This window comes from Carassius gibelio, chromosome B4, assembly GCF_023724105.1.
Source record: "Carassius gibelio isolate Cgi1373 ecotype wild population from Czech Republic chromosome B4, carGib1.2-hapl.c, whole genome shotgun sequence".
Taxonomy (NCBI): Eukaryota; Metazoa; Chordata; class Actinopteri; order Cypriniformes; family Cyprinidae; genus Carassius; species Carassius gibelio.
In genome coordinates, this window is record NC_068399.1 from 277,410 (window position 1) to 349,498 (window position 72,089).

The 72,089-nt window shown below is 38.7% G+C and overlaps 3 protein-coding genes and 2 long non-coding RNA genes across 7 annotated transcripts in view; 2 read left to right on the plus strand and 3 right to left on the minus strand.

Annotated features, from left to right (window-relative positions):
- The first annotated feature begins 6,529 nt into the window (after positions 1 to 6,529).
- On the plus strand, positions 6,530 to 30,564 carry LOC127956161 (gastrula zinc finger protein XlCGF26.1). Of its 2 annotated transcripts, XR_008153504.1 has the most exons (5): positions 6,530 to 6,652; positions 9,856 to 9,966; positions 11,313 to 16,422; positions 24,794 to 25,016; positions 25,492 to 30,564. XR_008153504.1 is itself a non-coding variant. In XM_052553908.1 (3 exons), exons 2-3 carry the CDS (start codon positions 9,888 to 9,890, stop codon positions 12,569 to 12,571), a joined length of 1,338 nt encoding a protein of 445 aa, XP_052409868.1. In that variant the 5' UTR covers positions 6,530 to 6,652; positions 9,856 to 9,887; the 3' UTR covers positions 12,572 to 17,432. The 2 variants fall into 2 exon arrangements, 1 of the variants encoding a protein (XP_052409868.1); XM_052553908.1 differs by lacking the exons at positions 24,794 to 25,016; positions 25,492 to 30,564 and having other exon boundaries at positions 11,313 to 17,432.
- A 1,797-nt stretch (positions 30,565 to 32,361) lies between these two features.
- On the minus strand, positions 32,362 to 33,166 carry LOC127956177 (uncharacterized). Its single transcript, XR_008153505.1, has 2 exons — positions 32,745 to 33,166; positions 32,362 to 32,652 (listed from the first exon to the last, which is right to left on the minus strand). It is a non-coding gene; the product is annotated as an uncharacterized LOC127956177 (long non-coding RNA).
- Positions 33,167 to 33,736: 570 nt separating this feature from the next.
- On the plus strand, positions 33,737 to 43,690 carry LOC127956166 (gastrula zinc finger protein XlCGF52.1). The gene is made up of 3 exons (XM_052553915.1): positions 33,737 to 33,953; positions 35,174 to 35,450; positions 40,534 to 43,690. Exons 2-3 carry the CDS (start codon positions 35,216 to 35,218, stop codon positions 41,535 to 41,537), a joined length of 1,239 nt encoding a protein of 412 aa, XP_052409875.1. The 5' UTR covers positions 33,737 to 33,953; positions 35,174 to 35,215; the 3' UTR covers positions 41,538 to 43,690.
- A 9,230-nt stretch (positions 43,691 to 52,920) lies between these two features.
- Positions 52,921 to 55,036, minus strand: LOC127956180 (uncharacterized). 2 transcript variants are annotated; one of them, XR_008153509.1, is made up of 3 exons: positions 54,885 to 55,036; positions 54,680 to 54,763; positions 52,921 to 54,221 (listed from the first exon to the last, which is right to left on the minus strand). It is a non-coding gene; the product is annotated as an uncharacterized LOC127956180 (long non-coding RNA). The 2 variants fall into 2 exon arrangements; XR_008153508.1 differs by having other exon boundaries at positions 54,563 to 54,763.
- A 7,227-nt stretch (positions 55,037 to 62,263) lies between these two features.
- The window catches only part of LOC127956165 (gastrula zinc finger protein XlCGF57.1), a 15,379-nt gene continuing 5,553 nt past the window's right edge, over positions 62,264 to 72,089 (minus strand). The window contains exon 3 of the mRNA XM_052553914.1: positions 62,264 to 66,286. Coding sequence (XP_052409874.1) covers positions 65,196 to 66,286 — 1,091 coding nt within the window. The 3' untranslated portion in view covers positions 62,264 to 65,195. The remainder of the gene's footprint in view (positions 66,287 to 72,089) is intronic.

Below are 72,089 nucleotides of genomic sequence, written 5' to 3' on the forward strand. Positions count from 1 at the left end.
AGAAGGCCTTTATTACGTAATTCTGTGGAGCCGTGATGGATGAATGTGGATGGAGACACTCTCTTCAGCTTCACACTCGTTGGTCCTGTTCACTGCCATTATAAAGCTCGGATGCATCAGGATATTTATTAATATATCTCTGACGGTGTTCATCAGAAAGAAGAGAATCATGTACACCTACGATGGCTTGAGCGGGAGTAAAGCTTGAGGTAATTTCAATCTGAAACTGAACTAATCCTCTAGAGCCACACTAACCTAACAATAAATACACTGAAAATATCAAATATAGAAAAAGTTATAACATGTTTGTCAACATGTGTGGTTACCTGATGATCTACAACTGTCTTTCTGTTTTATGAGGGTTGTTGATGAGTCGCTTGTTTGTTCTGAACAGCTGAGCTCTGTTTAACAGAAACTGTTTCTGAACAGAAAAGAGCAGAACAGAGCTCAGTTTAACTGTTCTGAACAAACAAGTGACTCATGAACAACCCTCATAAAACAGAAAGACAGTTGTAGATCATCAGGTAACAGCACACAGTATTAAGAACGGGGTTATTTTAATAAATGCAGCTTTTTTGTCTTTTGAACTTATTATAAACATATTTTATTTGAAATATCTCAGAACACAACTAAATAAAAAATCTAATGCCTTCTGTATGATTCTATGTAGATTAAATTGCTCTTTTTTGCAGTACATGGATTTTCCTCTGTTGGGTTTTCCTGCAGTTGGTGTACATTGTAAAAATAACTCTGAATATCCGTTTATGCCACACAACATGTAAGCAGTATTTAACATAGGCTATTATCCACCAAAATGTACATTGTGTGTATGTTTACTCTTGAGTTGAAAATATTAATGATAAAGCTGCTGGGCCCTATGCACAAGCCCATCATGTAAAGATGTTGATAATGTGAGGTTTTTGATGATTAGTTGTTTGTTGGATTTGTGCTCATCATTTCTTGCAGCCCTCCTCACCTTCTTTCTTTGTTCTTCTGTGTTGTGTGTAAGTTTGTATTTTACCCATTCATTTTTGCATGAATTGTTCACTCATTTTAATTATTATAAATTGTTAATTATTCATGTTTAAAAACGGATTTTTATTGTTACATGTCATTATTTTTTACTGATGTCTTGTTTAAAATGTTTGAATAAACTGTTTTTGTGCTGTTAAAGCTTCAGGTGTTCCTTTTCTATTCCCCTTCAACAGCTGAAAAAGCAATTTTACAGGTTTTCTACAAATTCAGTAGCACTATAAAATAAGTTAAAATAACATTTCATAGCTGTGTAATACTATAGAGTATTATTTCAAATCAACAGTGTAATACTAGTAGTAAAATGCTTTATTCAATTTAACAGTAAGCGAAACACTACTGTAGTTAGTGTTATGGTAATTTTACTGTTGAATGAAATAGATAATTGGATAAATGGATAATTGTTGCCAATAAGTTACTGTTAATTTGACGATAAATGTTTTACATTGTGCAGGAGGATGCTTTCCCACAGAAAGACCAGACAAATGATCAAGAAGTTTACTGAAAACAACACGACTTCAGTGAGATCTGACTGTGGCACATGCTCTCACTCGTGTCTGCTCCACATTCAACACATGGAAATGGAGAACAACTCCTCATGGAGGTGAAGAAAATACTGAACCGCACACTCAACATTCTTCTTCAACAAAAGAGCAACAATTTCATGTCCCTCAAAGTTAAGGAACCACTGGCAGAAAACCGCAGAGATGGACTTGGTGAGGGCCGTCACAAGTCTGGAGTATCTGGAGAAGAGGATGACTCCCATGGAAGAGTTCAGTGGATGGACATGAGTGAGCCACCAGACTGGAACATGACATCTAGTACCTAAGAGACTGGTGATGTCAAGTGTTCTGACCAGTCGCCAATCTGAAGAAATTCATAGAGCCATGGGCGTAGGTTTAGGGGGGGGGTGCTAGGTACTAGTCCCTATCAATATTTTGAGATGGCAAATTTGTCCCCACCAATATTTAGCAAGCACCTTTGAACTGCTATTTGGATCGATTCTAACGGCCAGGATGACGACAGTACAAGAAACGCCGTAATTTGATTGGCGCCGGGGTATCTGACAGGCTACTCGTGCGGGCCGGGGCTACTTTTGTGCTTGCACTAGCAGCGAGCGGGAGGTGTGCGTGCATGTTGACGACGCCGACGGTAAGTTACCAGGGCTGTCTCTCTGCCACATACAAAGGCCAGAGTAAAAACATTTTAATATTCTGGGGTTTTTTCCGCCCCTTTTTGTACTTTGTAGATGCCACCCAAGAAGAAGAAAGGGGACATAAGAAGCTTTTTCATAAAGCAGAGTCCGAGTGTAAGTAGGCAAAATAACTAGCTTGCCACACAAATAAACTAGCAGTAGTGACTGACCAGTCACTAATCAATGTTATATAGTTCAACAATAATAAAATGTTAGAATATGATCTTTATTTTATTCTAATATTGATCTAGCTTACTGCTAGTCTCATACAGACAAACTAACACATAGATTAACATAAATTTCAACACATTAATCCACAAAACCATGTTCCCTTCATATTTAAAAATGGCTCTGAAATATAAACATGATGTGTTGAATGCATACTATAATACGTGTGTATTTGATTCATTAGTTCATTATTTAATTACTGTATATATATAGGAAACTCAGACATCTTGTGAAGATGTCATAGAGCATGTTGAGGAAGAAGTAGCTGGACCTTCAGGGCTTCAGGTGAGGTCTTAAAGTGATAGATCGTCTTAAAGAGAAGGTCTTAAAGTGATTCTGTGATGAGATATACTACTATTGATTAATAGCAAATTATTAAATATAAATAAAGTCTACCTGTTTTATTATGCGAAAGTGAAGTGAATTGGTATTAGTATAAAAGGATATCAGTGTGGATAAAAACCAGGGTATGTTTTGTTTGCTCTTCAGGAGACAGTCAGTGAGAGAAACAGCAATCCTCAAGCAAGTCAGTGTAGCAGTGTCCTGGACTTGAGAAGTAAGCCATACCAGCCTGATCCAAAATTCATAAAAGTACAGCAACTTCGAAACAAGAAATTAAGGTTTCAGACAAAGTGGTTAAGTCAATATCCATGGCTGCATTATAGTCCTACATTACAGAAAGTTCTTTGTTTTGAGTGTGTCAAAGCATACACCATCAAAAAGACCACTCTAGAGAAAAGAAATGACCCTGCCTTTTGCTCTAATGGGTTTAACAATTGGAAAAATGCCGTAGAATGCTTTAATCGCCACAAGAAAAGCAAAGCCCACCAACATGCCATTACTGTCAATACACTGGAGCAAACTCCAGTGCACACACAAATATCCAGTTCAATGGCTAGATTACAGGAGGAGGTGAGGTACTGTCTCGAGCAAATTATGGGCTCATTGAGATATCTAGCAAGACAGGGAGTTGCCTTTCGAGGACATAATGTTAATGAGGGTAATTCTTACCATCTTGTGAAATTCCTTGCAACCAAGCACCCTATTTTATCCTCTTGGCTCAAACGTTGCCATGATTATATCAGTCCACAGTGCCAAAATGAGTACTTAGCTTTATTTGCCCACACGATTGAGAGGGAAATTGCCTCAACAATCAGGTCCTTGTCTGTGCTACAGTTTTCAATCATAATGGATGGTACACAGGATATACAGGGAAAGAGCAGGTTTCCATATGTCTCAGATATGTGGATCAAGACCTTGTGCCGCAGGAAGTCTTTGTGGGATTGTATGAGGTGCTAGGGACAACTGGTGAGCAGATGGCTAAGATAGCTATTGATGTGCTCCTGAGATTGAATATTCCAATCTCTGGCTTGCGCGAGGTCAGACTTACGATGGAACAGCAAATATGGCAGGGGAATTCTCAGGAGCACAGGCAGTGATGAAGAGAGAACTGCCATTGGCTTTGTATGTGCATTGTGGTGCACAATGTGTAAATCTAATAACACAGAGTGCTTGCAGTGCCTCTACCTTACTATGTGACACATTGCAGTGGGTCCATGAGCTTGGAACTCTGAGCAACCAATCAGGGAGATTCAAAGGGGTATTGGCTAGCCATCTAACATCTGAGGGGCCTACCAAAACAGTTAAACCTCTATGTCCAACTAGGTGGACAGTGTGTGGTAAAGCTGTTGATACAGTTCTTAGCCAGTATGAAGCTGTGTTGTGTAGTTTGGAGGAAATGTCCTCTGTTGGTTCTCAAAATGGCACTAGAGCCAATGGTCTCCTAGATCGCTTCCAGAAGGGTAATACTGTTCTTGGACTGCTGGTAGCATCAGAGGTGCTGGGGGAGCTTGAGTGCTTAAACAAATCTCTGCAAAAACAGTCCCAATCAATTAAAGGCATGCAAGCTGCTGTTGACTATGTTAGTTCAACTCTTCAAGAAAAAAGGAGTGAGGAAAAGTTTGCAAAAGTGTTTGAGAAGGCAGTGTCAATGGTAGACTCCATGGGAATTGAACCTATTCAACTCCCTCATCAAAGAAATCGCCCAAGAAGATTCACTGGCGGGGCAAGTCAGCATAACCCAAAAACACCAGAGGAAAACTATAGAATAGAATTTTTCAAGGTGTTGGACAGTTTGGGCATTCAGTTCAAGGAATGGTTTAACCAATCAGACTTACAGAAACTGAAACAGATCGAGAATGTTCTCCTCACTGGGCAGATGGATGTGTGATTGTACAGTATTCAGAAATAAACATGGATATTTTGAAGGTTCAGCTACCGATGTTTCTTTTAAAGCATACAATCACATCAAGGGATGAAGCTGCATGCATTCTGAAAGCAATGCCAAGTGAGGTGAGAGGCTTATTTGATTAAGTTGAGAAGCTTGTTAGGTTGTTGTTGGTCGTCCCTGTGGCCTCAGCTGAAGCTGAACGAAGCTTTAGTGTACTGACGAGACTGAAAACCTGGTTACGATCTACTGTGTCTCAGCAGCGCCTTAATAATTGAACTGTATGTCATGTACATCAAGAGGCCCTTGACAAAGTGGACCTTAACGATGTAGGCCAACAATTTGTATCTGTAAATGACAGACGTAGGCATCTGTTTGGAAAGTTTAGATAAAAGGATGAAATCAAGAAAATGCTGTAAAATGTGGAAAGTAGCCATAATGGAGTTTTTTTTTTTGTAAGTATAAATAGGCTACTAACGTACATGGAACAATGGTTGTTCAGCATCTCAAATTCCTAGGTATTAACGTGAGTGTACAGGAGGGAAAAGTGTTTATAATAGAAAAATGTTTATATTTATTTATATAGATTTGTTTCCTTGTGGCAGAGTATTTTTTTGTTAGCGTAAATATTAATAATGTACATAATAATTTATGTTAATAAAAAGTTTGGTTGTTCAGCATTACACAGTCTCAGGTTTTGTATTTTTTGAGAGTGCATTTTTGAGATTATAAAGGATACAATATAATGAGATGAAGTATATTCAGTTCTGTATTGTGATATTCTGTATTGCCAACAGTCTGGAACAAAGTAATTCGGGGGGTGGGGGTGGGGGGGGGGTTCGGGGGTGTCCCCATCAAAGCTGAGACCAAACTTACGCCCATGCATAGAGCGATGCATGCGGCTGCACCAGAGGAGGACCGGATACTTTGAGAAGAGGCCAAAAGCACTGCATGCTCCTCAGAAAAGCTGAAGACTGCACACTTTGTCTCTTCCCTCTCACAACACACATGTTTCTCACTCAACCAGCTCTCTGTTGAGTCACTGAAAGGGATTCGGTTTCACAGACATGCTTATTTGTTAAAATACAGGAAACCGCTGGGAAAGATCAGCTCTACAGCTAAATATAGATGAGGAAGAAAAACACGATGAAGAGGCAAACTAAAGATATAGACATTTTTATTAGTTAGTTTATGTTTGTGAGAGCTATTGTTGTTACATTTGGATTGCTAATCTAGCAGAGGTATTTCTCTAATGCAGAAGAGACATTATTTCTATCAATATTTCATTTATTATTTGTGAAACTCGTCATGATAAAGCATGTAGAGTCACCTCTGAGAAGCTATCTGAACTTGTGTCTTTGGTTATAGATAGTATTGTGTAACGTAACACTGTTCTGTCCGTACAGAAGAAGCACACTTTACACGAGTTATACGGCCTTTCTGAGTAAACCTGGAGTATCAGTGGAGCATCTGGTTCTGGTTTTCAGTAATCACACTATGATCATCCTGATCTCTGTGATAATGAGTCTGACAGCTTCTACAACTGATGACATCCTCTCGGTGCTTTGATTGCTTTTATAGATGTGTATACATTAAACTCCTTGAGTTACAGTGTTTCTAGAGAACTGGTTAAACACATTCACTCTGATTAAGTGTAGACAAGGACTAACAACTCAATGTGTTGTCATATCTTTGCTTTTAATCATTATTCCTTTTTATTACACACAAAACAGCTCATATAAAAGAGCTGACAGAGGATGAATTTGATATTTTTCACAATTCATCTGTTATTCCATAGAGGACTATTATGAGGAGTAAAATCGTTATTATTTGGATCAATCTTTAATCGGATCACTTAAATATGTTTTCTGTATGTAATTCATCAGTTTGAGAGGGACTTTTATTTTGATGGCGTATCGTGACGTCACAGGTCTGCGCCGCGGTCCGGTCTGTTATTCGGCTGAAGAGAGGTTTGTTTTTATTCGTGTTTAAATTAATGAATCGTTTTCGAGTGTAACAGTGTAATGTATTTAATTAGGTTAATAAACAGAGTTTGTGTGAATGCAGCGCATTCATCATAAACACAGTTTGATCAAGAAATGATGGAGACACTGAGCTTTCTCAAACCAGTTCAGATTAAATGAATCAGATGCTTCTCAACAGTGATTCACTGTTTGTATTTATCTTTATCTGTCGATCCTGAAGCTTATTTATATTGAAGATAATCTATTAATATTTGGGGATCTGACTTCAGTCTCTTTGGTCAAATGTTGTTTTTTCTTGAGGTTTATCATGGTTTTAATATCTGTGATAAGAGCAGACTGAAGACACATCAGTGTAAATACAAGAACAGCACACACACATAATAGTACAAACCGAGTGGAAAACATAAATATCTGAATTATATCTGTGTTCTTTTATGATTTCCTAGTTTTGAAAGATATTGTCTAATCAGGTCTTTAACTCTGACTCCCTCACTAGTGCACTGAATACTAAACTAGTGCGCTGACTACTGAACTAGTGTGCTGACACTATTTAAACTGAAAACAGATGACATCACTGAATTCAATGATGAACTGTCTTTAACTGTCATTTTGCATTATTGACACACTGTTTTCCTAATGAATGTTGTCCAGTTGCTTTGAAGCAATATATTTTGTTTAAAGTGCTATATAAATGAAGGTGACTTGACTTGATTTGACTGACTACTGAAATAGTGCGCTTGACTTCTGAACTAATGTACTGACTACTGAACTAGTGCGCTGAATACTGAACTCGTGTGCTCATTCCCTTACTAGTGTACTGACTACTGAACTAGTGTGCTGACTACTGAACTAGTGTGCTGACTACAGAACTAGTGCGTTGACTACTGACCTAGTGCGCTGACTATTGACCTAGTGTGCTGACTACTGAACGAGGGAGCTGACTACTGAACGAGGGAGCTGACTACTGAACGAGGGAGCTGACTACTGATGCAGTGCGCTGACTACTGACCTAGTGCGCTGACTACTGACCTAGTGTGCTGACTACTGACATAGTGCGCTGACTACTGAACGAGGGAGCTGACTACTGACGCGCTGATTACTGACACGCTGACTACTGACGCGCTGACTACAGACCTAGTGCGCTGACTACTGACCTAGTGCGCTGACTACTGAACTAGTGACTACTGAACTATTGTGCTGACTACTGACGCGCTGACTACTGAACTAGTGTGCTGACTACTGACGCGCTGACTACTGAACTAGTGCGCTGACTACTTAACTAGTGCGCTGACTACTGAACTAGTGTGCTGACTACTGAACTAGTGTGCTGACTACTGAACTAGTGCGCTGACTACTGAACTAGTGCGCTGACTACTGAACGAGGGAGCTGACTAAACTAGTGCGCTGACTACTGAACTAGTGTGTTAGTGTGCTGACTACTGAACTAGAACGCTAACTACTGAACTAGGGAGATGACTACTGAACTAGTGCGCTGACTACTGAACTAGTGCGCTGACTACTGAACTAGTGTGCTGGCTACTGAACTAGTGCGCTGACTGCTGAATGAGGGAGCTGACTACTTAGGGGAAGTCGTGGCCTAATGGTTAGAGGGTTGGACTCCCAATCGAAGGGTTGTGGGTTCTAGTCTCGGGCCGGACGGAATTGTGGGTGGGGGTAGTGCATGAACAGCTCTCTCTCCACCTTCAATACCTCGACTTAGGTGCCCTTGAGCAAGGCATCGAACCCCCAACTGCTCCCCGGGCGCCGCAGCATAAATGATGAACACTGCTCCGGGTGTGTGCTCACAGTGTGTGTGTGTGTGTGTGTTCACTGCTCTGTGTGTGTGCACTTTGCATGGGTTAAATGCAGAGCACAAATTCTGAGTATGGGTCACCATACTTGGCTGAATGTCACTTCACTTCACTTTTTAAACTAGTGCGCTGACTACTGAACTAGTGCGCTGACTACTGAATGAGGGAGCTGACTACTTAGGGGAAGTCGTGGCCTAATGGTTAGAGGGTTAGACTCCCAATCGAAGGGTTGTGGGTTCTAGTCTCGGGCCGGCAGGAATTGTGGGTGGGGGGTAGTGCATGAACAGTTCTCTCTCCACCTTCAATACCTCGACTTAGGTGCCCTTGAGCAAGGCATCGAACCCCCAACTGCTCCCCGGGCGCCGCAGCATAAATGATGAACACTGCTCCGGGTGTGTGCTCACAGTGTGTGTGTGTGTGTGTGTTCACTGCTCTGTGTGTGTGCACTTTGCATGGGTTAAATGCAGAGCACAAATTCTGAGTATGGGTCACCATACTTGGCTGAATGTCACTTCACTTCACTTTTTAAACTAGTGCGCTGACTACTGAACTAGTGCGCTGACTACTGAACTAGTTTACTAACTACTGAACTAGTTTCCTGACTACTGAATTATTGCGCTGACTACTGAACTATTGTGCTGACTCCCTTACCTAGTGTGCTGACCACTGAACTAGTCCGTTGACTACTGTACTAGTGCGCTAGTGTGCTGACTACTGAGGTAGTGCGCTGACTACTGAAATATGGAGCTGACTACTGAACTAGTGTACTAACTACTGAACTAGTCTGCCTACTACTGAATTAGTGCGCTGACTACTGAACTATTGTGCTGACTCCCTTACCTAGTGTGCTGACCACTGAGGTAGTGCGCTGACTACTGAAATATGGTGCTGACTGCTGAACTAGTGTGCTGGCTACTGAACTAGGGAGCTGACTACTGAACTAGAGTGCTGAACTAGTGCGCTGACTGCTAAACTAGTGCGCTAACTGCTGACCTAGTGCAATGACTACTGAATTAGGGAGCTGGCTACTGAACTAGTGTGCTGAACTAGTGCGCTGACTACTGACCTAGTGCACTCAATACTGAACTAGTGCGCTGACTACTGACCTAGTGTACTGACTACTGAACTAGTACGCTGACTACTGAACTAGTGTACTGACTGCTGACCTAGTGCGTTGACTACTGACCTAGTGCGCTGACTACTGACCTAGTGCGCTGACTACTTAACTAGTACGCTGACTACTGAACTTTTGTGCAGACTACTGAGCTAGTGCGCTTACTACTGAACTAGTGTGCTGACTACTGAACTAGTGTACTGACTACTGAACTAGGGAGCTGACTGAGATCTGTCTGTTAATTATTCTCATCTTAAACACAGATAAACTCCTGCTGAAGCACACTGTTATAAAGATGGAGTTTATTAAAGAGGAGAGTGAAGACGTGAAGATTGAAGAAGCACTCAAACATGAAGAGACCGAGGAACAAACAGGTCTGTTTCATTCTCAAAGTCTCTCTTTGAAAAAAAAAATCCTAATTTTTACTCCTGTATTAAACGTGTAAAATAAAATAAAAAATTAAGTAGTAAAAAGTAGTGTGGAACTGTCTGCCAGTTCATCAGCACTGTGTGGTTACTGATGAGCAAGAGGAGACTGGTTTTCCTTTGCTAAAGTAAGGAAACTTTGTTTGCTTTGCTCCTACATTTCCCAGAAGCACACATCTTCTGTGTACCACAGTCAGCAGATGTTAGAAAAAAAGTATAGAATATTTCTATCCCTTATTGTTACTGGAACAATATATTTTATAATGTAAGCTGGACTCAAGTTTGGTCATTACATCAAAAATTCCTGTCTTAAAATAAGAAGTCTGTTTTACATTTTCCAAATAATATAATTTTGGTTTTGCTTACATTTAGTGATGGTTTATTTACATCAAACCACTGTTTTAATTTCTGTTGTAATCACCTCTAAAAGCCACTGTAAATTATCTCCAGAACAGAAAATATTTGTGTCATCCACAAATAAAATACATTTTATTTTAACTGATACTCTGCACACATCATTAATATAGATTATAAACATCACAGGACCTAAGACCGATCCTTGTGGTGCACTACCAGTTATGTTCAGGTAAATTTATGTTCACCAATTTCTACAAACTGTTTTTCAACCAAATTGTCTCCAGATTGAAGAGTATCTTATATTCCACTGTGATTTAGGAATACTTTTTCCAAATGTCTTCTAGGATTTCAAAATTTCCCTCCATTTCCCATTTATTTCTAATATACTGGATATTTTCTAATTTGCTGTCTCATAGACTTTAATGTAATTTTCCAATTATTTTGCTTATTTCACCCAGTTTGTATACTGAAATAAACTGGGTAAGAGTAGAATTATTTTCCTTTTCCATTACAGTTTTCTTGCCCTAAGCTCTATTTTGTCAGCCTTTTATTATGTACATTGGAGAAGTTAATATGTATGTTAACGCCTTTCTTTAATCCTGGGACCCATTGTATATTTTTGATCTCCCAGTTCTGCCTGATCTGGCTAGATTTGTGTAGGGACCAGTGGGACTCCAATCCAGTGATCTACTGTAGGGTTTTATTAAGGGTTTGATAGTTGCCAACTTGTAAGTATTTGAGATGTGTCCTAAAGAAAGCCGATAATTAACAATATTGACAGGAGGTTCTGAGATCACAGGTTACACCTTTTCAGTTGTTTGCTGGGTATAAGATCTTGCATTCATGTTTGTTGGATTTGATGTTTTACTTTCTAAATGTTTTCATATCTTTGTATCACAAAACTGGTGTTAACTTGTTTTTGTTTCTGTTCACTCTAGACCTGATGTCGCTGAAAGAGGAGATTCCAGAACTGAATGAAATGGAAGAGAAAAATAATGACTCTATGACTGGGGAAAATTCTTCTAGTTTCTCACCGACTCATAAAACAGAAACTAAGAACCTGGAAGTCCACAATGAAGAGAGTCATTTTAGCTGCCAGCAGTGTGGAAAGAGTTTCAGTCGAAAACAAAGCCTTACAACCCACTTAAAAATCCACAGTGGAGAGAAGCCGTTCTTATGCCCTCAGTGTGGAAAGAGTTTTACAATGAAGAAAACTCTTCGTGCCCACATGAGCATTCACACTGGAGAGAAACCTTACTCCTGTGAACTGTGTGGGAATGTTTTCTCACGAAAGGAAAGTCTTAACGTTCACATGAGAATCCACACTGGAGAGAAGCCCTACCCCTGCCAGCAGTGCGGGAAGAACTTCTCAGTAAAGGGAAATCTTAAAATTCACATGAGAATTCACACTGGAGAGAGACCATTTATATGCCCTCAGTGCGGAAAGAGCTTCTCACTAAACAGGCATCTTAAAGTTCACATGCAAGACCACACTGGCAAGAGGTTGTTCATCTGCTCTCAGTGTGCAAAGAGTTTTAAGCAGAAAAAAGAACTTGATGCCCACATAAAAATTCACACTGGAGAGAAGCCTTACTCCTGCAAACTGTGTGGAAAGAGCTACAAAATCAAAGCAATCCTCAAGATCCACATGAGAGTTCACACTGGTGAAAAGCCTTTCGTTTGTGATGACTGTGGAAAGAGTTTCAGATATAAAGAAAGCCTTAATCATCACATGAGGACTCACTCATCAGAGGACTGTTTTATATGTCATCAGTGCGGAATGAGTTTCTCAGACAGGAATCACCTAGAGAATCATGTTAAAAATCATGTCGGAGCGAAGCTTTTCATGTGCCATGAATGTGGAAAGAGTTTCAAACATAGAATGACCTTTGTGAATCACATGAGAGTTCACACTGGAGAGAAACCTTTCACCTGCCCTCAGTGTGGAAGGAGCTTCACAATTAAAGGACACTATGAGTATCACATGAGACTTCACACTGGAGAGAAACCTTACACCTGCCCAGATTGTGGAAAGAGCTTCACAAATAAAGGAAACCTTAATACTCACACGAGAGTTCACACTGGAGAGAAGCCTTACAAGTGTCCTCAGTGTGAAAAGAGCTTCTCATATCACACAGAACTGAAACGGCATGTGCAAACTCATTCTGGTGAGAAATTGCTGTTTTCCTCAGTGTGACGATAAGTTTAGAAAAAGGAGCAATTTCAACAGTCATTGTTGCATTCACTCTAGACAGAGACAATTAAGTTGTGTTCAGTGTAATTAAAACATCAAACTTAGACATAGAAATGGAAAGTCATTAACAAACCAGATTCCCAAAAAAGTTGGGACACTGTACATATTGTTAATAAAAACAGAATGCACGAAGTGGAAGTTTTAAATTTCAATATTATATTCAGATTTTAAGGGGAAAATAAGTTGATTTTAAATGTCATGGCATCAACACATCTTAAAAGAGTTGGGACAAGGCCATGTTTACCACTGTGTGGCATCTCCTCTTCTTGTTATAACAGTCTGCAAACGTCTGGGGACTGAGGAGACAAGTTGCTCAAGTTTAGGAATAGGAATGTTGTCCCATTCTTGTCTAATACAGGCTTCTAGTTGCTCAACTGTCTTAGGTCTTCTTTGTCACATCTTCCTCTTTATGATGCACCAAATGTTTTCTCTGGGTGAAAGATCTGGACTGCAGGCTGGTCATTTCAGTACCCGGATCCTTCTTCTACACAGTCATGATGTTGTAATTGATGCAGTATTGAAAGAGATGACGTCTGGATGGGAGCATATGTTGTTCTAGAACTTGGATATATATTTCAGCATTGATGGCGTTTTTCCAGATGTATAACTCCCCATGCCACACACACTCATGCAACCCCATACCATCAGAGATGCAGCTTCTGAACTGAGCGCTGATAACAACTTGGGTTGTCCTTGTCCTCTTCAGTCCGGATGACATGGGGTCCCAGTTTTACAAAAAGAACTTCACATTTTGATTCGTCTGACCACAGAACAGTTTTCCACTCTGTCACAGTCCATTTTAAATGAGCCTTGGCCCAGAGAAAACACCTGCGCTTCTGGATCATGTTCCTGTATGTGATGCAGTGCTGTCTAAGAGCTGAAGATCATGCGCATCCAGTATGGTTTTCCAGCCTTGTCCCTTACACACAGAGATTGTTCCAGATTCTCTGAATCTTTGGATGATATTATGCACTGTAGATGATGATAACTTCAAACTCTTTGTAATTTTTCTCTGAGAAACTCCTTTCTGATATTGCTCCACTATTGTTCGCCGCAGCATTGGGGGAATTGGTGATCCTCGTCCCATCTTGACTTCTGATAGACACTGTCGCTCTGAGAGGCTCTTTTTATACCCAATCATGTTCCCAATTGACCTAATAAGTTGCAAATTGGTCCTCCAGCTGTTCCTTATAAGTACATTTAACTTTTCCGGCCTCTTATTGCTAACTGTCCTAACTTTTTTGGAATGTGTAGCTCTCATGAAATCCAAAATTAGACAGAATTTGGCAAGACATTTCAAAATGTCTCACTTTCTACATTTGATATGTTATCTATATACTATGGTGAATAAAATATGTTTATGAGATTTATAAATTATTCCTTTCCTTTTTTTACTCACAATTTGTACAGTGTCCCAACTTTTTAGGAATTGGGTTTGTAAATGTGAGACCGTGTTTGTGAGACCGTGAAAGAGTTCTGTCACGATAACTCTCGGAGTGATTAAAGTAACGTAATGTATTTGGTCTTAGTGGAATAGATCTGTTACGCTGCAGCAGTACATGCACAACATGCTGCTGTGAGTGTGTAAGAAATACTGCTGCTGCTTCACAGATAACACACATGAATATCCCCCATAGCATACATGAACCACCTCATAGCAGATCTATACAGGTGGAGCTGGGGAAGGTGGAGGGTTTCTGAAGCATGCTGCGACTGCTAAGGCAAGCTCTACTCATATATTTGAATGTTGAGCAGTGAGCTTATTGGCTACCAATACAGGAGAGAACCAATCAGCTGTGTCATTTGATAATGATGTCATTAGGTCAGATTGAGTTAGACCTATTGGACTGCGCCATCTAGAGTCTCATGCCAGAACTCTGTATTTAAAGAGTCCCCTTTCAAAAAGAAATCTATTCAAGTGTGCTGTTGGTATACACTTTAAAACTAAAAATGGGAAAGCATAGTTTTTTACTTTTTGTTTGCTTCACTGAAATATAAATAAAATTACTCTTATAAGTGATTAATAATGACAGAAAAGTCCAAGTATATTTGGCCTTTACTTGTACTTGACCTTTTGATGAAGATATACTGAAAATTATAATTTTAAGTATACTTTGCTTGTATTTGTGTTAACTCTTGATTAAGGAGCATTTTATAGATGTATATAGTGTCTTATAAACTTACATTTTTTGAAAACTGAATTATAAACAAAACATTTTCCTAATTCTAAGTTTTGAAGAATTTAATGAATTTGAATTGTATTTTTGTGCACCGGTAATGTACAAATTAAGTTTCAGAAAATCTACTTAACTCTTTGCCCGCTGTTGACTAAAAATGACCAGCAATCCATCTTCTTCAGGGCTCGACATTAACACTTGTCCGTTTGTCTGGGACCAGTGGATTTTGTGAAGGGGCAATTACATTTGTGAAAAAAAAACCTTTTGTTTGTGATTGATGGATTTACTTGTGAGCCCTGTTCTGAATGAATCTCAGATCCACAAACACAGCTGAAGAAGCAGAAGCAAGCAAAGGAAGCATTGTTTACACATAGATAATAATGTGCTCATCAGACATTAACCCATGAAGAGTTCAACACTGCAAAGCTTTGGGGGTGTTGATGGACTCGATCTACTCCATCTGTGTCCTGATCATCATTCAGTGTAAATATTATTCAGCTTTTTATTCGTTTGTTTATTTTTCTGGAATCTACACAATCCTGAGACAGCCATGGCTGACAGTTTTCTCTCCCGAATATCTTGTACCACTAGTGAGGGTTTGGCCTGGAGCAAGAACTGCTTCTTTAGTTGTCTTCAGCTTCTCAAGGGGTCTCTAAAACACATTTGGATGCACGCCTTTCCACCGAATGCCACCATGACCAAGACTAAATCAGCTGCTGGCGGCTCTAATCTTTCTGCAATAGTAGCTGTTGATTATATGTTTCTCTTCTTGTGTTTTTGAGTAGGTAATCCAATAACAGAAGCTAGTGATTAACACCAATATGTGATGCGTCTGCAGGACAATCAACCCTGCTTGTGCAGTAGATGGAGACACCATGGGAAATATATTGTGATAAAATAAATGAGGCTAGTGAATAGTAGCTTTGAAAATTATGTCACACACTCTACAAATCAATGCCCTAACTGCAACAATGGAAGCACTGGTTACATTTGGGAATGTTTTTCGTTGGTCCTCTTTGTGTATGTGTTCATGGTTTCTTTGTTTGACAGCCTGTCAATATTTCACATTTCATTTTGTTTGGCAGACAGTCAAAATCAATTGCTTTAAACCACCATCAACACAATCCTTATCAGTCACCATTCTTTAAAATAATGCACTTTAACAGAAAGTTCAAGCTTGATTTAATTAATTCCCCTTGTATTCTGTGGAGAAACTTAGATGGATCAGATGGGTATAACTTAATATCATTTCATTTAATAAATCACACAGTAGATGTCTCTGCAGCCATAAACTTAATATTTATCTTTGCATTATTAAAATTAAACTGTAATGTGGAGCTCAAGACACTTGATTTTATTCATTATTGAGAATATCACGGCCGCTTTGTTGTTGCTATTATAATTATGATCACTTCACATTTGCTTACAATTAGAGCCAGAAGCTTTAGTAATGATCTGTTATTTATCCTTTGAAACAGTCCTTTATCTTATAATTTAAATGGGGTTTATGTGTGTGAATTTCTGTAATTTTTAGCATGTGAATAGGACTTTTATTTTGGTGGAGCAATGTGATGTCATTAGGCTGCAGTTTTGCATCTGTGATTCTGCTGAAGAAAGGTTTGTTTTTTAATCTTTTTAAAGAGTTCAAATCAATACAGAGAACGTTGGAATGAATTCAATGTTTTCATGAAATGTTATAATCTGTCTAATAATATTAATGAACAGTTGTTTCATGGTAACAGAATAGATGACTCATTTCATCATAAACAAGTGTTGATTCCAGCTGAGATTCAATTGATTCAGTTTTGGTTTATAGCCAGGTAAGGTCTCAGGCTCAAGAAGGTGTGGTGGTTTACCTACGAATTAGACGAATCACAGTTAACCCTTTAGAGTTTGTAGTGATGGCTTGAACATTTTTGGAGAACCCCAAGAAGATCAGAGCTCGGATAATAAGACCCTTCGCTGGGAAACAACATTTAGGGATCAGCACAATAGCTTTATCTGTATGAAAAGTACATATTTTTGGCAGATGGTGTAGTTTATCAGTACCAGTTTCTCAAGCCACACATTCAAATTACGACACACTGAAGCCACGTGCTTAATGTACTGATGTGTTGTTTTGCAGCTGTTGTTTTTTTTGCATGCAGTGGGTCACGCTGAAAAGACCAATATGGAAAATCTGATTCATTTTGGCAAACCGGTTCTTAACCCCTTACCAGTCACCCCCCCCCCCATTTTTGGCATGGAGACCGAAATTACATACCCAAAATAAAAAGGTTTCTGCTCATGATTCTTTCTGACTAGATACATAATCAACCTTTGATCACAAAGCTGACACTTCAAAGTTTACTGTTCAGGAATCAGAATCACTCAGACTGTTATGATAATAGAGATATATAAGCTCAAACATAAAAACAAAAATAAAAATATTAAAAACATATGTTTTAAATGTATTTAAAAAAGTATTGCTATAGGATATGAGTTTAGAAACACAGTGTAGCTAAAGCCACAAGTCCTCCAAAGCTTTGTATGAAAATGTCATAATCGAATCTATAAAACTGTGAATTTTATGAAATATTTTCTAAGGCCATGTCATGTGTGTTTTTAGAGAAGGCTAATCAGATTGATTTATGGCACTTGTCATCTCTGTAAGATCTCACATGCAAACATTCCTGTGCTCTCTGTGTTGGCTTTGCAAAGCTCCCCGATTCATTATTCTATTGTTCTCACCAAACGAGTCTTTCACACCTCCGCCAGGTATGACACATTATCCGCATTATTCTTTTATCATTATTCTTTTGCTTTTATTCCACCTTTATTAGCCTTTATTGTGGTTTTTCAGGCTTTACAAAGACACAAATCTGCAATCTCGCTTTAATCTCAGTATGCATTTAGCCCTTATTTATCAAATGTCAATTAACAATGGCTCTGTGTAGTAACAGCAGCTCTATGTGAAATCACGCACCTGATGGAATTTACCGCTGATTAGAGAACCGGCTTTACTGACGAGATGCGCATAACGATCGGCCGACCGTGATCGGAGCACCCCTAGTTCATTCAATTAACATAAACAAACTTCAATTGAAATATGGGATTTAATGAAACGTCAGTGCTGGTGTCTTTATTTAATTCTGTAAGTTAGCCATAACTGTGAGCTAAGCTGCTCATGTGGTATCTTTAGACGTTATAACGTTACTTATTGCTTGACAAACCAGAGTGGAAGAGCAGAGCATTGCTGAGTCCCAATTCGCCTACTTATACTACGACCTAAAAGTATGTACTTTTTTTGTGAGGAAAAGTACATACTTTTGAGTGTGTAGCAAAAGAGTATGCACGCTCTGGGACATACTTCGATGACGTCATGCAACATGAACGACAACGTGGTTGACTAGTTACGCACACCACAACTGTTAACATTTCATTCATTCTTTATGTCCAATAAAATTGTATTTACTATTCCCATCATTTTTTCTCATCGTTTTTTTTCACAATACATTTTACTATGTGTTCTTCTACCAAGTTGAGGAGTGAGGAAGCAGGGCTGCGTCGTCGTAGAACCAAACGCAGGTCGTTTGTGAGGCGGCTGGTTCTGACGTTCATGTGCAATGTGTGTAACGAAATAAAATATAACTTTAATTAGGGTTAAACATTTGAATTCTTACACTTAAAAGCTGAGGGTGCATCTCCGCTGCTGCACCCGGCTGCCATGTTTACATCACCACAAAGCCATCGCAAAGCTCCTCCCTCCCGTACGCAATGGGTTGTGGGCAATATTAGCACTTAGAGTGTGCATTCATAGACATCATATAAGTAGACGCCCTATTGGCCCCTGGGCGACGAGATTTGCGGCCGCCATCTTGAACCGGTCGTACTCCTAGTTTCTTTGCGTGGCAGCAGTTAAGACGCCAGAGCACTGTCCAGCATTTTCCTGTTCTAATCGGCGGACCATCGCAAGTACGGCTCGGGATTACTTTTCACAAGTAAGATTTAACATAACTATTATTACTACTATTGTTATTTGTGTTTGCGCACGTGATTTCAGGAAGTAATGTATATTAACCCTCTGATGGTCTTTCTTTCCTGTCCACACTCATGTTTTTTGACAATAACATTTAATTTTGTAACAAGATAATATATATATCTTTTTACAAATGTAATTTTACTCTGTTTGTTAATGTTGTTACTCAACATTTGTGCAGTTTTTGGAGGATTTATGATATCTTCTAAATTTCTATAAATAAATAAATATTTATTTAAATAGGCTTTTTACAAAAAAAAACAGCATTTTATGTAAAATTCACTTTATAAAAGACACAGATTTCTAACTTTCATTCATGGGGATAACATGGATAATTTTAAATGATTTAATGTAACATTTATACCCATTTTTTGGAAAATGAAGTAAAAAAAAAATAATAATAATAACTTTAACCACTAGATGGCTATAGAGCTCCACTATATGCTATATGCTATTTGACTACCTGAAAGATATCTTTTCACAAGTTGGATTCAGTTGGATTCATATCTAAATATTATAAAATCTTTTTTTTTTTTACTGAAAAAAATCCCAGTTTTTCAATGTTACATTACAATGCATTGCAGGCAGTAAGCATGGTAAACCGCATGACTTCTGTTGAAGGCGTTGGAGCAGGTGTGTGTGTGTGTGTGTGTGTGTGTGTGTGTGTGTGTGTGTGTGCGTGTGCGTGTGCGTGCTAAATTGTTTTGTCTCATCCTGTCATCTCTCTCTCACTCCCTCTTTGGTGGTTCTGCATTTTGCATGGTTTTTTTGAAATAATTATAAGAGAGCAGTTGTTTTATAACCTCACGTGTGTGTGTGTGTGTGTGTGTGTGTGTGTGTGTGTGTGTGTGTGTGTGTGTGTGTGTGTGTGTGTGTGTGTGAGATGGAGAGGGAGGGAGGGAGAAGTGTGTGTGTGTGAGATGGAGGGAAAGAGAGAAAGAGAGGGAGAAGTGTGTGTGTGTGAGAGAGAGAGAGAGAGAGAGAGAGAGAGAGAGTGTATATGTCACAAATTATAATATTGTTTCTTCAACTTATTAAAATATCTTATTTTACTGCAACTATCTGTTTCTGCTTCTTTATCATATTTATAGTGTGTGCTTTATAAATATCCTACCTCACATATTTAGATTTTGGGCGCCTGGTCACTTATATATTATGTACAGAGACCACAAAGCAGATGGACCTTTAAGGAATAGTCAGCCACCATTATGTGATGCTACTCCTATACAATGTGACTTTTGTGCTGTAAGGTGTGAATCTTCATCTTTCATCCTTCATCTTTGTCAGTTTGTCATTTGAGGTCACACTTGCAAGAAGGATTAGAAATTCAATGTCCATTTAGAGGATGTGATAGCAAGTTCACTATTGTGTCGAGTTTTGCATCTCATATATCTAGAAAACACAAAAATGAGAGTGTTGTGCACATAGATCCCTCGAATGTGGAAAGGTGTGTTGCCAAAGAATCTTTTCTTCAGTGTGCACCCTCTGATCATTCTGATGATGAGCCAGAAGAGACTCTTGCTGATGATGAATCCCTCTTTCTGCTGAATATCACTCTCTTCTATCTTAAACTTCAGGCTAAACTACTGTTACCTGCTACTACAATACAGACTATCATTGAGGGATATCAAGATGTCCATGATATCAGTTTGACAAATTTGCTTAACAGCTTAAGTGACAAACTTACTGTCCTTGGAGTCCCAGAGGCCACAATCAATAACATTATGGTCGAACTCAGAAAAGAAGACCTCCTTTCTGCCTGTAACAGTGGACCTTTGAGCACAGACCAGAAAAGGAAGACAGCTTTTAAGAAACATTTTAATTATGTTGAGCCTGTACCTCTGTTTTTAGGTAATGATGATAAAGGTAGGGAATCATTTGCCCAGTATGTACCTGTTCAAGAAACATTGGCTACACTTTTTAAAAGCAAGTCTATTCAAGAACAGTAGTATGCAGCAACACGTTCCAAGGCATCATCAGATGGTCTTTTCCAGGACATTAATGATGGAAAGGGAGCTCAGTGCAACCCTTTATATAAAATGGAGCCATCCTCGCTTGGTCTGATACTCTATCAGGATGCGTTTGAAGTTGTCAATCCACTTGGCTCTTCAAGAAAGAAACGTAAGATTGTAGCAGTTTATTTAACTCTGACAGATATTTTGCCTCATAACAGATCCACCACAGATCAAATGCAACTTGTTCTCTTGTGCAACGAGCAGGCCTTTAAATATTTTGGGATAGACAAGGTATTTGAGCCTCTCATAAAAGACCTGAAAGCTCTTGAGGAGACTGGTATTGTGATAGGTGATGGGCAAATTGTCAAAGGTTGACTGTGTGCTATCTCAGGTGACAATTTAGGGTCTCACAGTATCGGCGGTTTTATAGTCCCGCATTTAGCAAATTACAATTCTACAATAAAAAAAAAAAATGTAAATAAAAAAAAACACTGAACATGCGCAGCGCAGCCGTTATTATTGGTTCTAGCGGCTAGCCAGAGCGGGAAAATAAACACTGAGAAAAACCCCCCCCACACAGACAAAAAAAAAACACGCAACAGAAAAATGGATCTATCCGGAGCTCCCGAGAAGAAAAAGCGTCTTTGTTCGTATAATAAGGAATGGGAGAAAAAATATACATGGTTAAAACCAATTACAGGTGACCCTAATAAAGGAGATTGCAGTGTATGCCACCGGAGTTTCACCATCACGCATGGAGGTGAGGGGGATGTAAGGAGGCACGGAGATTGGGGAAAGTCACAAGAAAAATGCACAACAAAGAAATGCTAACGCTAGCATGACAAGTTTTTTCTCTCCACCCAAAGATGGGAACCAAAATAAAATCACAGCAGCTGAAGTGACAAGTGTCTACCATAATGTGCAGCATGGTTTATCGTATAGATCAGGTGACTGTACTACTAAACTAGCCCCAGTCATTTTCCCCGATTCAGAAATAGCAAAGAAGCTGGCTTGTGGAAGAACGAAGAGTGCATCTATTGTTACAGGTGTGCTTGCACCAGCATCTTTAGAAACATGCTTGAAACAGTTAAATACGCCAATGATTGCAGATAGACCGGATTCTTTTCCACACTTTTCCATTGCGTCTGATGCATCAAACCATGGAACAACCAAGTTATTCCCGTTAGCATTAAGATATTACACACCCGACCTAGGAGTGCAGAACAAACTGTTGGACTTTAATGATGATTGTAATGAAAACTCTGATGCAATTTTCAACCAGGTTGTTTCGAGGCTCGAGGAGAGAAACCTGGGGTTAGAACGGATCTCTGCATACTCAGCTGATAACGCCAGCGTCAATTATGGTGTGCATAACTCGGTGTATAAAAAACTGACGGACAAGAATGCATCAGTTATCAAGCCCAACTGCGTGGCCCATATTCTGCACAACTGTGGGAGGTATGCAGGCGATAAGCTCAGAATTGACATTGAGAACATAGTCACAAAAGTTTGCAACCACTTTTCGTCTTCAGATAAACATGTGTAAGAATTAAAGGAAGTGTTTGAGTTTGTGGACGAGGAGTACACGGCTCTTTACAAGAATGTGCCGACACGGTGGCTGAGTTTGTGGCCTGCTGTCAAACGTCTGCACGACTCCTGGCCAGCTGTCAAAAGCTATTTTTTATCTCTCGGAGAAGAGCGCTGTCATCAGCACTTTGGAAATTGCTCGCAAATTGTGAGGATGGAGAAGACGTGCCCTGTGAACTCCAGGCATACTTGCTGTTTTTGCAAAATAGCCTCAAAGTTTTTTTCGACGCAGTGCTTAAAGTTGAGGGAGACGAGACAACTGTGTGTGAACTTTTCGAGTTAATGACCAATCTCAAATTGAAACTAGAGCAAAGGAAAAATGATCGATTGTTTGGACTCGAGACCAGTACTCTCCTGCAACAGTTTCCCACCACACAGGGTGCTGTTATAGAGCAGGACTTTCTTATGTTCTATGAAAGAGCGCTTGCTTATCTACACAAGTGGTTTGATTTCACTGATGGCAACTACCTAAAGCACATCTCATGCCTGGCTATCAAGAGGGAATTTAGCTTCCAAGACCTCCGTGGAGCAGCTGAAGCATTAAAAATGAGCTTTAAACTGGACATGAACCAGTTGTATGATGAATTCTGTGTTCTTATGCCGCACGTAAAGGAAATCGCAACAACAACAAATCCTGTTGCATCTAAGTGGACAGTTCTGTTGAAGCACGTCCGTGCCCCAAACATAACAGCTCTGGCATCTTTGGCTTTGAGCATTCCTGTCACCAATGCGTTCGTGGAGAGGGTGTTTTCTCTCATGACTGCTGCGTGGACAGAGACAAGGAACCGCGCAACAGTGGACCTCATAAAAAGTGAACTCCTGGTGAAAGTGAACTACAGCTACACCTGCCGGGAGTTCTACAGACACATAATGAATGAGAAGGCCCTACTTGAAGCTGCCAGATCAGACAAAAAATATAAATTCAAGATGCACTGAATCCGGTAAGAACGCATTTAATCTTAGTCTCTCCTAATAGAATTTATGTGCTTATTTGTAAATGTGCTTTGTAGCGATTGGATTATTATTTTCACTTAATTATTTGGATTGAATAGAGACATGCTGTTAAAATAATTTTTTACTGATATTACTATTAAATATTATTAGTGATGTTCACAGCGCCGGTCAGCGCCGTCATTAACATTTTTATAAACCCTTTTAGCAATTTAAAACGTTCACATCACTGCAAAAAGATATCTAATAAAAAAATAAATATTTATTCACCTAGTATAATAATAGTAATTTCTCTCCCTCGTGTCCCGCATTGTCAAAATCAGGTCTGCTGTCCTGCAACACAGCAATAGCCAGGTGGTCACCCTACCAGCGGCAGAAATTCTGAGTGCGGCATTAAATCAGATTCTCCATTTAACCAACTATCATTCTTTCATGTTTGCCAGCCTGGGCTGCCCCCATGTCTTGGGCATGACCTGTTTGAAGGCATTGTTTCGGGTGACCTTGCTTTGTTTAATTCTTATTTAGTTAAGGATAAACATTTTAATTATCTACATCTCAACAGGTGCATAGATCAGTTCAAGTATCAGGGGAATGATGGCCACGACAAACCAGCTGATGTTTCACCAGGTAGCAATAAACTTACTGGACATGCAGCCCAGAACGGGTGTTTCCTTCGTTTGCTACCCCTCCTGATGGGAGATAGGATTCAGAATCCATGTGACAATGCTGTTTGGCAACTTGTGCCCCCGCTTAGAGAAATTGTAGATCTAATTTGTGCTCCAGCAATTACAACAGATCAGGTCGCTTATCTTAAAATACTTATTGAGGAATACATATACTTTCGAAGACAGCTCTTTCCTGATCAGCCCCTGAAGCCCAAACACCACTATATGCTTCATTATCAACAGCTTATTACAGAGTTTGGCCCCCTAATTCGCCTTTGGACTCTCAGGTTCGAGAGTAAGCACTCTTTCTTCAAGAGATGTGCTAGAAAGTTGCACAATTTCAAAAACATCTGCAAAACAGTTGCTGAGCGACGCCAGCTCCTCCAAGCCTGTTTGAGTGCTGGTGAAATGTTCCAGCCAAGAGTGTCATCTGATAAGGGCACAGCATTCTATGTAAATGACTACAGTGACAAAATCAGAGAGGCTGTGCTTGGATTGAATTTGGAATTTATAGATACAGTAGCATCTCATGCTGTCACAGTGAAGGGCACTTCATACAAAAAGGGCATGTGTATCTTGCTGGGAAAAACTGATGAAGAATTTGAGGTTGGCAAGATAGAGCTGGTCATTGTTCACCATGGCTCTGTGTCCTTCATCTCTGAAAAATATTTGTTTGTGAGTGACATTGGGGTTAGGGACAGCCCAAGAGCAGTTTGTTTGTGTGAGACATGACGATCTGCTTGATTATTATCCTTTGCTAGCCTATGAGATGTGTGATATGCCAGTAATCTCTCTCCATCACTCGTTTGCAGAAACATACTAATACAGTGATTGCTGCATCAGAGGACATCGGCAAGGCTGTCCTGGCTGCTCTTCCTGGGCTCCCCACAGATACATTGGCATCCTTGATGACAGGCCTGGAGAGCCTTGGTGTGCAGAGCATGGAGGACCTCTTCTATTTGAGGGAAGATGATCTTCTGATCTACCTCCGTCCAGTCCAGTGCAGAAAACTCATTTGTGCCTTCACACCAAAAGGTAATGGTTCTGTTAATATCTCCCAGTACAGAGATCCATTTACATTTAGAGAACAAAAGGTAGTAAAATAAAAGACAAGTGGTTACTGCTTAAAGTAAGTTATATTACCTGTTCAATGATACATTGTGGCAGAGTGAAATGTCTATTGACATAAGAGTGAAGTGCAGACAATCTTTGAGAATATTCCCTCCATTTTAAGTAAATGATTGCATTAAATTTTTATATTCCATCTTAGGGTTGTCGTTCAAAATAATTTAAATTTGTTTTTGAGCTTTTTCTTCCTAGAAATAGCATAATGTATCTACCATTCTATTATAGATTTCACTTTATTGTCCAAGTTCAGACTAGCAGCACTGATAATGTTAAATTAAATTTAATGATTGAGTTAAGTATAAAATATCATAGTGGGTGTTAAAGTACAACATTAGTGTGTCTGGATCATAGGGTTCCAATGATCAAAATGTGTGTATTACAGATCCCTCTTCAGCACCATTTCCTCCAGGAAGTCCAGAACCCTCCTCAGCTCTGTTTTCTGTGGAAAGTCCACAAACCTCCTCAACCTTGTGTTATCCAGGTACACCCGGACAATTCAACACTAGAGGAAGACTTCTTCCATCACCACACACACCATGGCCTGCAAAGTTTAAAATAAACTGGGAGAAGATGCCGTCAGAGGTACAGCTATCACAAATTCAACAAGACCAAATCCAGCAGCGAGAAGAGCAACGGTCAGATGTCTTGTTGATCAGATGAGAGACCACAATGCAAACCCTAAAAGAGGGTCTCTTCCGGGTCTGTTGTGACGCTGCAGTGACGCTGCTTTTCTGGCGCACCCAATAAAAAAGAAAACATGTCAGCAGAGTCGTAGTCACAGCAGTCGTGCTCACAACAGACCCTGAAGAGAAGACAATGCTGAATAAAGTCTTAGTTTTTGATATTTTTGGACCAAAATGTATTTTCGATGCTTCAAAATATTCTAACTGACCCTCTGATGTCACATGGACTACTTTGATGATGTTTTTCTGACCTTTCTGGACATGGACAGTAGACCGTACACACAGCTTCAATGGAGGGACTGAGAGCTCTCGGACTAAATCTAAAATATCTTAAACTGTGTTCAGAAGATGAACGGAGGTCTTACGGGTTTGGAGAGACACAAGTCCATTTTTAAATATAAACTAACACGCCTCCACATCCCTATGTCTCTATGTGGAAATATTTGTGTAATGCCACCCAAGTGTTCACCAAAGAAAGAAGCCGTGGTTTCAGTAACCACAGTTAGTGTTGAAGCAGTCATGTCAGAGAGATGTGTGTGGATCTAGGAGGAAGAAAAAGCACTTTATTTGGCCTTTCGAAAGTAGATGCATTTAGGAATTTTTAAGATTATTAAAACAGAACAGTAACGCATTTTATGGACAAACGTTTCGTGAACCTAGGAGAGGAAGTCATTCTGACTTTGCTACGACTATCTGGCGATTCTGAATCCGCTAACGTACTGTAACGTTAAGTATGTTTTGTTATTAGTTTAAGTATTTGCTATTGCACCCTGAACATATTTCAAGTACAAAGTTTCCTTCCTTTAATCCCTGTTAATAGTTGTTAGGAAATACTGTAATTCAACATAAGCCTATTGCATCCATTAAATGCCTACTCCAAATTAGCAAAAACCATAGGATGACTTTGTCTCCCACCCGATAAAATTGGTACTTTCACCCATCATTCAATTCAATTCAATTCACGTTTATTGGTATAATGCTTTTTACTATACTATTCATTGCAAAGCAACTTTACAGAAAATTAAGTTTCTACAATATTTAGTAGTAGCATATGAGTGGTGACTGAAATGCTAAGTGCAGACACGTGGATGATGTCCATAGAAGGAACAATTGTGATGGGTCCCCACAACAGCCTGCTGAATGGAGTGGCAGCGACCTTTGCTGACTACTGTGTTTAACTTGCATTATCCCAAAGATGCCTCAAACACTCTTGAATTTGTCCAAAGGTATGTTTAAACTGTTTGCACACTACCGTATTTTTCGGACTATAAGTCGCACCTGAGTATAAGTCGCATCAGTCCAAAAATACGTCATGATAAGAAAAAAAAAAAAGTTGCACTGGACTATGAGTCACATTTATTTAGAACCAAGAACCAAGCGCCCTCTCGCGGCTGGAGACGGTAATGTTGTCTCTTGGTTCATGTGAAATTAATTTTGATTAATAAGTCGCCAGCCAAACTATGAAGAAAAGTGCGACTTATATTCCGGAAAATATGGTAATAAAAATAATAGAACCATCATTCTCATGTGGAGCTACCCATGAATCATTTTCTTTTTATTCAGTATTGTTAGACTCTTTGATATACTCTATTCATTGATGTCAAAAGACAAAAGACTATTCAATCCTTTGCGTCTTTTATGTACATTCGTAAAAATTTGGCAAAGAAACCCTAATTGGAGAGACGGGGCATAGAGGAGAAACAATAATGTGTTTTTTTAACCTTAAACCGCATAAACACATTTCATTACACCAAATACACAAAATAATGTTCTTTTTAGCAATGTCATATGACCCCTTTAAGGTACGTTGCAGACACTTTTGTCCAAAGTGAAATACAATTTACAGTGCATACAGTGGCATTACATATTTAAGAAAACAATGTTAAAGCCAATGTGATTGTAAATGTTAAGTTGTGTTAATGTTAAATAAATACATCAACGTCATTTATTTTTCAGCGACCAAGTAGGAATAGTTTACTTACTGTTTTTGTTTGTTGTTGTTTTTTACACCATATTCATCATTAACAGATAAGAAAACTTTTTTCAATCTCTCTGTTTTCAGAGCTTTTTGTGGAATCAACTCCCAGTTGGGTAGCAAAGCAGAGAAGAGACATGGACTCAACGCCCCTGTCTGCACCCTCTTAAGAAAACTCCTGGACTTTGAGTTGATGGGCAGGTACTGATGCCAACCCACAGCTTCCCCAGTTCAAGACTAGCTGGGCACTTTATCACCATGTTCCCCTTGATGATACATTGTCTGGACATCAGTGAAACTAATATTGTTTGTATGATAAAATAAGATAAAAGAAGTTTGTAATATGATGTTGCATAGTGTGTTAATAAAAAAAAAGAAAGAAAAGATGCCATGGTTTTGGTTTTAATTGTGGAAGATTACAGAATTTTATCATAACAATTAGAAATTACAAGATGAGTACAATTTTGAATTACAATATTCAACTGTAATTGTCTCCTGTAAAATTGAGTTGCAGTAAATATAAATTATAATAAATTACAGAATTTTACTGTAATAAATCACAGTAGCACTGCTGTATAAATACAGGACTCTATTGTATTAAAAAAACAATATATTACCTGTATATTACTTGTTGTAAATTCACGGCAATTAGTTGCCAGGAATTTCCTGTAAAATTACAATAAATTTTTAACAGTGCATGTCATGTGTGTTTTTAGAGAAGGCTAATCAGATTGATCTATAGCACTTGTCCTCTCTGTAAGATCTCACATGCAAACTCTCCTGTGCTCTCTGTATGTGTGTTGGCTTTGAAAGCTCCCCGATTTATTATTCTATTGTTCTCACGAAACGAGTCTTTCACACCTCCGCCAGGTACGACACATTATCCACATTATTCTTTTATCCATGTCATTAAATGTGGTATTTTCACATGCTCTCAGATGGAACAACATTTACAACAAAGAGCCATAGTTCACGGAGAAGCTACGCAAACAGCTGTCATTATCACACCCGGTTTCTTCGATTTAATGATCATGAAATTAAATTGTCTAGGATGTTTTTGTTGTAACGTGTCAGTGAACGGCGGCTCTGTGTAGTAAATGTTGATCCACCTGAAAGCAGGTGATAATTACTTCTGTTTGATGTCCATGATACCTGTGGTTTACAGTGAAGAGAAACGAAGCAGGCTGTAGTGTTAGGGCCCGGTCTTTTCCCTCGATGCGGAAGAACGAAGCGCCTTACAACATGGAGGTATTCTGTGTTGTGAGGAAACTTCTACGTTACACCCTACATGTTCAGGACGGTTCATGTTGAGTTCAAGTTTAGGTCCTTCGTTCATTTTTGGACTTTGTTTGTATGTATGTTTGTTCATTCATACTAAATACCAGGTGTTTCTGGTAAGCAGAGTCATTCTACAGTGCAAGGTGTTATTGGTGACATGAATATGGTCTTAAGTAGTTTTAATGATCTTTAATGTTGTAAATACATTTCTTTATATAAGTACTGGGGAAATAAAACGGTTAGGCTGATAGCTGTTTGGGATATAAAACAAACAAACAAAAAAACATTAACCGGCTTATCTTATTACACAGATGTAATAAGTAGATTCTAACTAATTACTTTTTATAACACTTGTTATAACATAAGTGTAACTTAGTTATACCAACAACCGTTATAGTTTTGAAATACTTTAAGATCAAAGTATTAAAAAACAAACACCTGTTATTTTGTACACCTTGTCTTGAAATGTGGGTTAGATAATGTCTTTTTCTTAACATTTTGTTGCTTTGTTGCAGGTGGAGCTGGCTTCAGAAAACCTTTTATCCGAGACACCCACTGCACTTGTAAAGCAGGATTGGGGCACTGTAATCATTTCCTAGGACTACTTTACACACGGGCTCACTACCTAAAAATGGAGCATAAATCTGAGATCAAATGCCCAAACAATGACCGCTTCAAAAACTGCTCATATTTGACAAGTGCAGCAGGGAACTTGACTCTGAAAAAGACCCACGAGTACTACTATCAGATTGTTGGACAAATGGGGATTGGTGGGTTTACCTGGTGTGGCTTTTTTGTAAAATGCAATAGTGATTACCACCGTATCCATTTCAACAAAGATGAATGGGAGGAGCTGAAGTCTAAGCTTGATTTGTTCTTTTTCAGCTGTTTCTTACCTGTTCTCTGCAACAGGAGACTGTAAACCAAAACAAAACCTCAAATTACCTTTTGAAGTGTATTTAATTCTTAAAGGGATAGTGCCAAACCTGCATAAATTATTTTTTGTATGCTGAACACATTAGATACTTTGAGGAAGGTGGGTAACAAAACAGTTGGCAATAGGCACTGATTTTCCATAGTTTGGAAGAAAAAGTCAACGATTAACTGTTTGGTTACTTGCATTCCTCGAAGTATTTTCTATGTTCACTAGGAGAAACAAATCAGTACAGGTTTGGAACAAATTTATGCTAAGCAATTTATGACCAAATTTCCAATTTGGATAAACTATTACCTTAATGTAAATACATTGCATTCTCTGTTAAATAGTTTTTTATTACTGTAAATATGACAAATGAAGCTGTATTCCTATGAAATGCAGAATGTTTTAATTCTCTCAAGCTTCAGACATGTCTGTAAATAATTAATAGTACAAATGTTATTACAAAGAGAAACTAATTAAAAAGGTACATTTTTATATTGAAATGTTTTTGTAACTAAAATGTGGTAAGAATTACAATATGTATAAATTCAGTATTATAAAAATCGTATCATTTTATTTAAAAATTAATTTTCTGAAATATGCATGTAATCCAGTAATTAAACTATGTAATTAATATACAAAATTGCACTTTTGTGATTCCATGATTCAATGTGATATTCCTTGAGTCGACGAATGGCCCGTTCAATGTGACTCCTCAAACAAGCAATGCTGTGTGTGTGTGTGTGTGTGTGTGTGTGTGTGCGTGTGTCTGTGAGTGTGTGTGTGTGAGTGTGTGTGTGTGTGTGTGTGTGTGTGAGCTCCTCATGGCTGAACTGTCCACTTGGGCCGAGAAAAGGTGGAATAACTACTGTGGCATGAATTTGATCAAGTAAGTCTTTGATTAAAAAGCGTTTGTCTACCATCACAGCATCACCCTCTTCGAGAAGATTGAAAATGCCAGATGACTTGGTGAAGAGATGCTTCCTGTGTAAAGACTGCTCACAAAACTCATGCTCCCATCCGGGGAAATTCGGACCAATAATAAAATAGTCATGATCAGTGTTGGGCATCTCTGTGACATGACAGATGGAGAGACTGAGAGTGTTAATGGGACATGGTTTTGACACATATCTGTCTTGTTGAACTCGTTTACTCACGACACAGGAGTCCATGATGTCCTTTTATTTCTTAGTTTATTTTCAACATCAATCGTTTAACACTTTTTACAGTCTTCTCACATAAATCCACTTGGTTTACAACTTATAATATATATATATATATATATATATATAGTATACAACATAATATAACCAGAACATGCAACATAACACAAATAATTGTGATAGTTTAAATAATGAATTATGCAATATGGCTCTTACAGAGAGAGAATGAGAGCAGGCAAGTAAGATTTTATACACCTACTCTATATTCATGTTTATTTCTCACGTGATGCATGTATATACACTATAAGGCGCACCTTCAATGAATGGCCTATTAGATCTGTTTCCATATATAAAGCGCTCCGGATTATAAGGCGCACTGTCGTTTTTGAGAAAATTAAAGGCTTTTAAGTGCCCCTTATAGTGCAGAAAATGTGGTACACATTCTGTATGACAGATTTCTACTAACCGTTCTTCGTTGCTTGGTCCATCCTTCAAGAACAGCAGAGAAAGAGGACAGTCAGGTAACAATAGGACACGGTTGGTGGCATAAAATACTGTGAACACCAATTATTATAGGGGTTAATAACGTGCATGTAGGTTGTGGGGGATATTGTGAATATATGTGTGTTTATATTTTCTTTTATTGTCTATTATTGGTTTTACGCAGTGTTTAATACTGACTGAGTGTGAATTGGTAACAGGTTAGAGATCCAAATAGAGCTAATTATCAGAGCCTAACAAAACATCTGTAACCTTAAGCTCAGTTGTTGTGCATTTAAAAAACAGATTTTAAGATTATTATTATTATGACTAAATCAGTGAATAAGAATATAAAAACAAAAAGTGAATGATGGGGGCCATCAAACACTAATAAAGATTGTGAACAAACAACTTCAAGAAATATTGGCTATTTTTTGCAGGTATTAATATTTTGTGCACCCTCTGTTCTGTCATTGATTGAACTATACAACTTGCATATCACGATTATGAGACACACAAAGCTTTTAGAGTAACGTTAATTTACATGTTTATTAGTTTCCTCCATTTCTGCTCACCTTTCATCTTCCTCATGTTCTTCCTCTAAATGACAGTTTTATTGTCTAAAGCAGAAACAACAATAATAATGTTCAGAACATAAATTTGATATTTTACAAGGGGTTGATGCCAAACAGTACACAACAAACTATTAAATACATTTCGCTTTGCATAAAAATAAAGTTTCTACCCAGTAGTATTTTGTGAGACTTGACATGTTTATCTTTATTTCATGTAAATGTATGAAAGGTGCTTATGATCTAGCTGTACGCTCTAATCTCAAATTAATTATTTTAATCTATATAACATCATTTGAAGAATAGATATTTTTCACTGAGGATCGCAAGGTTTTCCTTTGGTGTGGCTGTTGAGTCCAGGTAAACACGGAGGGAACTGAACTTCCCTTTAGCTTCCTGATTCCAGTCAGTGTTCTTCTTGAAAAACATCCCGGAGAGAAATGATTCGAGCACACTCGTGTGTTCTCTGTAATCTATGAAAAATTGAGATTTTGACCTTAGTTGTTGTGGTAAAATATTATATTTAGCTCTGTGCATGTGTTTAAAGGAAAATAAACATGCTCACGTTAGAATTTAGCGTTTAGCCCAAAGGTTAACGTTAGTGTACACAGTCCTTTTTTTCCATAAATGCAATATTGTTGCCTGAAGGTTAGGTCCAATTTCCGTTGAATTTTAACATTTTTATACACTTTTTCTGAAGTTCTCTGTCCTGTGGAAATTTGTGAAATGACGTATTCTCTTTATTTTGACGGCCAAACGACCGGCATCCCGGTACACCAATACACCAATAGTGAACGCTGCTGACTGTATCTGTACATAGACAGTAAAAGAAATGGACACAGCGACCCCATTGGAACTCAATTGAGACAAATGAAGCCCAGTTTTAGCGTTTTTTAGCACTTCCGGTTCTGATGCGCAGACTCAAACGAAGCTTGACGACGTCAGCAACCTGTCTGACAGATGTAAATCTTCTAGTAGCTGTGCGTGCAAACTGCCGTCGTTAATCTTGCAGAGACGGCGAGCTTGAGCAGGGAGTTCTTTGTCATGAGTGAGCAGGAGTAAGTATTCTGATTAATTATTTTGTATAGTATTTTAAAATGTAACGCCAGTACGCCATATTAAGTTAATTGCCTGCGAGCTTCTCCTCCTGTCTGTACGGTAATGCGACAGAGAGCCGAGTGGTTATCACGCAATCGTTAGCCTATTTTTTACAAAAACTGTTTATACGGGGCCATAATGTAACATAGAAGGTAATGGAGCCCTTTATACATTTTCGTGTATCTTTAGAAATAAATAATGGACAAACAGAGTCTTTAAACGCCTCAGATGTAAAGTTATTCGCTGTCAAAGTGACGCCAAAATGAATGGGAGTCAATGGGAATGCTAACGCAAGTGAAGTTCTGCTAAAAGATGGCAGCCCCCACCCGACTTCAACTTCCGGTCGAGTTCCTTGCCCCTTGTATCTGTATTCCTCACAGCCTCGTTTTCGAATCAAAATGGCGGCGGGCTGAATGTGAATAATGGGAGCAGTTGGGGGTTTGATGCCTTGCACCTAAGTCGTGGTATTGAAGGTGGAGAGAGAACTGTATATATCAGTGGTATTGATAGCTCTGGGAATCTGTGATTTATCCTTAAAATCAATTCGTTATTTTATGCTTTATTTTTGTGATTTTTTTTTCACCGTCTGAATGGAGCTTTTATTTTGGTGTACTGATGTGACGTCATAAGGTTGCGCCGCGCTACGCACTTGCTTGTAAGGTTCTGCTGACGAAAGGTTTGTTTTTAAATCGTTTATATAATCGTTTTATAGAGATCTTGCATATGAGTTAGTTGATCATTTAACGTTATAATGTATCTAACATCATTAATTAACAGTTTTACGAGTAAAGGGGAAAAAGTAATGAAACGTTTTTATGAGTAAACAAAAAAGGCGCGTGTCATTTTCTATTTAAGATCCATGTTCTAGGAAACCTGAAAAGTTAACTCCAATGTTAACAGAAATCCTGTTTTTGTGAAATATGTGTTTTTTGTAATTGTTGTATCGTCATATTTATAATTAAAAATTATATTTGAGGTCTATAGTCATAACAACAGAAAATGTTGGGCCCAAAGAAGATCAAAAAGCCTGGGGGTTTTTAACTTATTTTTTAACTCAAGAAGTTAAGGTTATTTTTTTATTTTATTTTTATTTAGTTCGTGAACCTTTCTCCCCAAATCATGCAGCTCCACTCTTACTCCCTTACTAGTGTGTTGAATACTGAATCAGTGTGCTGACTACTGAGCTAGTGTACTGAACTAATGTGCTGACTACTGAACTAGTGTGCTGACTACTGAACTAGTGTGCTGACTAATGAACTAGTGCGCTGACTAATGAACTAGTGCGCTGACTAATGAACTAGTGCGCTGACTAATGAACTAGTGTGCTGACTAATGAACTAGTGCGCTGACTACTGAACTAGTGCGCTGACTACTGAACTAGTGTGCTGACTACTGAACTAGTGCGTTGACTACTGAACTAGTGTGCTGACTAATGAACTAGGGTGCTGACTACTGAGCTAGTGTGCTTAACACTGAACTAGTGTGCTTAACACTGAACTAGTGTGCTTAACACTGAACTAGTGCGCTGACTACTGAACTAGTGCGCTGACTACTGAACTAGTGCGCTGACTACTGAACTAGTGCGCTGACTACTGAACTAGTGTGCTGACTAATGAACTAGGGTGCTGACTACTGAGCTAGTGTGCTTAACACTGAACTAGTGTGCTGACTACTGAGCTAGTGTGCTGACTACTGAACTAGTGTGCTGACTAATGAACTAGGGTGCTGACTACTGAACTAGTGTGCTTAACACTGAGCTAGTGTGCTGACTACTGAACTAGGGTGCTGACTACTTAACTAGTGTGCTGACTACTGAGCTAGTGTGCTGAACACTGAACTAGGGTGCTGACTGAGACACACACAGATCTGTCTGTTGATTATTCTCTTCTTACACAGATAAACTGAAGCGACTGAGATCCTCGAGACACTGTTCTAAAGATGGAGTTTATTAAAGAGGAGAGTGAAGACCTGAAGATTGGAGAAGCTTTCAGAGTCAAACAAGAAGATCATGAGGAACAAACCGAGATGATGTCTGTGATAGAGGAGAGTGAAGACATGAAGATTGAAGAGGCTTTCACAGTCAAACATGATCCTGAGGAACAACAAGCAGAGATGAGGATTATTATAGAGCAGAGTGAAGATGAAGTCAAACATGAAGATGAGGAGCTAACAGGTCTGTTTCATTCACAAAGTCTTTCTTATATATGTGTAGTAGAACAGTCTAGAGCCTTGCACGGGCCTCAAATCTAGGCCCTAGCGCGACCCGTGTCCGACAGCGCATCAGAATTACCAGCCCGAGTTTTTATTTATTTACTTATTTTATTTTATCACAGCGGAAGCCTGCTCTATTGCAGCAATTAACATAGATCCATTTTGTGTTATGTTTCTTTTCATTTCTTTATCAAGTTAGTTTAGAAAAATGTTTGGAGCATTTTTTTTTAAATGACGATTAACGTTAATCAGCCGAACTGACAGCGAGGAGCCTAAAACATATTTAATCAATTAAGCCTCTCAAATTAACGCTAATACTTTACTTGGCTACAATAAAATATATCACACAGACAGTTAGTTTAATAAATGTTTATTTATTAAACCACAGTGAGTAAAATGAAAAAATGTAATACTGAGGCAGGCTCGCAACAGCGCTCGCAAACGAAATGAGAAATAGTCTACAATCTAAACAAATTAAATTAATTAAACACAAACTTGCAGGTTATCTTGCCTCAAAAATGCACCTCAGAACATGTCCATTCTTTTTTCCATTAGTTTCCAACAGTTAAACGAAAATAAAGTCCAGTCAAATGAAAAGTTAGAACAGTCTCTTACAGAGCATCGTGGAGAAGAAGAATAGGCTCCAGAGAGTGGAAGGTTTTAACCCCGTCCTCCCCTCTTCTATCACTCTATTACTCTTTCCGCGGCACTGAAGACACGTTCGCTGCTGCTGCTGGCGGGACACTAAACACAGAGCGAGCCGGTCTTGACAGTAGCAGGGTCTCGTGCTGTTTCCACCAGAGCAGCACATCTCGTCCATCACCTTCATCTTGTGATTGAGGCGCATGTATTGCTGTACTTCGCTCTCTTCTTTGTAGCGTGGCCCGCAGCAACAGGTGCAGACGCAGAAATGCTCGCCGCTACTTGAATCATCATTTTATAATTATTAGTTGGCCAACTAGGCTATGATTAATACATTAATTTAGAGGCATGTAATAGCTACTACTACAATAAGTGGATATAAGTGAAGTATAATCGTGGGTCGCGCTGACGGAAAAGCGTGCGTGCGTGAGACTGTGATGTCAGTTTAATTATAACGGGTTGAATTATCAGATTATGGAAGTTATGAGGTTACGAAATGTCTTTCTACGTTTGTTTTTGTTTCGTCGACGTCAACTTCTCTCTTTTTTTAATTTTTATTAATGTCTAAAAATATAAATAGAAGGATAACCCAAAAAAGGCCCGAAGCCCGTCCCGAGGGGCATAAATAAGTCGGGGCCGTCGGCTCGGGCTGAAATGCAGGGCTTTAGTCCAGTGAGGTCAAGGCAGGAGGTGTAGTGCAGGTTTGGTTCTGTTTGATATCACAGCTTTACTTATGCTTTCTATTGAAAACGTTTAATTATTGGCTTATTCATTTATTGTGGAACTATTAAATAAATTATTACTTTTTAATGTAAAAATCAAACAAACGGATGGGTCAGAATACCAGCACGTCTGTTCACCCACTTCACGCACTGTCTACAATAGGACTGGGCGATGTGGCAAAACATTAGTATCTTGATTTATTTTTATTCATTTATATACTTAACAAGTTTAACTAGTCATCTTGAAAAATTCATGTAAAAATTATATTCCAAGTGCACCACACATGATGTGAATGGTAAATTACTTGTTAAATATTTTTGCAGAAAAGATGCATGAACTTATAACTACATCTTGTACAAACTTGTCTTTTATATATATATATATATATATATATATATATATAGTATGTTCAGAAATAATATGAGGAAAATACTAGAGGTGTAGCTATCGATTATTTGAAATTATTACATTGATTAATCAAGTAATCAGATAAAAATGTTTTTCTTTATTAAAGAGCAATACTAAATATAAAAGAGAAAATAATTTAGGTGTCTTAAAATAAAAACTACTTTGTTTCTTTTTTGTCAAATGAAACCGCACACATTAGTACAGCGGCACCCAATCCCAGTCCTCGTTAGATGAGTCATGCAGCCCTAATCTAATGTGATTCACACCATCTGTGATACTCCAGACTCACTTCATAACATCAGTCGATTCTTCTAAATAAATCCTTCTGTTAGATGATGTGGCTTACACAAGGCACACAACATATTTCATAGTCTTCTAAGCAGTGATGAAGGATATGTAAATTAGCATTGCATTTTTATATGCTTAATTACATTTACGTTTATTCAATTAGCAAACACTTTTATCCAAAGCGACTTACAGATGAAGACAGTGGAAGCAATCAGTAACAATAGAGCAATGATATAAAAGTGCTATAACAAGTCTCAGGTAGGGTTAGTTCACCTAATAATCATAATTATGTCATTAATAACTCACCCTCATCTCGTTCCAAACCCGTGAGTCCTCCGTTCATCCTCTGAACACAGTTTAAGATATTTTAGATTTAGTCCGAGAGCTCTCAGTCCCTCCATTGAAGCTGTGTGTACGGTATACTGTCCATGTCCAGAAAGGTAAGAAAAACATCATCAAAGTAGTCCATGTGACATCAGAGGGTCCGTTAGAATATTTTGAAGCATCAGAAATACATTTTGGTCCAAAAATAGCAAAAACTACGACTTTATTCAGCATTGTCTTCTCTTCCGTGTCTGTTGTGAGAGAGTTCAAATCAAAGCAGTTTGTGATATCTGGTTCGTGAACGAATCACTCGATGTAACCGGATCTTATTGCACCAGTTCACCAAATCTATAGCAGTAAGATCGAGAGTACATCAAAACTATTATCTGTGATCATTTCATTTACAATAACTGCTTTGGGTGTGAGTGATCTAATATTTATGAGCCCAAACTTTAAAGATTGTTTTTGTTCATTTACTTTACATGTTTCTGGTTTAATTACAATAAGATTTTTTCTAGATCCTACATTAAATGTATATTTTGACCTCACTATTCGGGGAACAGACTCAGTCTTAATAGATTGTACTAGTGATGGGAAGTTCGATTCTTTTCCGAGAACCAGTTCTTTCAGACGGTTCGATTCAAGAAACTGGATGAAAGAGTTATTTTACGCTCGACATAATGGCGTCACATCTATCAAACATTCAAATATATAAAGTCAGTAATCATAACTTTAGTCAGTTAAAACCTCATAATCATGAAAAGTTTACAATTAAGTTTTGCAACAACTCACCCAAATACAGTAACAGCAATAATGTGCTTATAAGGATTAAGTCTTTTATGAGAAGATATAAAGTAAATAAATGAGGTGTCATCAGCACAGAAACTATGATACACTTACTAAACATAATCCATTGAGATGTATGTGTTATTAAATTAACTTAAGTTTCGCCAGATTGCCCTTGATCCAAGCCCTCTGTTTACCCGCGCTCATAACATTAGCACAGAATCAGTTCAGTTCAGACGCTCTGTGTGTCAGTCTGCTTCACGCTGAATCACACATGCACAGTATCATCAGCTAAGTAACATTCTAATTAAAACATTTACCTTGCCAAAAACTCTTGACCATAAAATAAGCCAAAAAAAGGTCCATTCAAGAAAAAAATTAAAACCTTCCGTGTACTGTGAATCCCCCAGAATCTTAAAATATACTTTGATACAGAAGATATTCCTTGTACTACCTAGACCTGTGTACTACCAAGAATCTGCGATACATTGCAATACTGTCAGCAAGGCGACATATTGGGATATTTCTTATTTTAGGAACAGGATATATTTTTAGGAAAAGCTGAAATTAAGAACACAATTCAATTGAAGTTTATTTGTATAGCGCTTCTTACAATACAAATTGTTGCAAAGCAACTTTACAGAAAATTAAGTTTCTACAATATCAGTAGTAGCTTATCAATGGTGATCATCAGTTTGTGAACAAAAAATAAGACATAAACAGACGATGAACACTATTAACTGTAACTATATTATATGACGCAAACACACTTATTGCTAAGGTTTGCATTTGGTGTTGTGTTCTTACAACATGCAGAACTATTGCTATAAGTAAATAAATACAAATATTTAACCAGAACACAGTGGGATCTGCATTTGCAATAATCAGTCCCTGTAACATTCAACGTTATTGAACCAATTTTTGTTCAGTACGAGTAAAGGGTGGGGGTGTTGGGAATTAAAGTTCTTTAGTTAAATGTATAATGCATGTAAAATGTATTTTATAAAAAGACCATATATATTAGAACCTATAAAGGTTCACAGATTCAGTGTACAATTTTGACATACGATGTCATGAGATTTTTGATCTGAACACAAAATTAGATCTGCTTAATATCAATAAATAAGTGCTTACAGGATTCCTAAAGAAAACAAAACAAATATAAAACAATAAAATAAATACAGATGTTGAGCCTTTCCACTTGGATTTCACAGGTTTTTCATTTTGTGTTTAAAATGTTTTGTGTGGAATCGCCGAAACCACGAAACGAGCATCACCCCATCTGCACAAAACAGTCCCAAAATGAGAGAAAGCTGCAGGTGCGATGCCTCTTTTACTGGCTGTTTTGAAGAAAGATCAACGTTCGCGACAAAACATATGTGCAAACTGTTATGAAGCAGAGATCAGTTAGTTCCTCACTTTCTGCGCTGACGCCGAGATCATTCGCTTGCTTCAGTGAGAGTATAACGTGCCTAATGTTTTCGACTCGTACATTACACGTCACGCGCTGATGTCACGTGTCGTTACGGGATCTTCAAGGGTTGTGTGTGATCTGTATTTTCTTACACCTCAATACTACACAAAACAACATTCAGTAAAATAGTCCATGTTTATACAAAGCTAAAGTAAAGCACCACACATGACAAATAACTTGGGTCTATTTTTTTTGACACATTTAAACTCAGCTTTTGATGGGCTACGAAAAAATCACAACTGTTTTGCTGCAGCAGAGACTAGAAATACATACTGCAATGTAAACACATATAGTACATACTCATTAACAAATACTAATAACAAAAAAATAAAATAATAAATATAATAAATATAAATATAATAAACTGGTCTTTACTTGTTTTTGTGTCTTTTCACCCTAGACCCGATGGCGCTGAAAGAGAAGAGTCAAGAACTGAATGAAACCGAAGAGAAAAATCAGAAATGTCATGATGTCATGGCTGGGGAAAACTCTTTTAGTTCCTCTCAGACTCGTAAAAGAGCAACTAGAAAGTCTACAGTCCAGATGATAGTTCACACTGAAGAGAGACCGTTCGCCTGTCAACAATGTGGGAGGAGTTTCAGTCAAAAACAAGGCCTTTCAATGCACTTGAAAAGCCACGAACCTCAAACCTGCAAGAAGTGTGGGAGGAGTTTCAAAGCTAAAGTAAATCTGAAGGCTCACATGAGAGTTCACTTTGGTGAAAAGCTGGTCATGTGCTTAGAGTGTGGAAAGAGTTTCAATCAAGAAGCCAGTCTTAAAGGCCACATCAGAATACACAATATAAAAGGCCCTTTTACCTGCAAACCGTGTGGAAAATATTTTAAACGAAAGGAAAACTTTGATGTGCACATGAGAATTCACACTGGAGTGAAGCCGTTCAAATGCCCTCTCTGTGGAAAGAGTTTTTCACTGAAAATTAATTTTACAGCCCACTTGAGATTTCACACCAGAGACGATCCTCACACCTGCAAAATGTGTGGGAAGATCTGCAAATCCAATGATCATCTGATGTCTCACATGAGGCTTCACGCTAGAAAGAAGGATAACAACTGCGTACTGTGTGGAAAGAGTTTCAAAGATAAGAGAAGCCTTATGAATCACATGATTATTCACTCGAGAGAGAAAGGGTTTAGATGTCATCTGTGTCAAACAAGTTTTGCTGACAGGGATCAACTCAAGAATCATGTACAAAATCACAGTGTGGACCAGCGGCACATGTGCCATCAATGTGGGAAAAGTTACAAAACCAACAAATATCTTCAGGCCCATATAAAACTTCACGCTGGAGAGAAGCCTTTCACATGCGAACTGTGTGGAAGGAGATTCACAAGTAAATCAGGCCTTAAGAACCACATGAAAATTCACTCGAGAGAAATGTATTAATGTCATTCTGAAGAGAAGCCTTTCTCCTGTCCTCAGTGTGACATGAGTGTCATACATCACATTAGCCTGAAGCGGCACTTAGAAACTCATTCTGGAAATAATTCCTTGTTTCCCATGAGACAAAAGGTTTAGAAATGATGCATTCACTTTTGGAGAAAGACAGTTCAGTTGTGATTGGTGTAATAAAAACAGCAAACGTATGAAATATACTTACAAATATATGAAAAGTCATTTAATTGTGACCCTGTTTGTGTTGTTTATATAAAAAAGTACCCTTACAAAAAGTTTGTTCAAGACTGCTGTTAGTTTACTTGTTTTTGACAAAAATAGGAATAAAAAGTAATTGCCTCCTTTTAAAATAAAAATGGAGCACACAATTTTTGTCTCATCCAGCTGTATTTACTGTAATATAAATAGCTAGAGTTTATAGTGTAAACAATCAAACAGAGTGTAAAACTGTCTTTTCTGCCTGCCCCAAAGCCTGTGCTGTTCATCACTAGCTGTGTTTCCACTGTCGAGCTAGAACCGGGTGTGCTAGTGTGTGCCAGGGCCAGACGCGTTTCCACTGTCACTTCCGGGGCTTCCTCGGGGCCAACGGCCAGGGTTTTATGGCCAGACGAAATCCTTGGGCCAAAGCGGGCCAGCTGGGGCTAGAGGAGGGGTTATGAACAAAGAGGAGTTTCTTCGCGTCTAGAGTCTGCTCTGCGGATCATTTCAGAAAGATAACAGCTTTAACAGCAGCATTAAAGACGTTTTTAAATCAGTTGAGCTCAAAACTCACTCTTAGTTAGCAGCAAGTGTTTGAAATAACTTGATCCGATGTGGATTATAATCACTAAACAAGGCAGAAATATTTATAAGCGATGTAAAAGACTATGTACGCTAAACATTAACGTTACACAGTAAACATGTTAAATATTACCGCTTGGAGAAATCAGACGTCAGCTTCTTATTCTCTATCACAATCGTGTGATTATTTAGTAACTTATATTATCTGTCACGAGTCTTGTCTTGAGGGTTTAGGTGCACATTGTTGCCTATCATAAAGAACGCATTATGCTTTTATAAAAATGGAGATATTATCATTCATTCTAAATGTGGCTACAGATAAACAGAAACAGACTCGACTGAATGAGCAGGCTATTTCATAAGCGTTATAAAAAAATAAATATTATTAAGTATTTCTGTGTGATTAATTTTGAGTCCTGATCAATTAATTTATGATCAATGTATCACTTCTGTAGTAAATCTTAGATGCTTTTGAATTTGAATAATTACCAACGCATGGAAACAAATTAGGGCTCTGAGCCCCGCCCGGCCTGTTTTAAGCCCTGGCTCACACTGGCCCCACAGGGGAAATACGGCTAATGATCCATCTTCAGATTGATCTTCAACAGATCCCTGGAGCCGTGTGTAGTCCCCTTCTGCTTCAGATGCTCCACCATTATTCCTGCACCCAAGAAAACAAAAATAAGAGGACTTGATGACTACAGACCTGTTGCTTTAACATCTGTGGTGATGAAGTCATTTGAAAGACTGGTGTTGGCCTACCTGAACATTACTGGACCCTTGCTGAGCAAACAGCTCTGTGGATGATGCAGTGAATATGGTGTTAATGGACATGATGAATTTGCAATTGTACTGGCTAGATTTGCTCTAAACAGATGTACTGTAACCCGAGTAGTAATAATGCTTTTGCTTAAGTACTAAGATGTAACCCTGTGATTAATGCTATATTGAAAATATATTGTGTAACTTCACTAACATTAAGAAAACTGCTTACTTGCATGAAATGTATGTAGTGACTGATTTAGAGTAGAAACACTTATGTATTAGAAATAGTTTTTTATGATAAATAGACAATATAGTAGTTAAGGTGTATTTCACAGATGGTTAAGAGGAAAAAGAAGAGGAAAAGGACTAAAGCAATGTGAAGTAAACAACTGAAAGCCTCGGCAGCGCTCCAGGTGATGAACCAGCGTTCGACGTCTGGGTATAAAAGACTGAGAGAGACTCGACGGACGGATACTGAACAAGCACAGTGTCCCTCGACGCCTGAAACCAGCTGATTATACCTTGATCTTGTAACTTTACTATTGTACGTTGATATAACTTTTGTTAACTTTAATAAAACTTGTATTTTTTATTGATAAGTTATGGTCTGTAAGAGTAGTAATTTAAGAGCCGTAAGAACTGACCACAGGGAAGTCTTCTGAGCAAGTTGTAAGTACTATTGAAATGCTTATAGTATTGTCCAGAGTAAACTTTACTTACGCACCTGAGAATCATAAAGAAACAGGTAAAAGGTGTATAGATAAAGGAGACGCCATAAAACAATGGGATTGCACTACATCCTGCATCATTTGGACACATCAGGGACTTATGCTAGGGTCTTGTTAGTGGACGTCATCTCTGCTTTCAACACCCTTCAGAACAAACCCATCTGTCTGTAACCACCTCCATCTGTAATCAATAAAACATGTCCGTCCTTAATGAAAAGTGTCTCACAGGGCTCTGGGGGTGAACAAAGACTTTCTTCTCGCCTGAACAATTAATCTTTCAGAATTAAACACCTCCATCACAACTGACATATAAACAGGTGCTGGTCATATCATTATAATATCAGCAACAAGTGGACATATACTAGAACTTATATCGCAGTACATTAGAAAATATATTTCAATGTTTCAGAAGCTTCCTCATATATTTGAAAACACATAGCAATAATGGATTGATTCATGTATTGTATTACATTATTGCATGTATGATTATTGAAACAAAGTATTTTTTATGAGTTAAGCAAGCTCATGCATAGGTTTACAGAGAGGATGATTAACAATAGTCCAAATCAAATTCTGCATGACATTCATTATATTTTACATTATATAGTCATATGGATGGACCACATATGGTTATGTATTGATTCATATATTGTAAAATGCAGATGAGAGTATTATAAATTAAATTATCATTAACAGCAGGAATTACTAGGTCTGAGTATCGATTCAGATGTTCCAGATCGATTCAGATGTTCCAGATCGATTCAGATGTTCCTGATCGATTCAGATGTTCCAGATCGATTCAGATGTTCCAGATCGGTTCAGATGTTCCAGATCGGTTCAGATGTTCCAGATCGGTTCAGATGTTCCAGATCGGTTCAGATGTTCCAGATCGATTCAGATATTCCAGATCGATTCAGATGTTCCTGATCGATTCAGATGTTCCAGATCGGTTCAGATGTTCCAGATCGATTCAGATGTTCCAGATCGGTTCAGATGTTCCAGATCGATTCAGATGTTCCAGATCGGTTCAGATGTTCCAGATCGGTTCAGATGTTCCAGATCCAGATCGATTCAGATGTTCCAGATCGATTCAGATGTTCCAGATCGGTTCAGATGTTCCAGATCGATTCAGATGTTCCAGATCGATTCAGATGTTCCAGGTCGATTCAGATGTTCCAGATCGATTCAGATCGATTCAGATGTTCCAGATCGATTCAGATGTTCCAGATCGGTTCAGATGTTCCAGATCGATTCAGATGTTCCAGATCGATTCAGATGTTCCAGATCGGTTCAGATGTTCCAGATCGGTTCAGATGTTCCAGATCCAGATCGATTCAGATGTTCCAGATCGATTCAGATGTTCCAGATCGGTTCAGATGTTCCAGATCGATTCAGATGTTCCAGGTCGATTCAGATGTTCCAGATCGATTCAGATCGATTCAGATGTTCCAGATCGATTCAGATGTTCCAGATCGATTCAGATGTTCCAGATCGATTCAGAACGATTCAGATGTTCCAGATCGATTCAGATGTTCCAGATCGATTCAGATGTTCCAGATCGATTCAGATGTTCCAGATCGATTCGATTTCCTATACTCCATTCTCAATTCAACTCAGTGAATATAGATTTAATACAAATACTATATTTCTAAAAAAGAACAGTGAACTTATGTGAACTTACAAGAGGGTAATTAATAAAAAGAAATGAAGAGCCACAAACCTGTATATTAAACTCTTTTATTTTAGGTACACTTGGGTGCATTAAAACAGAACCCATCTCTAGTTTTCAAATGCATACAGTTATGTTCAATAAATACAATACAACTTTGATTCATGATGAAAAATGTATGCTGAAGAAAGGAAAAACAGTCAAACCGGATCAAGTTATTTCACTTTTAAGATGAACTTACTATATTTTCCACCATTCCAATCATAGCAGAACTCGTAATAAAATATAAATGTGAAATGATGAGATCTAGAGAGCTACGAGACCCTCAGAACAGATGAATGGTCCGTTCGTATACTGCACGTCCCACACTACATGCATTCCTCATATCAAAACATTTTACTGAAGCGTTTTCTAGACATGGTCAAATGTACAGGACATTTCTATAAGTAGAAAAACAATAGTCACGTCCTGTAAGGGACATCCCATACTGTGTGTACACCTCATATCAAAACATTTTACTGCAGCGTTTTGAGACTTTGAGAAACTATGCAAACAGAAAGAATGATGCATCTGATTAAAATGTACTTATTGTTATAAAAATGAAAGCAATGCTGTGTCTCCATTTCAACAACAAACAGTCATTGAATAAAATAAAATGTATAAATTTAAGTAAAAAGAAATGTGTTGATATACACAGCTTTGGTTTATCCTGTAGGTCAGTCTGTTTTACTTTTAGATTAGTTGAGGTCTTCTTGGACACGCTGAAAGAGAAAGCACTGAATCTGTTTAGGGAGAGAAGTGATAGTTAATCTCTTTATGCTTTCATATTTGAAGAAAATAATACATTGAAAGTTTCCAACAGGCTTTCCTACATTCCTAACTCTTCAGTAATAACAAATAAAGCTTAACAACTGTAAACATGTATAATAATAAAAAATATATATATTCTATGTTTCCATACGAATTAAACGTAACACTTGCAATAATGTTACTTTGACTGCTGAAGCATTACACTTCAGTTTTACTAGTTATGTAATTAATTGTATAATTGTCAATAGGGACAATATGTGTAATAGCTAATATAATTAGTCAATAGCTATTAAAAATGACACAAAGCCACGTGTTCAGACCCACAGGAGCAGAAGGAGCGATGTTTCTTTGGGCTGAACACTGTAATCACAATATCACAAATCACACTTTACCATACAGATGGATGGGTGGATGCCAAATACAGCCCGAAGCCATTTGTTTTGAGAATAATAGCTGGCTGATTAAGTTATTGGCTGGCTAGCCGGCTAATGGCTGAAGCTGCATGCACTTCCTGTCTACAGATGTCTGTTATACTGATTAACTAGATCTCAATCTTTCCAAGCAATGCATGGCTTACACTATATTTCTACAAAATGCAATGCAATGTAATAAAGGAAACACCAGATTTTACTTTCACAACATATGCACATTTATTTTGTAGTCTGTATGCTACTAAACATTGTCAAAAAGCGTACAATGTGTTTATGCTAAATGTATGTAGGCTAAGTTTTATACAATAACTTGGCATTATCGTGGATGAAGCTTATCATATTACACCTTGCAGTAGGCCAGTGGAACTAGACATGTATTCCACCGGCACACTACCTGGTGAAATGGAGAGGTAGTCCTTGGTCTCTTGTTCTCACTGCCAGAAAAGCATCTATCTCTTGGTCAAGGATAGAACTTGAAGAATGAGCTTCTGCATCTTCTTGTGCCTCTGCTAATAATTCTAGTCGCAGGCGTTTCGCACTTCCTCCCACATCTCCATCGTGGTCACCAGTCCCACCAGAAGGACCTCCAGAACCACCATCAGTAGTTGTCCTCTCATCTCCAACCCCAAACACTGTTGAACTGAATCTGAAAAGGGAAATATATGCATAAGGCAAATGGCTGTTAAAATCAAAACCATGAGAAAAGTAAGTGGTTAGCAAGTACACGACAATATCAATGTCACCTGGAGGAGTTCAGTTTCTCATGGAGATTCTGCAGCAGCTCTCTGCTTTCATCTTTCATCATAGTGATATCTCTGACAGCTGGATCAAACACTGCCGTGGCTCTAACCAGATCTGACATGGGGATTCGTTTGTCCATGTTTTTCACTATCCGTTCTTGGTCTCTTCATCAGTAGTGGATCTCTGGGAGCCACTGCACAGATTTTCTTGATTCGAGCTCTGATTAGTGGTATGGCACTCAGGTTTGGACTGACTTCACTTATAAAGAGAGTGAATTTCTCAAAGTCTTCCAAAAAGCTAAATAAGTTACAAAGTAGTTTGATCTCATCAGGTAGGAGGCATAACAAGGGCTTTCCTATCCTCTTCAGGATTTCAGTGACTTCTGTCTCCATACTGACGAAGCTTCTGATCATGTTGAGGACACTGTTCCAATGTGTTGGCACTGTGGTCTTCAGTGTTTCGTGTGTTTCTGAGCCCTGTATTGATTTCTTAGTTCCCAGCTGCCAATCCTCTGCATCATCTATTTCATCAATAGGATCATTGGAATCTGCATCAATTTCATCCTGCAGGTCTTAAATCTTGGCAAATATGTCTGCCTCTTTCTGCTCCAACACAAATTCCTCTATTAGATGTGCCTTGAAGTGCAGTGCACTGACAATATCCTTGCATTGGGAAATTAAGGCCTGTGCTTCAGGGATTTTGGTAAGAGTGTCTGTTATGAGTAAGTTGTGTAAACAGTGTGCTACGCATGTTACTCTCTCATGGCCCAGTAACCGGGACAAAGAGCAACACATTTTTATCTTTGGGAAGGAATTCTTTGAGTAATTCCCTTACAAACACTGTAAGGTTTTCTGATGTGTGATTTTCTCAAGGTTTAACACAAAGTGTAAACAGAAGGAAATTCCAGTTTCATCTACAGTGCAGATTCTCACACCAACATATGGGTATCGATGATGAGCGTCAGTCCAGCCATCTAACATTATAGTACCACTGACAATGTCTGACAGTTGCTCTTTGACTTTGGACTTCAAACCCATGTAGACATCTGCCAGGGCTGTTGTTGCAAGGGCTCTGCTGGTTGGCAAATTGAGATGAATATTTTTCTTGTTGAATGCTTGAAAACCTTCCTTTTCTATTAATTCAAAAGGGAGCAGGTCCTGGCACAGCCACAACACGATGTCGTGATTAACATCAAACTGGGAAGTAGCTGGACTTCCTTTCGGCACAGTTTGGATCCAGTTAGTCAGTTTACTTGATTGTTCTTTGAGAAATATTGTACTCTCTTTGTGTGCAGCTTTGGCATGAGCAAGGAAGTTTCCACTTGATGTTTTTTCTCCCAAGCTGTACACTTTTGACAGCATTCCATGTTCTTTTGTCATTTCTGCTTCAAAGCAGAGTTTGCAGTAGAGTTTGTCATCAATGCGATGGTTGTTCACATACAAATCGCCCATATATGTCCAGAAATGTGAACGAATGGTACGAGCAGAATCAACACTGTGGGCCTCCATGTCACACCAGAATCCTTGAGCAGATGTGTTTGTGATGTGCTGATACATTTGTTAATTCCGCATCCTAAAAGAGAACAAAAATATCCATAAAACACTAGTCCTGACACAATGACAAAATGGCATTATAGTCCTGACAAAAAGGCATTCTTACTTACAAGAACAGTTGCACCAAACACCTAAAGTGAAGATTTAGAACTAGAACTAGCCTACTTGAGCTATTTGGTAATATTAGCTATAGCGCTAGGCGCATTCAATAGCCACTGTTACGTTAGTGAATAATGTCCATGCTGCTGTGTAAGAATGCACACTTGTCAAACTTCACGGAGTAACGTTATGAATATATTTATGACATGTACAGTAATTCGCTGTTCAATTTTATAGTTAAGGCGAGACACTACAGGTAAAAAATTTAACTAGCAAATATCACCATGAAACTTTTCCAGTTGATTACTTACATTAAGATGAGAAAAAAAATATTACAAGTTTAATTTAATGTTTAAATATGCAAATTAGGCAATATCTATTTAAATAGGTGCTAATTTGCATATATTTTAAGAAAACGAAATCTGAGTATTGGATTAAGCCAGGTTAAAAATATAGTTCACATATTAGATGGGGAAAAAATTACAGAGGGATTTATGAATATCTACTTTTGTTATCCTGTAAATCAGAATATACTGTGTTAATAGCCTTAAAAATGATTTTCGCCATGTTTTTTGGAATAAAATGTTATATATATCAGGCTAGGAATAAAATATGTACAAATCCCTCTGTAAATGTCTTCATAATATAACTAGGTACTACTGAAGTGGAGATTTCGGACTTGTAGTAGAGAAAGGTCATTTTGAGAAAACGGGCTTTAAAGATTTATCATCAGCCAATGAGATCGCGCATTCAGTCTTTTTACTTTCACGATTGGTTGCTGATAAAAAGGAAATGACCATATTTGGATCCAACAGGATTGTACAGAAGAGAGAGAGCTTTCTAACGGTGCATGTGATGAGAGGGTGACGGCAGAGATCGCGGAGAAGTATGTTGATTAAGAACGCACACTTTTGTTGAATTTATGAGAAATCTACAGACGCAAACAGACGAAGTGTAGTAAAATAATGACCTAAATGTGTATTTCGGACTTTTTTCACTTCAGTGTACACTGAAGCATGCGTCGTGAATTAGCAATGTAATGGTGGTTTGTTACTGCAGTAATATCACGTTCAGTGCTATAAATCTCTCAGTTCCAGAATATTTGGTTCATAACATCAATCTTTGATTCAGGTGTTTGTGCAACCGTGCCCTGAAGATTTAACAAAAGTCTTGGTAGGCCTAAATTAAAAAAAAGGTAAGTAGGAATTAGGAAAGTATGTGAGAAGTGAGATCAAAATTACCTTGCTTGCTTCTTTCCGCCATTTCACCTCGGTGCGAGAAAAAATGCGTCGCTTCTTCTGTACGGAAAACGAGCAACTTTAATTGGTCGTCAATTCACTGTGAGTCTGTGTATCGTAGCAACGAGCACAAGACTGTGCTGTTATGAAACCAGAGGGAAAATAGATCTCCTGTATTGTTTATATATTTCGTGTGTGCATGTCTCTATGTGATAGAATTATTATTTGATGCAAATAATTCTAGCCGGCTCAGCCAAACTTTATCAGTTGGCGGCTCAATTTGGCTTATGAAATTATTGGCTGGCGGCGGCTGAAATTCTAAATGGCGGCGCCTGGCGGCGGCTTCGGGGTACATACCTGCCGCTTGTGAGACTGATACAGCCGTGTCCTTACGAGCTCTGCCTCCACTACTCCCTTAGCCATCGTTAGAATCACATACAGCACATCTAAAACACATTAGCTACAGCAGAATAATAGAAGAAACACTACTGAGGCTGTTCAGAAATGATTGTTGTTGAAATGTTTCATAATAAATCTGCCAGAGACAAGGGAGACACATGGGAGGAAGATGATTTAAGATTAATAAATTCACAATTCCTTGATTTCATGTCTCAGAATAGGTGTGTTTTTTATAAATTATTTAATATACCATTCAATTATATCATTTGCTTTAATGAAAAAACAACACATATTTCTAAAATTAATTCAAACAAATGTTTAAATGATAAGGAGTATAGGCATTTATTTGTTTGATTTAATAAATAACTAAAGCAGTTTTTAACATTTATTTATATATTATATTTAGTAATTTTCTATTTTAAAGAACTACTTCTACATTTATTACTGCATTTAGATATTCCATTGTTATTGATGATGTGCGTGTATTATTATTATTATAGTATGTACAAATTATTGGAGTATTCCCTACATGATATTTACTTTAAGAAGACAACAAATAAGATTAAAAAAATAAAAAAGTAAGATTGAAAGGTTGAAAATGTGTACAGCAGAAACTGTATAAATGAAAAGATTCAGAACTAAGAAAAACAATATTAAAATGTAACTAATCAGATGAAAAGCTTCTAAGTTAGTAAAATAAAATACTGAATTGAGATATCAGTTAAATTAAGTTATCCAGTTATTACTCTGTACATTAATTGCTATATAAATATACTTAAACATCAAAATAAAGTAATAATACAGCTGACAGTATTGTGCTATAGTGAGTACGGAAGTGTTGATTATAATGAAAAGGAACGCACACTAATTTGGGATTTCTATTTTTAATTTCATTCAGTTTATTAGATGTTTATAAAAGACGGATGCCTTTTAAATTCCAGGATCATATTTGGGGGTCTTTGACTGTATGATGATAATAATAATAATAAATCCAACACCTGAATCTCTCTCTGGGGATCCACACAAACACTTTCTGCTGATTCCTGTTGAGACACTAGTAAAAGCATTGGTCTCTTAATCAACTGCAGTCTGCACCTTGCCAATGGTTTTACACACCACAGATGGCTTTACATTCATGAATCCAATACTTCAATGTTACACATCAACTTCTCCTTCTGATATTCTCTTCTTTATCGAATAACATTTAGAAAGTCTCACCCTTTGTAAACGGTGACTTGACAGTGCAGACCTCTCCCCAAATACAACAACACCGGCAGAATAGACACATTTTCATCCATCGTCTTCTGAATTCAAGACTGCTTGAAAATAGCATTCAACTGTCTGCAATCATTCAAGACAATTAGCATTATTTTTATTATTATTATTTTATCAGATCTGGTCGTGGAGGGCCTCTGTAGAGTTAATTCTACTGCAAACTTCCCGTCAGGTCTGTTGAGGATAATAATATAATATGACTAAAACTATATGGAATATCAGTCAAAAGACTAAATCCATGAATTATGATATGCGACTCACAAAAATGAATAATTATGTGATAATGAAAGCTTTCCATGGCGGCTCAAATCTCCTGAAAGACATATAATTGTGTAAATACTTACATCTATAGTTATAATATAATCTATTGAATGTGTATATAAATACATATTTTGTGTCGAGGACAGTGTGATTATTAATAGCTATGTTTTGTCTAACAGTTATGATTGATAAGACACTGACAGAAACACGGGAGTGTAGTGGTCAGCGCAGACCCAACAGGTGGAGCTTGACCCAGTCCTGGAGGTCTCTGCAGCGAGCAGCATCTCATTACATTCCCTTACAACCAATACTCAATCTCAAATTTACATATTACAAACAAACAAACTAAATATGAATCAATAAATCATAGTAGAGTTACGCAGCGTAAGTGTGGACAAGAGAGATGTGGCACCTCATCCTGCACAGGTGTAGCTCACATGTCCAGCTGACATTCATCACAATATTATTTTGTTTTATATAAATTGGATTTGTGCCACTTTTCAGTATTACTGTATTATGTGTATTATGCATTATGCAAGTCAAATCTTCAAACAAAACTTTACAAAATAGCTCCTAACATGCAGACCCATGCACAGTGTTGTGTATGTCTTAGAAATATATAATGTTGAAGAAAACATCTTTATTCATAAAGTATTACACAATGTGTCCCTTGGTGCTGATACTGCCACAGAACTGACATAATTCACATTTAAGAAGACACTACTGATTTATTAACCCAAGTCCTCCTCTGTTCCTTGTGTCAGATCTCCAGAAATGTTTAGCATCTTGGTGTGAAGATAGAGAACATGTTTCCGCACGTTCTCCCGCAGTGCCGTGCTCCACACAATGTCTTCATCTCAACCCGTGTAGCTGAGGAGGAGAACAGGCCAAACACATGCATCCACAGCCTTTACTAATGACCTTTACTAATGACCTTTACTAATGACCTTTACTAATGTAGACTTTACTAATGACCTTTACTAATGTACACGTACTGTTTTTACAGAAGACTTGTCATTCTTCATCACATGGCTCAAGCAACGATGAAGAGCAGGAACCTTCATTTCCTCTTCCTCTTCCTTCCCAGTGACAGGGTCATAACAGACTTTGAGCAACAACTGTAGACAACAGCCTGAAGTAAATCAAGGAACCCATCACACATGATGAGTACTGTCTCCCTGTGATGTTCTTCCAGACAAACCATAATAATCGGTTTGACATGACTGTAGAAAGTGCATCACAGATGAGGGGGTGTGGTCACGAGGCACATGACCTTCTTAGGATGCCTCATAAACATCGAATGGGTCTGATCTTCCTCACCTTTCTGTGGCATCGATGTGAACATCATCAGTTTCACAGGATCTGGTGACCACAGCATCACTCCTCGGGAGACCTTTCTCTGAATCCGTTCTCCTCTAGCATCTTCTGAAGGCTGAGCTTTTCTCCTGCTCCTCTTATCTCCATCATGTGTTTTAAGCACTGCAGGTGTAGGGGCGTTATCCCCACATCCGGACTCCAACACTGGGCTTTCTACAGTATGTTCTCCAGATTTAGCAAGTGTAGGGCCCTTGGGAGTGTCCCTTTCGTCAGCTGGCCCGTGTGGTCTCCTCAGTTCCTCTACACCGTGGCACACTTCATCACACTGCTGTCAGGCTTCTTTCGTGTGTTATGGGCAGTCTGCAAGCGTACGGTACCCGAGCAGTGGAGAGGGGTCTCGTTCGTTTAGATCCCTGGATCTTCACACGTGTCTTCTGAAGGCAGTACTGCAGTATTTGTCCACTGGAGATCTGTGAACTGACTCTGCTTTTGCCTTTCCCTAGGTCTCTCCAGATATCTCTGGATGCCTTGGCCATATGTGTGTGACACAGAGGTCATCATTACTGACATTACTGTCTTCTGATGTGGAGTCAGTATGTGTGCCATGTCCTGTCAAAGAACAGTTAGAGTTTTATTATAAAAAATTAATTGAAAAATGTATAATATCTGCTTTACTTTTCATATTAAAGATCTATGTTAAAATAAGGGAGTACTTAATCTCAGTAAATGTAATACAATATACAGTAACTAGAAACATGTAAACAGTAGTTGTACTGTGTATTTAATTGTCATTTCTCAAAGACAATAAACATTTGCAGTAAGTTAAGTTGCAGATATGTTATAAATAGTTTTCGGTAATGAAAGCGCATAGTTTGGTGGTTGACCAGGGACTCTTAAGACACTGGGGCACAAACACTGTCACTAACTGTTTAATCTACAGGAGCATTTACCTTGATGCACTTTCATTTATTGCCTTCGACACTTTACAAATATCTTTGAGATAACTGGGCAGAGATAACAGCGAGCAGATCCTCAGAGGCGTGTGAGTTTAGTGCATCAGTAATAACCTCTGGAGATGGAGAAACAGACTCTCCTCTGTCTCCGTCTCCGTCTCTGTCTCCGTCAGCGTGGCTGGAGCTCACAAGATGTGACTGGAAAAGTGATTGGGCAGGGCAGAAAACAAACTACACAGTGATCAATTCTTTACATTGAAGAGGTTTACAAAAACAGCAATGAACTTGAAGTTGAATGCGTCATAATTACAGTACAAACCTCCTGTAAGGGTGAAATCAGTGTGTCTCCTCCTGCATTCATCAGATCTCCTCCAGAAGCCTGTGTAAATCTGTACAAGTGTCCTGGTGAATGAAAAGAATATAAAGACAGGAATAATACATACAATTATATAAAACTGTCTAAATACAGAAATGTCATTTCCTTCACTTTAACAATCATAATCAGACCAAATGTGTTGTTCCACAACATACTATATGTGCTGTGATATTTTTATTTGTTAGAGGAATACAAACACACACTTAGCAGTGATGTGCGGGTCAGTGTATAAACAACCCACACCCGACCGAAGTTTTAACCCGCCCGCAACTCGGACCAAAATAGACAAATAAATAGACAAATAAAATATTGTACCTGACCCGCTTCTGAACCGTGTTTTTAACGAGCAGTAAATGCTCATCGTAGTGTCATTAAACGTCTAGGGCCATAGACATAGGAACTAGGCAAAAAAAAAAATTTTGTCAAGAATTATAATAAATCGTAAGCTCAGAATTAGTACTAAAATAGTCTAGTCTGGCTATGTCTATTATGTTTCTGCAAGGTCAGCAGACATTGAGGCTTGGGTTTGTTCTGATCAGAGCTCGTGAGGGAGAGAGCATTTCTGAATATCCCGCTCCGCTCGCTCACTCCGTGGGGTCTCGCTCAACACAGAACGGCCTGCTGGTTCCAAAATATGCAAGGAGACATTTAATTGTTTAGTAATTAACTGGTGTTTTCTGTGTTGCTGCAAAGATGAAGTTGACAATGCAGACAAGAACACCAGACAGAAATGCACATTTCATATGGATTACATCATCAGAGAGTAGCCCATTTATTTTGGTTTGAATATTTCCGATTAAAAGGAGAGACATTTCAAGCTTTCTGTAATATATATCCTATATTTCTCAATTCTGTGAGGCACACGCTGAGTTTAGTTCACATGCAATGCAAGTGATCCTGCCGGGGCATTATTACATTGTCTGCTAGGCTATACATTTGCTTCTTATTTATTAAATATGGGCAACTGATCGATGAAACATTGATCAAAATTAAGATACAATTTATACAAAATGAAAATATTTTAAAAAGAGTTTTCTATAAACAAAACTTAATGAAGACGTCAAAATCATGTTTTACCAAAAACAGCGTCTCCACTAGGGATGAGCGAGTACAGCATTATCTGTATCTGTTAACCATATGAATTATCTGTATCTGTACTCGGGCTGGGCGGGGCCTAACCCGGAAGTGGGCGGGATTTAACCCGGAAGTGGGTCTGGTTGACTTAAATCGGGCGGGGCTTTAACCGGTATGTTATTTTAACCCTTTAAAACCGCATGTATCATATTTGATACACGAGTTTCTAAGACATATATTGAATCAGTGAGAGCAATACTTTCTTTGAAAACCTGTTGTATCTATTTTGATACGTGTATTCTGCCATCTTGTGGAATTTCACTGTACTGCAGGCAGTAGAGGGGTGATTTTTTAGCTTTTCAAAATGGCGGCTGCGATTGGATCAAGCCAGACGCTTTCGGCAGGAAAATAAAGGCTAATTTCAAGTTGTTAAGGTAAAAAATTATATCGGATTTCGCCTGATATAATTAATTTAACACTTTCTGAATTGAAATAATGCATAATTACTTAATAATTTAATCATTAAATTACAAGTAAATCGTGTTGGAAATTGTGTATCAAATTTGATACTGCAGGTATTAATGGTGCTTTATGTCTAAACAGTAATGTCCAATTGTAGCAATGTTATATACTTTATGACTACCACAATGCAAACACACACAATATTGGGATGATTCAATTAATGGCAATTAATGACTGAAATGTCATATTAAAATATATATTGTGTTAAAAATGCACATATTAAATTTGAAACTGCAGGTATAAGGTTCTTTATCCCTGAATAGTCGTGTCACATTTTTTTTTTATGTAATCTACAATATGCCTACCACAATGTCATCTTACAATACATTTAGGTTATTTTTACAGTAACAATTCCTCTAAAATTATAATCAATATGCTGGAATCATCAATTTTTTATGTGTATTTTTAGATAAAAAGATTAGAGGAAGAAAAGAGAAAAAAAAAGCATCTTCAAAATGTAATCGACATAATAATGGATGGCAATTCAAGTGACCTAGAGCAGTTAGAGGAAGAGGAGGAGGAGGAGGAGGATGAGGAATGGATTCCTCAGGCCATGCATGATAATGGAAGTTCAGACACCAGTGATGAAGAAGATTATCAAGTCGAAAGTGTAGTCCAGAGCAGCATAGAAGTTGAGATCCCAACAACTGTCAAAAAGCAGTCGGTGAAGGATAATGCAAAAAATAAAGAATACAATGGAGATAAAAACAATTTCAACCTCCATCTGTCAATTTCATTGCATCTGATGAGGAAGGGACAGAAGACAGGTGTAACTGGACTCCATACATGTATTTCAAACAGTTTGTCACTGATGAAATGCTACAGGAAACGGCAGAACAAACAAATATGTACAGCATACAAAAAGAGGGCAAGTCAGTAAACACAACTGCCAAAGAGATAGAGAAAGTTGCAAGCATTGCACCAACAATCACTTCTCACATGTGTACTGTAAGAAGTGTAAGGTGCATCTTTGCCTGAACAAAGACAGAAACTGCTTTCGTGACTACCCCAAAGTGAAATAAAAGGACTGGAAAAAAGATCTATGTAAAAAAAAAGAGAAAAACTGCCTAAAATGTTCTATGTTTTCAAACTGTTAAAGGCATAATAGATTTTTTGTATCTAAAATCTACACTGTTGTAAGCAAAACGTTCCCTAAAAGCCTGATGTATCAAATGTGATACAAAAAATATATCATAAACAAAATGAATTGCCAAATTTTTTTTTTATTATTTTGATTCAAGGCTTAATAAACATCTAATTTACAAAAATATATAATTTTCTGCCATTTTTTTAATGTGTCAGGCTTTACAGGGTTAAGCATGCAATTGATAGGGGTTGATCAGAAATTGTTACATTTATTGCTGATTAGAAAACTATTTACATGACAGCATCAGCATTGAGCTTCAGATCGATGGTTTTGATCACGATAACAAACTAACTATATAGAGAACAAGTCTTGCAATTATGAAGTTAAATGTAATGAACAAGAGTTTTCATCTCAACATAATTTTCTTTTTTTAACTTTAAATTTTTTTATAATCAGTGTGATTTTTTTTTTTTTTTTTATTTCCACACCAGGTATGTGTGTGTGAGTGAGTGTGTGTGTGTGAGTGTGTGAGTGTGTGTGAGTGAATGAGTGAGTAAGAGAGGGACAGAGAGAGAGCGGGGCGGTGGGGACTGTGTTCTAGTGATCAAATAGTGCGACGCTGTTTTTCAGATCTGCATTGACTTTAATGAAGAGCAGTTGTTCCACATGGCCAGGGTCTAAGTTTGCACGCTGTGGCCTGACCACATTTCCAGCTGTGCTAAAAACACACTCACACTGGACACTCTTAGGTGGACAGCTGAGATGCTGCAGTGCAAAGCGTGTAAGAGTTGGCCAGCACTGAAGCTTGTCTGACCAGTATTTCACTGGGTCATCGGTAACGCTGGTGTCCACATCTAACACATCACCTGATGGTAAACGTGTCCTCACTGGAATAGCTGATTTCTTTTTCTGCAGGAAAGACAAGGCTGAAGTGCTGCTGGTGGCAGGTGTCTCTTCTGTGTTTCCTGCAGGTGTAGCCACAGGGTCACAGAGCTCCATCCTGAGGAGTAATGTCCTCTTCAGTGCCTCCACATCAACATTGTTTGGCCTTACATCTGGAGTCAAGGAGAGCGGCAAGCACAAATGTGGAGTTTGCAAAAATTGGTTCTAAACACCATTTTAGTTCTTTGCTCGGATTGGCAGTTTCCTTCTTCTGTGCCGAACCTTTCCCTGGACCATCCTGATCATCATCACCAGCCATGAACTGACCAGATTCATCCTCAGATTCCTCACCAGCATGCAGTGACCTGATGATGGAGGCGCTGTGTTTTGACAGTGCCCGTGTGACCTCATCAAAAGGACTAAGAACAGTGAGCATGTCTGATGCTAACCCCGAATCATTTGGATAGAGGATTGTTGGAGCTTTCCCCATGTTAGACTCCTGTGTCAGCCCAGCGCTGCTCCACCAGCCGCTGGAGCTTGTAGAGCGTATATATCCACCTTGTTCTTACATCTGTGTGTGCTGGGGAGGTTCAGCTGTGTTTCAGCTCATGTAGTCTGTTGCTGGCTTTGCTTGCGCGATGAACATGGCCAGATATGCTCCTGGCTTTGGAGAGAAGGGATGTCACAACCCTGTCCTTCTCCAGTGCTTTGATCACCACCAAGTGAAGCGTATGGGATACGCAACGGATGTGCCCATATTCAGTCAAAGCTTTCACCGTGTTCGCTGCATTATCTGAAACAACAAACTGTATTGTGACAGACTGACCAACAGACTCTTCCCACTCTCTCATCTTGTCCTCAAGGCAGCACAGAATGTAGTTTGATGTGTGCTCAATGTCCAACATTTAGCAGCGCTGCTTTCCTCTGTACTGAAGCTTCCCCTACACGTTCACACCAGAGTCCAGTCAGACAGAGCTATGCATGTGTGTTATGATTGTGTGTGTGTCCAGAGATCTGTAGTGAGCTCATTGCCTCATACAGCTCAGGCACTACAGTTCGACTGAAACAGTGCCTCGAAGGGGTCTTATACTTGGGCTCTAAAAAGCCAACAAGTGTTCAGGTGTTCAGGCTCACGCAGAGAGAGGCGTCTCAAAACACTTGCACACAGAATTTGCTTATTTTTGCTGTTGTACCGACAAATACATAAAAAAATATGTCAAAATACCCGTCTTGGAAAGTATGTTCGAAAAAAAAACTGTAGGTTATGTCTTAAGTGAAAGTAAACATTAAGAAAAATATGTGTACTTTAGCTACTAGCTGCTGTAATGTTAATCCAAGAAAATGAAAGAAATATATATATACATTTAAGTTTTAATAGTTGGTGCAGGTAACATATGTGAGTCTGAAGAGAATAGATATTACTGACCTCTGCCCTGAACCTTGACCTGAACCATTGCCAGCTTCTGCTTCTGAGGAATACATCTCTATAATCTTCCACCAGAGACGCAGCACAGAACACAGCTACAAGGCTAGTGTTATCTGTGGTTCTTCTGGGCTCGGTGGGTGGACTGCTCTGAATGGGCTTCAACTACACTCAAACAGAGCAAAACTGAGCAAAGTGTTGTATCTGGTGACCAAACCACTGACTAAATACGTACATTGAAGCTATACTGGCGTTGAAGACCCCTGACTTGCATTGTGGGATATGAGAGTCATGTGTAAGATGAATCTAGGAGTGGGAGGAAACTGTGATGATGAAACGTCTTCTTCCCTCTGGTAGACATTGTACTTAACACACCACAGTTTAGCCATTTATTAGCTTATACAATCACAGAAACAACACACATAGCTCAGACACAACAAACATCCCACATGTCAAAGTGAAGAGTGAATTCGACTGACCCTGTGATGCATGATGGGCAGCTGTGGAGTGATTTACAGTGGTGGTGTTGCACAAGTAAACCGTGCAGGAACAAGTCCAGAAGAGACTGAAAGTGCATCTCTCCCCTAACCTTTTCTGTGAAACTGAGTTGCTGGTTTGCCCTGGAGACGAAGGACCTCCTCGATGTTGAGCATGACAGAAGACTGCTCCAGGCCAAACACAGAACCAGCTGTCCTTCCCAAACCCGTCCCAGCGGCCCTCCCCAGCACACAACAGCAGAAACCAGGACTCTGGCCATGTGTAATCCTGCTCAGAGTCACTACTGCGATCATATTCCTCAGAATCACTGTCAGAGATCATTTCTGCTTCAGTCAGAACTTGAACATAACATTTCTTTGCATGCTTTGCCCCACGTCTCACCTTACATGTTAAAACACACTGAGCCTTTATTAATTATTGTAATGTATGCCAAGTATAACAATATCCCCTGGAAAAAGAAGGAATTCTGTCATTCTGACAACTGATGTGGGAACCTGTGACTAAGGTGAATCAGGAGGACACTTCTACAGACATTTTGTAAGGCACTCTACTGGACAAAGGTTAATTGTTTTCCATCACATACTTGGGCCCATCCAATCTAAATGAACACACAACCTATTGACACCTCTAGATTTGCAGCCATGATGAAGAAAAGTTCTTGCACAATGTAACATGTATGAATTTCACTGATCCGTATATGTGCATCATTGTGATGAGGGAGTATACAAGGTGTGATCAGCAAATAGCTGTGGGTGTAATTCTGCAGACACTCCTACAGAAGTGACCCCCACCCAAACCATTCATTGTAACCACAACTATGGACTGTCCTGCGATGACACTGGCATCTCCAAAGGTACAAGAAAAACACATGGATAAGCATTAAAGAATAACATTGATTTACTGGCAGCTATTTTAAACAAGATGTACTTGACGGCTTCAGTTTTTCAGTCCAGTCTAAGAATGTGACTTTTAAGATCTACCACTTACCACACTGGGTTAGAACCCTCTCCACAACACAAGCTGGATTAGAGAATGCATGGGTCATCGAATCCCTGTTGGGGAACACACGTGACCTCGGGGGACCACAGAGGAATGGGTGTGGACGGCAGTCACCACAATGGATGACGGCTGGACCATTTCCACAGTGTTGGCAGATCCGTGTTGCCACATGTTGTCGGGGTCTCTCTTTCTCCCACCACCCTGATATGAGGCTCTTTCGGGTCAACCAGTCTGTTGAGGCTTGAAGTGCGTTTCATCCTCATGTATGTCCTCAAACAGTCAGCTTTAAGCTCTTGAAGGAAGGACTCGGTTAAAACAAGGCAAAATATGTAAACACAGTAGTTTATTATAATAAAAGAGAATAACATTGAACAATGGCCAATTCATAATAAATGAAGATACTGTTTGAACCAGTGAAGTCAAAATAAATAACACACCTGCAGTAATGGAAAGAAAGTCTCTGGTTTCCGGAGCGCTGATATGAGAGACACCAGTCTTTCGACTCTGGCCGTGACTGGGACCTGCTGTAGCAACACTTGATTTTACTTTTTACACTCAATGTTCCTTAATCCCTGTCCTTTTAAAAAACAGCACCTCATTACATTAAAAATGGGAAGTCGTGGCCTAATGGTTAAAGAGTTGGACTCTTTATAAAAAAAATGAATGATTTTAAAAAGAAGTCTTGTGTGAGCAAGGGTTCTATCACGCTATTTTGAACACATCCTGGTTCTGCTTTAATTCCAATGGATAAACAAACAGGAATAACATACATATACACACACACACACACACACACACACACACACACACACACACACATATATATATATATATATATATATATATATATATCCCAATAATCCATTAATAAGCATTTACACGTCCAAAATATAAGAAAAAAAAATGTTGTATATACACACACACACACACACATTTCTCTTGTTTATTAGACTGTTGTAAGTGACTTCCCGTGGTGGAATCGCGCTGGGCAATGGTTTCTGTGATGGTCGCGCACAGTGACGCGCTGCTCAAAATTGCACCAAAATATAAATCATAATGAAAATGTACAGTCTTAATATTTTATATCCTTGCTCAAAATTTTAAAGGGGTCAGCAGAAATATCTAAGGAAACACGGGTATATGTTAGCCATTAGATTTCAACACATCACGTCCCAGAATGCATCCATCTCTTTGCCAAAGGTCCATATTAGGTAATATAAACATTTCTGCAGCAGGCTATTTAATTTTTCACAACTTCATAATTAGTATTTAGAGGAAAGGTCTATAAAAGTAGGCTATTCTTTTTAAATTTTGTTTTTATTTTTGTCTCAAAAAAAGCAAAGTTGTAGGCTCACTATAAGCCACTGCAAATAGAAATACCATCAACAATTAAAAATATCCCACTTAAATGAAGGCATGTTTAAGCCTACAGCAAATATGCAGTCCTGCAATTATACTGTTTTAATGTAGCCCAAAATTATATTAAAAAAGAAACAAGCCGTGATTCCGATTTAGACCAGGGATTCTTACAATAAAATATATGGTCACTGCACCAAATAATGATATTAACAGTATTTGCGCCGCATGCTACTGCAAAACACACAATCAGCAGCATTAAAATCAATCGCCTGAAAACATACTTTCCAGCACAGGAAAACTGCTAGATGGATAAGCAAGGTTCGTCAAAATCCAAAGATGAGGGATTTGCATTCAAATATCGGACGACCCCCCTCTACGTTGTCAAGCGATGAATAGGGGGTACCCTAAACGTGGACTAATGGACGTGAGAGGGGGAAATGACCGGCAGTGACGAATAAGGGTGAGACTGTGTTGAACTATACAACAGGCATATTCGCTATGTGCTTCATTTTTGTGTAATTGTTGGTGATTTACATACCTTTTCACTCTTTTTAAAGCAATACCAATTATAGGACATGTGAAAGTTTTCAGAGCACTTGCCATATTGCATACTCACTTCAACCTAATGGAGAAATGTTTGAGCCTGAAGACGCCTTGCTGCTTCACCTAGGAGTTTCAGGTAGCTAATAACTACGGCACCAAGAAGTTTGCAAATGCTTGGGTAAAAATTTCACAAGTTACATTGAGTGCATTATTTACTTAGGCATTACATTTTACATTTAACAGACGCTTTTATCCAAAGTGACTTAGTGCATTCAGGCTAACATGTGTTCCCTGGGAATCAAACCCACAACCTTGTGCTTGCTAACGCAATGCTCGACCTCTTGACCCACAGGAACACTAGTCAATTAACTAAGATGAGTAACATCACAATTTCCTGATTGATGCAGAAAAATCTAATTCCTGTGATTTTGATGTGATATAGATGTACAACAATACTAAAGCATAAAGAATAACCTGTCTACTGATGGGTTTTGGAACTATTGCCTAATGTAGTCACACCAACACTCTGGCCTTTAAAATAAATGCATAAGACAAAATATCAGCACTGCATTTAGGTATTAACACACTCTAAATGAACACATTTATTAAGTGATGTCCATTTTTAAATAAAAAACAATTTCTCCCAGGAAACAGATCCAGCATGACAGAAAGTATGCCTTCAGATTGACTTGATTTTATTTTTGGCAGTGGTTGTGGTATTCTGTGCATTGCTGACTGGCACAGAAGGAAGTCCTCTATCTTTTCTCCAAGCCCTGGGTACTACATTGTGGTTCTCGTCTTCTGCATCTTCAATCTGCATTTCAGCTGTACTGTGCCTTGCCCTTGTAATCTGTAGTTAAATATTCAGATTTCAGGAGGAGAATGGCTTCATCACGTTGTTTCTTAGAGGGAATGCTTCATCTCCAACAAATGCATAAGGAAGTTATGTTACTCGGATGTCTGACTGGCCAAATATTCCTCCATCTGACAGTCTTTCTTGAATGCCCACATTAGCATAGATTCATTTGTAGTTGGCATCATCTACAGCCGTGAGCACAACAGAAAATCTTGGCTTATAATGATGGTAGGTGCTTCCAGAGATTGCAGGTGGCTGGATCTATATTACCCAAGCATCCTGCTGATACCTCTCTCCATGCTGCCTCCGCTGTAGGTGTTTATAAAGGGGTCTATAACTTATACTAAACCTCTGTTTAATTCGGTCTCAGAAGTAGAGAGCCAATGGTGACTTGCTCTTCTGAAGGGAAAGTTTACGACTCTTTGTCTGGAAATATGGTAATCTGCATGTGTAACTGGATTGGGTATTGATACACAAACCATTGAAGATTCCTAGAACACTAATATGATCCATATTTACCAACATATAGTTAATCAAAAGACAAATTCACAGATACTAAACATGGCATAGGTAAGACCACATGAACGAGTAGTTCTGTCAAAAGCACACATTAAACAGTGTACACTACACAAGACCATATACAAGAGGATAGTTATCATACAGAATGACCTGGGGTTATGATGATAGGAAGGTTATAGAAAGATGTGTTTCCTATAGCAGTGCGTGTCTGTTTAAGAGAGAATTGAGTAGTGGAAGATCTCTCTACATACTTTAGGTCATGTTGATCTGATCCGGCTGAAGTGTGTTTATTAAAGGGTGTCTGATTAATATTTGAAACTACAGCAAAGAAGATGGTCAGGTGAAGAATAAATAGGGAAAGGACACACTAATAATAATAATAAAGTAGTCAAAAGTTAAATCAGATGAAGCTTGCAGCTGTGGTGTGTGAAAGTAACATTGTTTTCTAAAAGAGTAACATTTCCCATTGTCTTCTTTTTTCTTAACCTCTTGTCACACACTGGGAATGAGAAGTATCTCTCCAGAATGAGTTTGCACATGTCGTTTCAGGTCTGTGTGATATGTGAAGCTCTTTCCACACTGAACACACTTGTATGGCTTCTCTCCAGTGTGAACTCTGATATGAATCCTAAGGTTTCCTTTAATTGTGAAGCTCTTTCCGCACTGAGGACAGGTGAACGGCTTCTCTCCAGTGTGTATTCTGATGTGCTCCTCCAGCTTTGCTCTTTGTGTGAAACTCTTTTCACAGTGAGGGCACGTGTGACGCCTCTCCGCGGAGCGATGTACTCGATTCTTACGCTGATTCCTGTCAGTGACATCTAAACAGTTCTCTCCAGAGTGAATCCTCATGTGATGATTAAGGTTTCTTTTATATCTGAAGCTCTTTCCACAGTTCTCACACTCAAAGGGACTCTCTCCCTTGTGAACGGCCATGTGACCCTTAAAAGTTTCGTTTCGTGTGAAGCTCTTCTCACACAGTTTGCAGGTGAAACGCTTCTCTCCAGTGTGAGTTCTCATGTGGATACTCAGGTTTTTTTTGTGTTCAAAGCTCTTCTCACACCGAGGGCAGTTGAACGGCTTCTCTCCTGCGTGGATTTTTAAGTGGATTTCAAGGTTTTGTTTCTGACTGAAACCTTTTCCACACTGTTGGCAGGTGAAGCTCTCTCTCGTGTGAACTCTCATGTGGCTATTCAGATTTCTTTTTAGAGCAAAACTCCTCCCACACTGTTGACAGGTGTAAGGCTTCTCTCCAGTGTGAACTCTCAAGTGATTTTTAAAACCTCCTTTGAGTGCAAACCTTTTTCCACACTGTTGACAGGAGTAAGGTCTTTCTCCAGTGTGTACCTTCATGTGAATGTTAAGAGTTCCCTTCAGAGCAAAACTCTTCCCACACTGTTGACAGGTGAAAGGTCTTGCTTTAGTATGTACTCTCTTCTGGACTTTCTGGTCTCTAGTTTCTGTTTCACAGGTCTGTGAGGAACTAAGGGATTTTTCCCCAGTCATTAAATCATGATATTTCTCATGATGATTTTTCTCTTCCATTTCATTCAGTTCTTGACTCTCTTCTTTCAGCGGCATCAGGTCTAGAGTGAACAGAAACAAGTCAACATTAGTTTATTTGTACAAAACAACAGACGTGGAAAAGATGTAAACCATCAAATCCAACAACATGTATGCTAGCTCCTACATCCGCTAATCTTAAAACCAAAACACTTCGCAGCAAACACATCATCTAAACAACCCAGACGACTTTTTCATAATCGCAGGTGACTTCACCCACGCAAACTTAAAGACAGTTTTGCCAAAGTTGGACCAACATGTGACCTTTGCCACAAAGGTAAAAACACACTGCACTTTGTTCATACAACAGAGAAGAACGTGTACAAGGCTGTACCCCCTTCCTTACCTCGGGTACTCTCACCACATCTCTGTTATGCTAACTCCAGCACACAGACCCCTTCTGAAACTCACCAAACTGGTTCAAAAACTCATCAGTTTGGCCAGATGATGCTAACTCAAAACTACAGGACTGCTTTCAGACTGGAACATGTTTAAAGAGCAGCCCCCTACAACACTCTCACAGATCAGCAGGAGTACACTGATACTGGGAGTGATTAGGTCAAAAAGTGCACTGATGATGTGACACTCACCAAGACCATCACCACACGTGCAAACCAAACGCCGTGGATGACAGCAGAGGTTTGTGTGCTGCTAAAGACCAGAGATGAAGCATTCAGATCGACAGACAAAATAGTCCTCAAAAAAAAGCAAGAGCCAATCTGTCCTATGGCCTCCAAAATGCCAAATGGTCATATGCTCAGAAAATCCACAATCACTTCACATACAGCAGAGACACACAGAGCTTGTGACAAGCCATTCAGACCATCACAGACTACAAGCCCCCGCCACAGGCCTGTGATAATAACACATCTCTCCCGGATGACCTCAAGCACTTTTATTCATGGTTTGAAACGCAGAATGACACACCTGCACAAAAACTGCCCATACCTCCCAATGACCAGGTGCTCTGTCTGTCTCCAGGCGACATAAGGAAGTCAAAATACTGGAATTTAAAACTTTGATATGATACCTTGATATTCGATACCATTTTCGATACCACAAAGAAAAAAACTGCCACAATATTAAGGGGGTATAATAAGTCTATGGACACCTTGGCAATTGAATCGCCATTGGCTAGTAAATTCTTTAGTTTACTCACCAGACAGATATACTAATATACTAATATATATATATATTTATTACAATTTAATTTATGCATTTAGCAGACGCTTTTATCCGAAGCGACTTACAGTGTATTCAGGCTATCAATCTTTACCTTTACAATCTTTATCATGTGTTCCCGAGGAATCGAACCCCCAACCTTGCGATTGACAACACAATGCTCTACCACTTGAGCTACAGGAACACACACACACACACACACACACACACACACACACACACACACACACACACACACACACACACACACACACACACACACACACACACACACACACACACACACACACACACACACACACGTGTGTTTTTGTGTAAAGTGTGTTCATCCCATAGGTGTAATGGTTTTTATTCTGTACAAACTGTATATTCTATGTCCCTTCACCAACCCTACACCTAACCCTAACCCTCACAGGAAACTTTGTGCATTTTTACTTTCTCAAAAAAACTCATTCTGTATGATTTATAAGTGTTTTGAAAAATGGGGACATGGGTTATGTCCTCATAAGTCACCCTCTCCTTGTAATACCTGTGTCATACCCATGTTATTATACAGAGTTGTGTCCTGATATGACACAAAAACATGCCCCCCCCCCCCCCCACACACACACAGAGTATATGTTTTTAAAATGGCACAGCTTTTTACTGCTTGAAAGTACACTGTTAACATCAGTCAGTCAAGCATTTTAATATGATATCTGGATAATCAAGTATTATATAATGATAGAACTTTAGTAAAAGTAGGGCTGGGCGATATGGAGCAAAAAATATATCTCGATATATTTTGCTATATCTCGATATACGATATATATCTCGATATCTTTACAGGAAAAATAACCCCCAAAAAACTACTGCAAAAACAAATATGGCAAATATTACATGTTAAGGGGCCTATGAAACATATTATTTTTTTTCTTCACCATATGTTTTATTGTTACCTAATTCTGTGTTTTAGCATGTGCAATTATTTAAATGCATAAAAACAACTTAATTAGTTAAAAAGCATTCTTAAAATAGCCTTATGTGAAATGTTTTTTTCCCTTCAGAAATTCTGTGTATTTACATTTTTCTGATTATCAAATGAAGGCATAAAACATTCATTTAATTTATCTTTTAGTTATTTAAAATTAAGCAAACTTTATTTTTTGGTAAACAAAGGGGATTTACTATTAAAAATAAAACATGGGAGAAATGTTGTGTGATTATTCCTATAAAATTATGTTCGTTTCATTTTAATAGTAGTAGTAGTGGGCTATCTACATTCTGCTGTACAATAGTAATAGATTTCTGTCAAATACTTTTATTTTGACGGGTTTACCTTTACAGTTCTGTGTATGTGATACCACAGTCTATGATGTGATATGAGCTAGTCTTACTCAAATCAAACGGTCAGAAGCTCATGAAGTGACTCTCAGTGCAGTTCTGGAGATGTTCCTCATGTGTTCACGTCTTTATTTAGAGAGAGGAAAGACAATGAAATCAGCGCGAGCGTTATGCGAGCTTCCGTGTTTAATGAATGAAGACGCGCTTCTGCTCCATTCGTTGACACAGACACGCAGAACATGCAGGATTCATATTTAAATAGACTTTTCCGGGTTAATATTTGCAGATATTAGTCCATTTCGCGATTTGATGTAAGTGCATGACCGACTTTTGATTAATTCATTTAAAATTTGACCAATTCCGTGACATTCCGCGTTAAACTGTAAATTCAATTTTTTATGACTGGATTCCGCGATTCCGTCCGTGTTTCATTGGGCCCTACAGTAGACTTCTGCCTGCCGTTCGCCCTACGCCTTAAAACTGAAGTATCTCCATATAATTTTTTTTTTTTTACTAGTTCTCTACACGCGAGGTGAGAGGGGACAAAAGCAAGGAGGCGGGGGGCGAGCGAGCGGGGGCGAGCACAGCACAGGGAAGGCAAACAAGCAAAGTGGCGGAATCAGAATATAAACAATATATCGATATATACGATATGTCAAAATCCATATCGTGTTTAAAAAATATCTCGATATATTTTAAATATCGAGATATCGCCCACCCCTAAGTAAAAGTATTAAAACTTGGTAACCAGGTATGAATGCATAGACATTTTAACTGAATTTAGGACTGATGGTGGTGCTTTGTTGATCATTTAGTGCTTCTGTAAAAAAAAAAAAAACAAAAAAAAAAAAACACAAAGGGGAAAAGCTAACAATAATACTGATAATAATAATAATAATGCAGCGCAAGGTTGTGGATTAGATTCCCAGGGAACGCGTGTTTGGTAAAAAAAATGTTAGCCTGAATTCAATTTAAGTCGCTTTGGATAAAAGTGTCTGCTAAATGCATAAATTAAAATTTAGAACAGTAATGGATTCATGAATATTAATCAGGTTTTCTGCATTCAGTCAAACTGATTTGCTCAGTAGGTGAGCACCAGCCAATGAGATTGCAGTTTGCGCATTAGTTCCGCCCCCTACTAAGGAACTCTGTTATTTTTGCAGGAAAATACAACAAAGAATCGTTTAGTGCATACATGAAGTGTGTCAATTCTGCATGTATGTAAGACTCTCTCTCTCGCTCTCACTTTGCGCGTGTGCCACTGACTCCAATCATGATGATGTAATTTGAGAGGTTAGTCATGCACAACATCAAAACCAGCCTCCCAATACACTCCAGTTTGTATGCCATCCAAACCGCTCTACAGACAATTTCCTCCACCCTCCCCCTGGCTCTTACCCACCTAGAGAATAAAGACTCCTATTTCAGAATCCTACACAATTCAAAACAAAAATTCCACAACAGCTCATTAATAAACTTAACCTGATGGGCCTTAACAATTCCCTCTGTGATTAGATCCTGGACTTTCTAACTGAAAGACCTCAGTCAGTCCATGTCGGCCACAACACCTCGAGCACATCCACACTGAGCACAGGTGTCCCACAAGGCTGTGTGCTCAGCCCGCTGCTCTTCACACTAATGACCCACGACTGCACGGCCAAGTTCCGCTCCAATCACATCATAGAGTTTGCAATCAGCAACAACGATGAAACACACTACAGACAGGAAGTGGCACTAGCTGAATGGTGTGGAACTAACAACCTGTCCCTCAATGTGGAGAAGACAACGGAGGTTGTGATGGACTTCAGGAGAATCTCTGTTGACCAACCTCCACTGACCTTCAACAGCTCGACTGTGGAGAAAGTCAGCAGAACTAAATCCCTAGGGGTGCACATCTCAGGGGATCTCACCTGGAACACCAACACCATGTCACTCTCCAAGAAGACACAACAGCACCTAGACTTTCTCCACCGGCTGAAAAGAGCAAGTCTCCCTCCACCCATCCTCACCACTTTCTACAGAGGAACCATAGAGTCACGGTCTGGTACAGGAACTGTAGTGCAGCAGCCCGTAAGACCCTCCAGTGGACAGTCAACACAGCTGCAAAAATCACCAGTGCCCCTCTGCCCTCCATCCTGGACATTTTCCTCACACAATGCTCCAGCAAATCCAACCGTATCATGAAGAACCCCACCCATCCCTCCCACAGTCTCATTCAGCTGCTACCATCAGGAAGACAGTACAGGAGCATCAGATCCCACTCCACCAGACTGATCCACAGCTTTATCCCCCAGTATGTGAGGACTCAAACCACACCACCCTCCTCCGAAACCCCACACAAACCCCCTCCTCCTGAAACATGGACTATCTCACCTCCTACACACCCTCACATCCCCCAACCTTACCACATCACAGAAAACTGTATGAAACGTTTTTTCCTTCTTCTTCTTGTACAATTATCCTCTATGCACACTAGACACTTCACACACACTGCTGTGTTTAAATAATCCCACAAAATACTCAAATATGTGTTTACATGTTCTCCAGCCAGCTCCTTGACTTACGATGTTTCTCTGTGCACATGTAAAGTATAGGGGTGGGACGGTTCGCTGAAACAAGCGAACCGTTCGGTTCTCTTCACACGGTTCAGCACGCACTGGGACCTGGAATCTGACTAAGCACCTGTAATATGGTTTGATATAAATAGCACGTAAAACCAACTGGGTTCGTTTAATATGTTTCTGTTTGATGGATGCACATTCTGGCTTCCCAGACATTACAACAACAGTGATGAGAGAAGAAAACTCTTGTTCAATGTGAATGTATGCTGGATTATGAGCAGTCATTTATCCCGTCATCATCCGGGTGCTGATAGCGCGCGCACAGATGAGATCTGAACAGCACACGTCAATACCTGTGTTTAAACTAAACGCATTTAAGCTTTGCCAGTTAAAACATGTAAAGTTTGAAGATTTGTGTGTCAAAACCGCGCACAAATATAAGCTCTCTCTGAAGTATTGTGTTTAAATGAACAAATTCACACAAAAATGATGCAAAAATGCCCGTCTTGATAAGTATCCTACAGCAGACATAGCCAGCTGAACACAGGTGTACTGTATCAGTGCATTCTCTTAAAGTGACAGTCTTTATATTAATCCAACAGCAACAACAAAGACATCACTCACTGCTCTTGATTAAAAAGCTTTTGTAACTTAAAGAATTATCTTTAATTTATACAGTCCAATATTCAATGCTGTTTTACATTTGATTACTTTATTCAATTTCTGTACCTAAAAACTTATGCTAGACCTACCTAAAAAA

Coding starts and splice junctions, on each gene's coding strand:
- LOC127956161 (XM_052553908.1), top strand. CDS start 9,888: ATGGAGTTTATTAAAGAGGAGAGTGAAGACGTGAAGATTGAAGAAGCA. Junction 9,967..11,312: donor AGAGACCGAGGAACAAACAG/GTCTGTTTCATT, acceptor TGTTCACTCTAG/ACCTGATGTCGCTGAAAGAG.
- LOC127956166 (XM_052553915.1), top strand. CDS start 35,216: ATGGAGTTTATTAAAGAGGAGAGTGAAGACCTGAAGATTGGAGAAGCT. Junction 35,451..40,533: donor TGAAGATGAGGAGCTAACAG/GTCTGTTTCATT, acceptor TTTTCACCCTAG/ACCCGATGGCGCTGAAAGAG.